This window comes from Moschus berezovskii, chromosome 20 (assembly GCF_049115385.1).
Source record: "Moschus berezovskii isolate FMDL1 chromosome 20, NW_MosBer_1.0, whole genome shotgun sequence".
NCBI lineage: Eukaryota > Metazoa > Chordata > Mammalia > Artiodactyla > Moschidae > Moschus > Moschus berezovskii.
Genome location: NC_142479.1, coordinates 39,252,847 through 39,311,081, shown reverse-complemented (window position 1 = coordinate 39,311,081; position 58,235 = coordinate 39,252,847). Strand labels below are relative to the sequence as shown.

General features: G+C 49.0%; 1 protein-coding gene and 1 long non-coding RNA gene across 4 annotated transcripts; both read right to left on the bottom strand.

The window, feature by feature from the left end:
• Positions 1 to 6,014: 6,014 nt before the first annotated feature.
• LOC129542964 (tumor necrosis factor ligand superfamily member 12-like) lies at positions 6,015 to 22,703 on the bottom strand. Of its 2 annotated transcripts, none has more exons than XM_055405800.2 (7): positions 22,530 to 22,703; positions 22,347 to 22,397; positions 21,712 to 21,784; positions 21,024 to 21,077; positions 20,904 to 20,939; positions 6,452 to 6,576; positions 6,015 to 6,266 (listed from the first exon to the last, which is right to left on the bottom strand). In XM_055405800.2, exons 1-7 carry the CDS (start codon positions 22,686 to 22,688, stop codon positions 6,015 to 6,017), a joined length of 750 nt encoding a protein of 249 aa, XP_055261775.2. In that variant the 5' UTR covers positions 22,689 to 22,703. The 2 variants fall into 2 exon arrangements, with proteins under 2 accessions (XP_055261775.2, XP_055261776.2); XM_055405801.2 differs by having other exon boundaries at positions 22,347 to 22,394.
• A 3,309-nt stretch (positions 22,704 to 26,012) lies between these two features.
• Positions 26,013 to 57,686, bottom strand: LOC129542948 (uncharacterized). Of its 2 annotated transcripts, XR_008683205.2 has the most exons (6): positions 57,547 to 57,686; positions 55,601 to 55,860; positions 37,468 to 38,488; positions 32,459 to 35,215; positions 31,699 to 31,746; positions 26,013 to 27,067 (listed from the first exon to the last, which is right to left on the bottom strand). It is a non-coding gene; the product is annotated as an uncharacterized LOC129542948 (long non-coding RNA). The 2 variants fall into 2 exon arrangements; XR_008683210.2 differs by lacking the exon at positions 31,699 to 31,746.
• Between the last annotated feature and the right edge of the window lie 549 nt (positions 57,687 to 58,235).

The window sequence follows — 58,235 nt, the reverse complement described above, 5'->3', positions numbered from 1 at the left end:
TCGAGGGCAAAGATCATGTTTCATTTGTTTAGTAAAGTAACCAGCACAGGGTTGGGGCTCAGCGAATACCTGCTACATGTATAGGAAACCCCTCACTGAGTTATAAATAATCTGAGGACCAGGATAACCTTCTGATTCACACTGTAGCCCACACTCCACCTAAAAGAGTATATTACTGTTTTAAATTCTTCCTGGAGTAAGTTGGTGTATAAACAAATTGAGTCATGCTTTCCACAGTGGACAACTGCTTTTAATGAATGGGGGCAACGCATTCAAATGTAATCAGGAGCCCACTTCCCCCGACTCTGTACAAGCTGTGCATAAAGCCTCAGCAGCAACCCTCCTTGCTTCCTTCCCCTCACTTGGCAACAGCCAAAACCTTCCTCAAACAGCAAAGATGACTGCTTGTCTTACAGTCAACCTAAGAGCCCTGTCTATTTCAAGACATACACTACTGTCAAGACGTCTGGAAAATATTTTACCTTTAATACTATCTGTGCCCCAAGAGGTTTCTCCAGGCTTAAGTGGAACTTTGTTATTCCCTCTAACATGAAGCATGATATAAATGGTAAGCCGGTAAGCCTTGCAGACCAAAATCAGTCTCGCAAAAGCCTACACACCAGAGATGATGCCTGTGAAATTTTGTGAACAGCCTTCCATGCTTTTCAAAAAATGCAATATATTCCCATTCTTCCATAAACGGAGCCTCATTCTGTAAACTGTTGAGGAATCTTTTCCTTTATCCAGATTCCTCAACTTTAGCAGTTCACAATGCCCTTACTGTCTCACTACCTCTCACAGCCATAAGATCCACTTGGTGAATACCTGGATCCAAACAACCTCGTAACGATTTACATGAGAGCAACTTAACAGCCTTTGAAAAAACAATACACAAAAACTGAGACAAATATTATTTTAATGTATTAAAATAAAAATAACATTTTTACTTATAAAACATTTTTACTTATCCAGAATCACAATTACTTATGACACCTGTTGCACTCCGTGCTTCTCAGATCTTAGAATCAGACAACACTCTTATCTCTGGTTCTACACTGATTCTTGCCCAGTATTTAGCAACTGCTAAGGCAACCCACTCCAGTGTTCTTGCCTGGAGAATCCCAGGGATGGGGGAGCCTGTTGGGCTTCCGTCTAAGGGGTCACACAGAGTCGGACACGACTGAAGTGACTCAGCAGCAGCAGCAGCAGCAGCAAAACCCCAGCACGACTGAGCGACTGAACTGAACTGAACTGAACTGAAAACCCCAGCTTCACAAAGATATGACGTCATCAAAAGGGATCTGGCGCCATCTAATGCTGAAGAGAAAGCTGCCCAATCCAGTGGTTCCCAAGGCATCAGGCAGATGAGCTCTGCTTCTGAAAATTTAAAAATCTCCCACTGGACCCCTGTGGGTGCTGCGGTGCCTCAGGAGTTTGTGAAAAGGGAGTCAGGGGACTTAATCTGTTAAGACAGTCTTATTCTATTATAATAAACCCTGGGTTATTAAATAGAATTCCTAATAGTGCATACTTACGTGACTTTTAATTTCAAACAGTATCATTTACAAACAATGTTGCAGTAAAAATCCTTCTATTTGTATTTTTATGTACCTGTCCAACTATTTGTTCACCCATTTATTCGAGTAACTTTTACTACATGGCTATCATGTGCCAGGCACTATTTCAGATGCTGGAGGAAGAGAGGTGAATAACTAAGTCCTACACGAAATTTACATTCTATTCAGGAAGTAAGAAACAAAAAAACTAATCCTTTCAAGTACTGACCAGCTATGAAGTAGAATAAAGTCAAGACTGGGGGTTAGAGAATGCAAAAAGAGGCTACTTAAATAGGGTGGTTGGGGAACAGAGGCTAATGATACGACATCTGAGCAGAAAACATACTGACATAAAGGAACAGACCTGCAGAGGTCTGAGCAATGTTTTTCTAAGCAGCAGGAACAGTGAATAATAAAATCCCTGAGGCAGGAATGAGCTCCTAGCTCTGGATCAACCAGCAGGTCAGGGAAGTTAAAGACCAACAAGGAGATTGGGAATGAGATGGAGAGGTCAGTAGGGGTCAGAAGGCACAGGACCTCACAGAACAGAGTAAGGAGTCTGGATCCTTTGAAGAGAATTCCATGCAGGGGAGAGATATGATTAAAAGATCTCTCTAGCTGCTCTGCAAACTCTAACAGAAACAACTAGGGTCTGGGACTACTGTGGTACCCCATGAGAAAGACGATGGTGGGGTGAACCATGGTGGCTGAGCCAGTCATAAATGACTGGATTCCACCACATTTTGAAAGGCAGAACCAACAGACTGGCAGACAGACTGAGCAGAGGCTGGGGGAAAGGGAAGAGTCAAAAAGACGGCTTTTGGGTTTAGGGTCGGAGCCACTGGATGGATGCACTGTGGAGCCCTCCCAGTGCTTGCTGAACCAGGCAAGACTGGGGGAGGGGCATACTTGAGGAGAGACATTAATAGTCTTTTATTTAAGGATAAATTTTTAGAAGTGCAGAACTTGGCCAAATAATATGCATATTAAACAATCCATACTGTCAGACTGTCCTCCAAGAAGGTTATACACCAATCTATTGTTACCAAAAATTGTGGAAGCATGCCTATTTCCCAGGGCTTTTGTCAACAGGGAAAAATCAGATAAGAAAAAAAAAGTTTGTGTTTAATTTGCATATTTTTATTAGTAAGTTGAATATTTCTATTGGCCATTTGTAGTACTTCTACGCACTGCCTATTTGTATCCTTGCTCCTCTTATCTAGGTTTGTGCCTTCCTGATTTCTAAGTGTTTCTTATACATTAAGGAACCTAATCTTGTCCCTCACATTGCAAATACGGTTTCCCAATCTGTTTCTCAGCCGTTCATGGTGTCGCTGACAAACAGAAGTGGCTCTTAATTTTACGTAGTGAAGTTTGCTTTGCTCTTCTTTGTAGATAAAATGCTTAGCTGGGTGCCTATCACATAACAGGCACTCAATAAAATTTACCCATAATTCACTCATTCCTACTAAGGGTTTTTCCCCTGGTATCAGCCTCCAAAAGCTGTCTATACTTTTGAGTGCTTTATAGTTTTGCTTTTTAGACGTCACCCTCACTCCATCTGGAATTTATTCTGTGTGGTCTGAGTTCAGGACATTCTAATTCCTGACACAACTTTCCTACAGCTGAGCCCCTGCCTCTAGCAAAATTGTCTCCATCCACAAACAGAGCTATTCAATTCCATTCTTTCCAGCTCACTGGCTTCCTCCAGTTCATTCCACAAAGGAGTTTGATTCACCCATAGCCCTCCCTCCTCCCTGGTCCCTCCTGCTTCCACTCTTAGTCCTCCGCCCCAGTCAGTTCTTCACAGAACAATCAAAGTAGTCATTTTTTTAAATGTAAATTTGATATCACTCTTCTGCTTATAAATTCTCCAATAGCTTCCTATTGAAAACAGAATGAAATCCGGATTCCTTACCATGATTTACAGTATCCCACCTGGCCTGCCCCACCTCATGCGTCTCCAGTAATGGTTTAATAATACTCTCCTTCTCACCACTAAATCCCAGCCACCCTGGTCACTTTTCAGCTTCCAGGGCACACCCTCCCTCAGGCCCTTTGCACTTACTCTTTCTTCTGCCTGAAAAGCTCTTGTCCGAGAGCCTAGGGCCTAGGAGACTGGCTGCCTCTCATTATTCGGGTAATATCATCTCAGGCCTTTCCAGACCCTGACACCACCCCATCTAAAGAAGCCTCACCTCATTCACTATCCATCGCGTAACACCGTTTCACTTTATTCAAGGCACTTGCCCTCAACTGAATTATCTTGTTCATTTATTCGTGTTTATTGTCTGTCTTCCCTGCCCCTTCTCAAAGAAAGGGCTCTAGATTCTAGAAGATCGGGTCCTCGACTTTTCCAGGTCTGTAGCCCCAGTGTCTGATCTACCTACTGTGTAGCAAGTACTCAATTAATATTTTTTATCAGGGGGAGGGAAAATAATTGGGGGGCTTGACTTCTCATCCAAACTTGTAAAGGCCTCTTAGCATTCGTGTCATCTCATTTAACGTTGGTGACTGCGGTGTGGAGCCAATCACCCCCCTTCTCTCCCTCCTGCTCACCCTCCAGCCCCTCCTGTTGCCAGGCCCCCAGCTCGGACACAGCACTAAGCTTGCTGACCCCCTAGGAAAATTTAACTCTGGCTAGCCGAGGTCACACAGAGTCGGACACGACTGGAGTGACTTAGCAGCAGCAGCAGCAGCAGCAGCAGCCGAGGCTGGACCCTGCACTGCCTTGGCGCCACTAACCCATCCAGTCTCCTTGGGCAGGAGAAGTGCTAAGTTTCCATGGCTATCATCAAGCCCCGCCCGCGACGCGGGAGGGAGGAGCAGTGGGAGGGCAACTGCACTCTCTTGATGGTGCGCAGTGGGCAGGCGCTGTCCCCGGAGAGGGGCCACCCCCGTGCATCGCGGAGGCAGGCGCGCTGCGCAGGCGCAAACCTCAGTACAAAAGGCCTGCGCCGCCTCCACCTAGGCGCTCAGACCGCGTTCGGGTGGCAGCCGGGGAGGACTTCCCCGATTTGGGAGGAAAAAGCCGGAGGAGGGAAAGGTGGGGGAGGGAAGGAGGCGGGGAAATGAAAAGGGGTGAAAGGAGCTCTCCTCCGCCTTTCCGGAGATTTTTCCGTCTCCCAAAAAGAAAAAAAAGAGGAAGGGAAAGGAAAAGGTTTCGGGGGAAGAAGAAGAAAAAGGGAAACCGAGGGTCAAGGGCTGAGAGTGGAAGACCCTCGCGCCCAGGCACAGGTGAGATCTCCGGGCAGTCTGCTGACCGTGACTGAAGGTGGGAGAGGAGGGGAGGCGAGGGGGTCAGTGGGGAGGAGAACCAGGGTCGGGGAAGCAGGGAACTGGCTGAGTTCCGGGGTTAAGGCCAGGCCGGATGTGTTGGAAGAAGGCCTGCACTACTCTCTCTGCTGAACTTGGCAAGCGGGACTTCCTGTTTCCCCAGAAACGCTCTTACATAAGGCTCTGGACAAATGAGAAAGAGACAGCCAGAGCGCCCCACCACTGTAGGACTCCTGCCTGGACCCTGGGACGCAGCTTCCCGTGTTCCTGGGCCCTACTGTTCCACTTCCTGACCCTGAGCCCCCACATCGCGCCTGCTTCCCTGCCCACCCCCCCCCCGGTTCCCCCCTCCCTGCACCAAGTCCCAGCCCAGGCTGGTGCCAGCACCTGCTGCAGGTGCCCAGGCTGTCAAGAGGATGGGCCGCTGCTCCTCCCAGCCCAGGGATTCCCCACAGGAGGAAGCCCGCCTCCTAGGTAAATCAGGCCACTTCTGCTGGACCTTGGGCAGAGAATTGATTTTATTTTTCCTGGCAGTTTGCCTTTTGATTCTCTCCTGCCTGGGGCTTCAAGGCACGTAGGTGTCCGTGCCCAAGCCTGGATGTCGTCCTGGAATTCCAGGTGACCGTCTCCCCCAACCCCCCACCTCCCAGACCCTCGCTTTCATTGGCCCTCAGCCACCCTGAGGATAATCCCCTAAGCCCCAATAAAGAGAGCAACCATGACTCATTCTCTTTAATATCCACTTATCAACATTTAGTCCCAATAATAATAAAAATAATATCTGTTTTAAAAATCCACAGGGAATTGCAGGGGAGGAGCCTGTCCTGGTCTCTGACCCCTCACATTCGGGAACTCCTGGCCTAGGCCCAGTGTCTCTGGCATCCGGCCCCTCTTAGTGCCTGAAGAGGGGGTATGGAGGACCCATCATCACCCAGAGTACAGTAAACACAGTGTCCTGGGGGGCTGCAGCCAGGGTTGGGGAGCTAGTGAGGGGGAGAGCTGGAGGTGGGGAGAGCGGTTAGAGAGGCTGGGAATATTTGTGTGGCATGGACATCACGTGAGCCCTGGCAGCCTTCGGGGGGAGAGGCTGGTCTGGGGGAGGAGCAGCTCAGGGTGGGGCAGAGGGGACAGGGGTGCTCAGAGAGCGGCCATGGGGACAAGCCACCGGGAGATCGGGGCCCTTCAGTGAACTTGGAAGAGTCCAAAGTAGGTGAGGAAGGGGGCAGCCTTGAGTTGGGTCTGGGGGAGGGTGCGGATCCGCAGGGAGGACCCTCGCCGCAGGCGCAAGAGCCCTGACACCTGGCAGAGACGGAGCTGGGGCCCGGGGGAACTGGCCGCAGTGGCCGAGAATTCCTCCAGGCAGCGCAGGGCCAGCGTGTCATCCACCAGCAAGTCCAGCTTCAGGTAGATAGTCTTCCCCTCATCAAAGTGCACCTGGCGGGGCAGGGGAGGGCGGAGTCTAGGCCTGCTGGCCCTTGGCTTCATCCAGGTGTCCTTAGGGCCCAAGGCTCCTCTCAGCCCAACTCCACGCTCCCCCCCACCTTTAACTTGCCCCAGCCCCGAAGCCCAGCCCTTCTCCTTCAGTCCCGGCTTTACCTGTGGAGCCAGGTGGGGCTTACCTGACAGTAAAGGTAGTACAGCCCAGCCCGGGTGACCGTGAATTGCCCGGTCTGGCAGTCATAGCGCAGGGGGTTGGAGCTGTTGATTTTGGCCTCCTCCCAGCCACTCACCGTCCCGTCCACACCTGAATGTGGGTGTTCAGAGACAGGGGGAAATCGCTCTATAGAACTCTCTCACACTGGCCAGTGAGTCCCTGCGTTGATAAAGCTTTGGGCCCACTTTACCCAGAAGGTATCTGGGAGGCCCGGGGCAAGGAAGGAGACTCGGCCTAGGGAGCTGGGAGTGTGATAGGAAGTTAGGTGAAGAAACCTGACACAGAGGACTAGAACAATAGCAAGTTCTCACCAGCTGCTTCTGGGGAGAGGAGTAGGACTCAAGAAGCATGGGGGCTTTTATAGGTGGTGTCTGCACCATTTGCTCTTTTACTTGGAGAAGGTATGGATGCATTACTTGAATCATGTATTACTTGGGTTATTAAAATTAATGAAAAGGGAAAAAGATAAAAGCAAAAAATTAAAAATAGTAAAATGGCCCCAAATCTCCATCCATTAATGAATGGATAAGGGAAATTGTGTTAAGTCCATACAATGGGATGTTATTCAGCCATAAAAAGAAATGGAGTACTTGTAAGGCTGGATCCCGGTGGCCATCTTGGCTTCTCCTTCTCCTGTTCCTTTCCCGCCGGCGGGAAAAAGTCCCGCCAGACTCTGACTATTGTACTTCCTCATTCCTTCCCCCGCCACTGGAAAGTCTGTGATGTAACAGCTCTTGACCAAAATCAACCCCCAACCCAAGCGACCATCCCAGTCTCGCCACCTCAACTAACTGACCTATGAGAGACCACCATTCCAAACCTTGCCTTATTTGGAAAAATTTCGCTGCTCCTTACTGTGAAGCTATAAGTTGCTCTTTGTCTTTGTTCGGGCTCCGACTTCCTCGACCTCGCTCCGTTCGGTCCAGAGCACCTCGCCATTAAAGCCTGTTGCACCGCTTACCTGGTGTCTGAGTTATTTTTACCTAACATTATCGAGCCGTTTTGACCTTACATTTGGCGCCCAACGTGGGGCTCAAGATGAGGGCCCATCCCGCCAGTCGCGGGGCTTGTGGCCCCCTCGGGTCCAACCTGCGCCCGGCCAGGCTGCTTGATCACCTCGATAGGACCGCTTAACCGTCTGGCAGCATACAGGGTAAGTCCCTCGGCTCAGATCTTGGGGCAGGCCTCCCCTTTGGCGATCGGTCCTAGGGTGTTTTGGGCATTGAAATCATTGCTGCGTTTGAACTCCTCCTCCCACAGGCCAGGCCTGCTCCTCGGCGCCAGTCAATTCGGAGACGTCCGTCTTGACTGCAGTGGCCCTTCCCCTTCCCCACTGGGGCGTTGATTCTCTCAGGGACACCTGACTGACTCGACCCCTTAGCATATTCTGCCGTTCGCCATGGGAACGGCCGCCTCCAAGGCTGACTGGGCTTGGTCAACTCCATTAGAGTGCCTCCTGCTGCTGCTACTGCTGCTAAGTCACTTCAGTCATGTCCGACTCTGTGTGACCCCATAGACGGAAGCCCACCAGGCTCCCCCTTCCCTGGGATTCTCCAGGCAAGAACACTGGAGTGGGTGGGTTGCCATTTCCTCCAATGTGTGGAAGTGAAAAGTGAAAGTAAAGTTGCTCAGTCGTGTCTGACCCTTAGCGACCCCACGGACTGCAGCCTACCAGGCTCCTCCATCCATGGGATTTTCTAGGCAAGAGTACTGGAGTGGCTTGCCATTGCCTTCTCCGACCAACCTCAAAACCCTACACCTTTCCCGAGAAATCCGTCCTAATGGTTGACCTCTCTGTGCTCTGAGGCTTGGCCTCAATATCCTCTGGACAATGGCTCACAGTGGCCACCAATGGGGACTTTCGATTTTGATATCCTCTGTGATTTAGATAATTACTGTTGAAAGACGGGAAAGTGGTCTGAGGTGCCCTATGTACAGGCTTTTTGGCTGCTGCGCTCCCGCCCCACCCTCTGTACTAACTGTTCCCCCTCCCAAATCCTTCTAACCATGACCCTTCCTGACCCCTTGCCACCAACCAGAACATCATCCACAGCGACTGAGGAAACCTCCGCCCTTGCGGTTCCTCCAGAGGACCTGACGGCACCCCCACCCTGCACCTCCACTCCTGTTACTCCCTCGACTTCCTCCTCCCCCGCCTCACCAACCCCTCCTTCACTGCCTTCTCCACGACTTTCTCACTCAAGAGATGATCCCCCAGAAGTTCACTTGGGGGCTCCCTCTGTCCCGTCACTATACCCGCCCCTTCCTAAACTCCTTCCCCCTTCTGACCTGTCAGCTCACACACGGTCTCAAACCGCACCTAACCCAACACCCCAAACATCGTCGGCCTCCTTGTGCCCTCTCCTGCAAGTGGCCGGCCCGGAAAGCTTGGCCTATGTCCATGTACCATTCTCCCTCCAGGATCTCTCCCACATCGAACAAAAACTGGGCTCTTACTCAGCCAATCCTTCCAATTATATAAAAAACTTTACCCAACTATCCCGGTCTTATGCCCTCACCTGGCAGGACGTCTTTGTGATCCTGGGGTCCACCACAACACCGGAAGAAAGGCAGGCCATCTGGGCGGCGGCCAAAACGGTAGCCGATCAACACCATCTGGCAAATCTGGCAGATCCCGCCCAACCCCCTGGGGCAGCTGCCATCCCAAATGTCAATCCAGACTGGGACTATCAGGAGGGACAACGGGGAAAGTCCAACGTCCGGTACACGTTAGAATGTTTACTGGTGGGGATGGAAAATACTTCTCTCAAGGTTATTAACGTGTTAAAGCTAGATGAGGTAACCCAGGGCCCTGATGAAAACCCTGCCGCCTTCCTCAATAGACTGACCGAAGCTTTTACCACTTACACCCGAATTGCCCCTGACTCTCCAGTAGGGGTCGCCACCCTGGCTAATCGTTTTATATCTCAGTCAGTTCCAGACATCAGAAAAAAGCTGTCCAAGGCTGAGGACGGGCCTCAGACTCCTCTCCGAGACCTGGTAAAAATGGCCTTTAAAGTATATAATGCTCAGGAAGAAGTAGCTGAAGCCAGCCGCAAGGCAAGGCTTAAACAAAAGGCCGAACTGCAGGCCAACCTCCTTGAAAGGCACACCCAGGCACTGGTTGGCACACCCAGGCCCTGCGGCCGGCCACGGGACAAAAGGTGGGTCCCCAGAAGCCACCACCGGGAGCCTGCTTCAAATGCAGCCATGAAGGTCATTGGGCCCGACAATGCCCAAATCCCCGGCCTCCAACTAAGCCATGCCCTCGCTGCAGGCAGAGGGGACATTGGGCGAGCGACTGTCCCCAGGCAGCTCAGGTCTCAACCCCATCGGGCCGGGGCTTGGGTTCCCGGAAGGACGCCCCACCCTCGTCTCCCACCTTGGAGCTCCTCTCCTTCGACGAAGATTGATGATGCCCAGACTCGGTGACCCTCATAACCCAAGCCGAGCCCAGGGTAATGCTTCAAGTGGCAGGTAAGCCTATCAATTTCCTGATAGATATGGGGGCTACTTTGTTCTTCCCTCTTACGGGGGCACTCTAATTCCTTCCCAGATCTCGGTGGTAGGTATAGATGGCAAGCCCTCACAGCCTCTGCAAACGGGACCACAGCCTTGTCAGATTGACCGGCACCTGTTCACACATTCCTTCCTGATAGTTCCTTCATGTCCTACTGCACTATTAGGACGAGCCATTCTAGCTAAATTCAAAGCCACCATACATCTGCCCTCCTCACTCCCTTACTCCCCCACCCTACCTCTACTCCTCATTTGTGCCTCTGAATCTCCCCTTATAGACCCCACAATATGGGACACCGAGGTCCCCATGGTGGCTGCCCACCATACCCCCATCCTAATCAAGATAAAAGATCCCTCACATTACCCACACCGCCCCCAGTTCCCCATTTCTCGAGTTCACTTATGTGGCCTCAAACCCATCGTAGACTGCCTCTTGGGCCAGGGGCTTTTGGTTCCCACAGCATCACCCTGCAACACACCAATCCTTCCAGTACGTAAGGCCTCAGGCAATTACCGCCTGGTCCAAGACCTCCGGTTGATAACCGTAATCCCTGCCCATCTGGTAGTGCCTAACCCTTACACCCAGCTCTCTAACATCCTGCCTAATACGACCCACTTTATAGTCATCGACCTCAAAGATGCTTTCTTCACTATCCCTCTCCACTCAGACTGTCAATTCCTTTTTGCTTTCACATGGACCGATCCCGAGACTCAACAGTCCTCTCAGCTCACTTGGACTGTCCTCCCACAGGGGTTTAGAGACAGTCCCCACTTCTTTGGCCAGGCCCTAGCTCAAGACCTGGCCTCTTGTCCTCTGGCCCCCAGCGTCCTCCTACAATATGTAGATGACCTCCTTCTCTGTAGCCCCTCACAAACCCTTTTTCAGACTCATACGACAGTCCTTCATTTTCTCAGCTCCAGGGGGTACCGGGCTTCCAGACAAAAGGCTCAACTGACACAGCCCTCCGTAAACTACCTAGGCCTGAAGATCATCCCAACCACTCTCGACAGGCTGAGCCTGCTTCGGGAGCTCTCTCCCCCATCCAATGGGGAACAGATACTATCTTTTCTGGGACTAACTGGAGTCTTCCGCCACTGGGTACCTAACTATGCTACTCTGGCCTGACCTCTCTGCTGCTGCTGCTGCTGCTAAGTCACTTCAGTCGTGTCCGACTGTGTGTGACCCCATAGACAGAAGCCCACCAGGCTCCCCCGTCCCTGGGATTCTCCAGGCAAGAACACTGGAGTGGGTTGCCATTTCCTTCTCCAATGTGTGAAAGTGAAGTCGCTCAGTCATGTCCGACCCTTAGCGACCCCACGGACTTCTGCCTACCAGGCTCCTCCGTCCATGGGATTTTCTAGACAAGAGTACTGGAGTGGCTTGCCACTGCCTTCTCCCCGACCTCTCTACCTAGCTGCAAAAGATACTCCCACGGGGCCGCTTTCCTCAGAAACAGAAGTCCGCAAAGCTTTCAACAGTCTCCATTTGGCCCTACCGTCCTCTTCTCCTCTATTTCTGCCTAACCCTAATCTTCCCTACCACCTATATTCAGACGAGATAAAAGGGATAGCATTTGGGGCCCTCATGCAGCCGGCAGGTCCACAGATGCTTCCAGTGGCATACATTTCCAAACAGCTTGACCCCACCGCCCGGAGATGGTTTCCTTGCCTGCGGGCCTTGGCTGCAGCGGCTTCTCTTTATTCCGATGCAAGGAAGCTCACCCTCGACCAGACTTTAACCATCTACTCCCCACACCGCCTGACCGACCTCTTAGCTTCTAGATTCTTATCAGACCTCAGCGAATCCCGGCTTCAACAGTTCTACCTGACCTTCCTTGATAACCCTCAGGTCACCCTGGGTCGCAGTCCTCCACTAAACCCCTTATCGTCCCTTCCTGCGCTCCCTGTCTCCTCCTCTGTCAGCAATACTGAACCCCATTCCTGCCCAGAAATCTTAGAGACCCTCACTCAGTTCAGTTCAGTTCAGTTCAGTCGCTCAGTCGTGTCCGACTCTCTGCGACCCCATGAACCACAGCACGCCAGGCCTCCCTGTCCATCACCAACTCCCGGAGTTCACTCAAACTCACGTCCACAGAGTCGGTGATGCCATCCAGCCATCTCATTCTCGGTCGTCCCCTTCTCCTCCCGCCTCCAACCTTTCCCAGCATCAGAGTCTTTTCCAGTGAGTCAACTCTCCGCCACCTAATCTCTTTGCCTCACCGTTGACAAACCCCGATAACACGCTGTTTGTAGATGGCAGCTCCAAACGGGGGTCTAATGGCTGTCGAACGGCCGCTTACACCATAGTCACAACCACCGATGTGATTGAAGCTCATCGGCTGCCAGAAGGGACCACCTCCCAAAAGGCGGAACTGATAGCCCTTACCCGAGCTCTGCTTCTGTCGGCAGGAAAGCGAGTTAACATTTACACCGACTCCAAGTATGCCTTCCTGATCGCCCACTCACATTCCACGATCTGGAAAGAGAGGGGCTTTCTCACTACCAAAGGTTCCCCGGTCACTAACGCCCCACTTATTGCTAAACTCCTAAAGGCCATCTCATACCCTACCCAGGTCGCTGTCATACACAGCAAAGGCCATCAGACATCACATGACACTGTGTCCCTAGGCAACAACAAGGCCGACCAGGTGGCCAAGCAACTAACCTTTGACCAGGTGTCCTCACCTATCCTATTTCTCAAAACTTCCCTCACTCCTCACTACTCTGCTGATGAGGCCAAAACCCTCCTCTCACAAGAGGGTTCCTCCAGACATCCTTCTGGTTGGATCATGCTTCACAATAAGCTGGTCCTGCCAGAAAAACAAGCACTAGAAATAATCACAGATATCCACAACTCTTTACATATTGGGCCCCGAGCCCTCCTAACCTTCCTCAGCCCCCTTTTTTCTCCACTACATCTCCAACCCACCATCAGGTCAGCACACAACCGGTACCTCATTTGCGCCAAAGCCTCTCCCCAAGGGGGACTCAGACCACCCCATAAGACTCACCAGCTAAGGGGGCACATCCCAGGACAAGACTGGCAGGTTGACTTTACTCACATGCCACGCCACAAGGCCTATTGATACCTTTTGGTTTTTATCGATACATTTTCAGGATGGGTGGAAGCATTTCCAACAGCCAAAGAGACAGCCGGCATCGTTGCTGACACAATACTCAACCACATCATCCCGAGGTTTGGCCTGCCTAACTCCATTCAATCTGACAATGGCCTGGCCTTTGTCTCCCAGGTAACTCAACAAGTTGCTAAATCATTAAATATCTACTGGCACCTACATGTCCCATACAGGCCTCAATCATCGGGCAAGGTTGAACGGACCAACGGCATTCTCAAGGCCCACCTGGCGAGATTGTCCTCCGAGTTACACCTCTCGTGGGTTGACCTTCTGCCGGCAGCACTCACACGCATCCAAACAACTCCCCACTCCAAGACGGGCCTCGTGCCATTTGAGCTGCTGTACGGGAAACTTCAACCCCTATACTGACACTCAGATCAACTTTTACACCTTGGTTCTCCTCTGCCTAATATCCTAGTCAGCCATGTTCGCTCTGCGGCTTCTTCCAATTAATCTGGCTCAAGTGCTCCTGATTCTGACTACACTGCTAACTGTATGTACTGCCAACCCTGCCAACCCCCACCAACCCTTTAATCTCACCTGGATGATAAAAGACACCTCAACGGGTGAAATTTTGGTCCAAAAGTCAAATATAACCCCTGAAAATATCTGGTTCCCAGAATTAGGATTTGACCTATTCGATTTGCTCCCAGACCAGAGTGCTTGGGGGGCACGACATAATTACTTCTATGTGTGTCCTGGGAAATACTCCGGGAGGGGTTCCTCTGATAGAGACTGGAGGAAACAATGTGGGGGAGCCAATGACTACTTTTGTAAATCTTCATCCTGCATGAGTACAGGGGATATTTACTGGGACCCCCCAGTCAAAGACGATCTTATCCAGATCACTCGACATGATACTAAAGACAGCTACTATAATGGCTGGAGGGTAAAAACTTGCCCAAAACAAGCCAAATATGGGTGTAACCCCGTTAAAATCACGTTTACTTCTCAGGGCCAACAAGACTGAACATGGGAAACAGGCAAAACCTGGGGATTAAAAACCTATGATCACAACCCTGGAGGCTTATTCACTATCCTCCTCAAGAAAGAACCCCCTTATCAGTAGACGACCAGAGGCATGGGGGTCCTAGTCCCTACCGCAGCACCCATAGCTCACTCACCAGGCCAAAACCTAACTGGGCCTCCATCACCCACCACAGTGACCGTTGCCCCCGCCAGGTCCTCCTCATTCCAAAACTACCCGATCCGGGACCTCGTTGTCAAAACCTTTGAAGCCCTCAATGCTTCCCGACCTAATCTCACTAGAGAATGCTGGCTCTGCCTAGATGCACACCCACCCTTCTATTCAGGGATAGCCATAACTGACAACCACACTGTGGTCAACCAAACTCAATGCCCATGGGGACAACAGGGAAAAATCTCACTCCAACAGGTAACGGGAGCAGGCACATGTGTTATATCTCCAGAAGCTTGAGCCCCTGCGGGGTTGTGAATCAATACCCTTTTGGTGTCCAACGGCTCTTACTATTCTGTCCCCACTTGGTGGGCTTGCTCAACAGGTCTTGCCCCCTGTATTCATGGCACTGTTATAAATTCTGGAAAAGGCTACTGTGTGATGGTCCAGCTGTTTCCTAAGATGACCTATTATGAAGAGACTCAAATGGAACTGGCGTTTTCCCCTCTCCCGCCTAGGACTAGGCGAGCTATCGGAGGAGCCGCAGTTCTCTTGTGGGACTGGGCATAGCCGGGGCTACAAGGGTAGGAACCTCAGCCCTGATCCTACAAGACAGAAATTACAGAATCCTCCAGTCAGCCATTGACTCAGACCTCAAAAATCTAGAACAGTCCCTGACTAAATTAGAAGAATCTCTAAATTCCCTAGTGGAGGTAACCCTACAAAACAGACGAGGGCTTGATCTCCTCTTTATGCAACAAGGGGGCCTCTGTGCAGCTTTGGGAGAACAATGCTGTTTTTATGTTAACCATTCTGGAGTCATTAAAGACTCCATGGCTTTGTTGAGACGCCGTATTAAAGAAAGAGAACCCAAAGAGAGCGGACGGTATGAACAATTGTTCAACCGGTTCCCTTGGTTGACTAATCTCAGCCTTGGCGGGCCCACTCGTCCTCTTCCTCCTCTTGCTAACAATTGGGTCCTGCATCATCAACAAGTTGACCTGCTTTGTTAGAGAATGGGTAAATTCAGTTCAACTTATGGTCCTGAGGTCTCAGAACCAGCCTATGCAATTAACAGAGACCCAGGATTGGGTCTAAGTAAGCTACAAGTATTCTTGCCTGGAAAACCCAATGGGCGGAGGAGCCTGGTAGGCTACAGTCCATGGGGTCGCAAAGAGTTGGATACGACTGAGCGACTTCACTCATTCACTCAAGCTACAAGTAGTGGGGGGTTGAGGAGCCCGAATGACAGCGACACCATGACAGGCCTCAGAATCAAAACCATACTAACAGGCCTAAGTTTCTTTTTCCTGGATATGATCTAACAGTTGCTAGAAAATATTCCCTTTTGGACTTCGGTCCTGTCCTGGATAGAGGGGGATTGGTAGAAATCTGTTTTGATTATTCTTGTAGTCATTTTACTCATATTGCTCTTCGGCCCATGTATCATCTGCAATGCATAGTTCAACGGCTGCAAAAGATGACCCGAGCTGCCACCAGATGGATGATGATGATAGCCACCTATTCCAGACTCCCGCCTAAAACCCTGAAAACCCCTGGGGGGGACACCGGGGCTCGGCCATGACCCAAAAAACCCCAAGACGCCCCTTTCTAGCAGGAAGTAGCCAGAGACGACAACGTCGCCCCCTGTTCTATTCAAAGGGTCGGAATGTAAGGCCGGACCCCGGTGGCCATCTTGGCTTCTCCTTCTCTTCCTTTCCCGCCGGCGGGAAAAAGTCCCGCCAGACTCTGACTATTGTACTTACTCATTCCTTCCCCGCTGCTGAAAAGTCTCTGATGTAACAGCTCTTGACAGAAATCAAACCCACCTCCTAACCTCCCGAGCGACCAACCTGGTCTCACCACCTTGACTAACTGACCTATGAGAGACCACCATTCCAAACCTTGCCTTATTCGGAAAAATTTCGCTGCTCCTTACTGTGAAGCTATGTAAGTTGCTCTTTGTCTTTGTTTGGGCGCCGACTTCCTCGACCTCGCTTTGTTGGGTCCGGGAATCCCGCCGGGGAGCGGCTCGCCATTAAAGCCTGTTGCACCGTTTACCTGGTGTCTGAGTTATTTTTACCTAACATTATCGAGCTGTTTTGACCTTACAGTACTAATGCATGCTACAATGTGGAGGAAACTTGAAAACACTATGCTAAGTGAAAGAAGCTAGTCAGAAAGGATCACATGTTCTATGAATGTCCACGTGGCGCAATGGTAAAGAATCTGCATGCCCGTGAAGGAGACTCAAGAGATGGGGTTCGATCCCTGGGTCTGGAAGATCCCCTGGAGTTGAAAATGGCAACCCACACCAGTATTCTTGCCTGGAGAATCTCATGGACAGAGGAGCCTGGAAGGCTGCAGTCCATGGGGTCGCAAAGAGTCAGACATGGCTAAGCCACTGAACACGCATGCACATGAAATTTCCAAATAAACAAATACATAGAGACAAAAAGTAGATTAGCGGATGCTTAGGGCTGGAGGGGATCAGGGAAATAGTGTGGTGGGTGAAGTGTACAGGGTTTCTTTTTGAGGTAATGAAAACTCTCTAAAATTACTGTAGTGATGGTCATACGATTCTGTGACTATACTAAAAGCTTAACTGTACATTTTAAAAAGGTGAACTGTATAGTATGTGAATTATATCTCAATAAAGCCGTCAATAACAACAAAACTAGACTAAAGGTAATTACAAATTGTAAAGAAGACAATCCAATGACAAAGCAGGGTCTCAAGTGACTTCCCAGTCCTCCATGAGCCTCCTGTTTCCCTCTCAGATATAATCTCACACATTCCTCCAAATCACAAGACTCCAGGCCCTCAGGCCCACTTTCTGTTCCTACCAGGCACTAAGCTCACTGTTTCCACAGGGTTTTTACTGCTCTCCCCCACCCCAGGATTCCTCCCTCCCTTCAGTCAGTCTGGTCGCTCTGAGTGACCTCCCCAGGCCTCCCAGTCTGAAATATTAATAGCTAGTCTCCATTAAACTCTCCTCCACTCACTGCATCTCTCTCACAGCAGTCACCAAGGACAGAAATCATCTTTATTTCCGTCTGTGATAGTTTGGGGTCTGCCTCCCCCAAGGAGCAGGGGAGTTGGTCTGATTACTGCACCCCAGGCCCTGCAGCTGGGCCTGCTCTGAGCAGACACCAAGCACATGCTGGTGGGAAGAAAACAGAGGGGAGGAAGAGGCTGTAGAGACAGCTGTCTCTTGTTTGGATCCACAGGCTGCTCTCCAGGGCTTCCTGCACCTCATCTCAGTAGCCTGAGAAGCTTCCTTCCCGGCACCCCCATCCTCTGCCTGTCCCGGGGCACTGTCCTGGTTCCTTTCTCAAGAACATAATGCTCACAGGGCATTTTCATCCCAACCTATGGGTTGCCTTTCGCAAGACTCCAATCTGAGTCTCCAGCTTTGCCCGAGCCTGCCTCTCCTGACACTGCTACCTGCCTGCGGTTAGAGTAACCTCCCCATGCTCCCCACTTCAAACTCACCTAGACCAAAACTGAGCTTGCCCCCCTGACCCCAAATTTGCTTGACTATCTGCATTCCACAGTGGGCTCCTGGTTCTACCTCTTATCAAGCACCCAAGCCTCTCTCTCCTTCACCAGGTTTATCCACTGATCACCGGTTCCTAGCAAGCCTGCTACCTAAGTACTGTCTCCCTCAACTGTGTGTGTGGACTCAGCCATTTCTCACTGGGACTCTTTTCAGGCTCCTTCCTCTTTAGGCTCCCTGTTTCCACCTGGAGTAAACTGCCTTGTCCAGTTTACTCGCCGCACTACACAGAAGCACAGAGTGATGTTTCTCAAATGCAGACGCGAGACTGTCTTCCTGCTTTGACTTCAGAATGACCTCCAGACTCCAACTGTGACCTGGCTCTGTATGCTTCTCCAGCCTCATCCCATCCTGCTCTTGTGGATCTATCTCCTCAACCACATTGAGCCGCTTGCTCCCCATCCTCTAGCCTCGTCAGACTCTTGGCAAATTCTGGGCTTTTGTACAAGTGGCCCTGCCCCTCTGTCCATCTTATACTCACTTGGGGAAGAGCCCATGCCTCCTTGAGGAAGAGTCCCTGATTCCATTGTAAAGTTGTCTTCCTCTGTACTGGCCATGTGTCTCTTGCTACTTTCATTATTATTCTTATCATACCACATTGTAATTTGCAAATTTATCTGCTTGCCTCCTCTCCTCGACAGCAGTTCCTTGCAAATAGGTCTGGATATTACTCAGTGTGGGCGCCTAGCTGGGTCCATACAAACAGTAGCATCTCAGCTCATGTGTGCTGAGTCACCGAATGAGTAAACGTCCGGGTAACTGCTGAAATAATGGTCCAGACAGAGGGGAGGAAGGCTGGCCTGACGCGTGGAGAGTAGGGGGAGAAGGGGAAAGGGCATTCCTGGCTGGGGAAGTAGTTGGAGCTCGTTGCGGCTAAGGGCATGGTGTGCCTGAGACCATGGTATCACTAAATTTCATTCTTTACTGCCTGGCCATCATCCTTTTTTCCCTACTAGGCTTGCTTTTTGCTGTCCCTGCTGCCCATCTCCCTCGATCTCCAGAGGAGCCCGAAGTCATCAGGTAAGGGCTACCTGATGTCCTCCCACCCAAACCACAGACCGGCTTGTTCTCATGGTCACCACTGACCCTCTTAGGGAGATGAGGTGACACGTCCCGTCCCTTTCTTCCTTCTGGAGTCCACCCCCTCCCTCCTTCTCGGATGCTGCCTGCAGGTTCCCCCACCCCTGCACTGGCAATCCCCTCTCATGCAATGTCTGGCACACAAGCACAGCTAAGTGGATTCAAATCCCGGCCCCACCTCTTAGCATCATCGTGACCTGGACAGGTTACCATCATCTCTATCTGTAAAAAGGAGATGACTGGATTCTCTTCCCTTTAGGCCTCTTTCAAGGATTAGGTGAGATTAAACACTGAATAGAAATGGCAACCCAGTCCAGTGTTCTTGCCTGGAGAATCCCAGGGACGGCGGAGCCTGGTGGGCTGCCGTCTATGGGGTCACACAGAGTCGGACACAACTGAAGCGACTTAGCAGCAGCAGGTATTAGGTATGATTTGGGCAGTACCGCTTAAGGACTGAACTTTTCCTGGATTCACATCCTTGTCTACCTCCTGGCCCATTTCTCTGCTTCTGTCACAGAGAAACTTCTGGAGAGGATCGTCACTGTCGCTGATTCCTATTTCCGATTTTCTCTTAACCCAGTCCACACTGGCTTCCAACCTAACCACACCAGACACCACCCTTTGACTTTGAATGTTATTAAATGCAGCAGTCATTTCTCTGTTCTCATCTCATGTGACCACTCAGCTGCATTCAACATAGACAGCCACATCCTCCTTCTTGAAACTATGTCTTCTCTGAGACTCCAGGACACTGCCCTCCCTGGGTTTCTTCCCCTCTCTCTGGCTGCTTCTCAGTCTCTGCTGGATTCTCCTACTCTGCTCCAAGAGCCTCAGGGCTTTCCTTGTGGGGCCCCCTTCCCTCGTGGGTGTCTCATCCAGTCCTGTAGCTTTAAATACCATCCATCTGGTGATGACTCTACACACCCTGCCCAGACCTGAGCCACTCACCAAGTCCAGCTAACTATTTGTGAAACTCACTTGTTTATTATTATTTATCCACTTATTATTAGCTCTCAAATTTAATTATTAATTTACATGCCCTCCCAACCTATTCCCTTCCTGGTTAACATCACTTTAATGAAAGACATCATTATTCTCAAAGATGCCCACGTTAAAAATCTAGAAGTCATTCCTTCCCTCGCCTCCCTTATCCTGCTCCAGCAAGTCCTTCTCTTCAAACTACACACTGAATCCATTTACTTCTCTCCATCTCAGTGCCAACCCTAGACTAAGTCACTCTCATGTCTTGCTTCCTGGCCCGTCACATGGAAGGGAATTCCAGATGAAGGAACAGTATGTCCAAAATCCAGAAGAAGCCCATTGGTGGGGAGGGGGTGTCAGCCAACAAGTGTGGAGAGGGCATAAGGATGTGCCAGGAAAAGAGGTTGAGACCAGAGCATGGAGAGGCTGGAAGCCAAGCAGAAAAGCAATAGGAGAATGAGAGACAGGCTTAAGGAGGCTGAACTTGGCCACACAGGTGGGACACAGTAGGGGTGGGGAAAGTCTAGAATGGGGAAGGAGCTGGAGACCGAGTTTGAGGTTCTGAGGTCATGGTGCTGAGGTGGGGGTGGGGTGGGGATGGAAAAGAAGATCAGAGACTGGAAATATTCAGAGAAAAATGATCAGAGCACGAAAACTCTTGGAATATGAGGGGGAAAGAAGAGGGGAAAAAAATCAAAGATGCTTCTTGGAGATGAGCAAGGGCTGAAGGAGAAGTCTGGCTGGTGGTTGGGTGGGGGGATCTGCCTGGTCTCTGAAAGGGGAAGGGGTCTCCCTGGGGTCCCATGTCTGAGTCACGGAGAAAGTCCAGTTTTGGGAGCCAAGAGAAGCGAGCCTGACGCATTTTCTTGAACTGGATTTTGGAGTTTCTGATGTTGAAGGTGGGGATGCAGGTGGGAAGTCAAGGTTTTGGAGGGGGTCCCTTGTCCAGAAGGCTAGGGCTGTGAGGGTAAAAGAAGAGCTCAGAGGTGGGGTGGGATCTCACCTGCCTGTGCTCCGTCTTGTCCTGGTCGTGGGTGAACTGTAAGACACAGGAAAGGGGTGGTGAGCCCTGCCCTGCGCCTCAGCCACCCCATCTCCCTGGGCATGGCTCCCCATCACCCACCTTCATAGTGGGCTGCAACTGCTCTGCGCGCCTGTGGTTTCTGGTCTTTAGATGCTGAGGATCAAGGAAAGACAGATGGGCAAAGCATTCCCCATGTCTGGGGGGTGGGTGGCCAGGAGCTACTCTCTCAGCCCCGTTCCCCCCAGTACCCTGGCATCCTTATCTATTCAGTCTCCTGGTCTTAGAACTTCAGGCCTTATCTTCCTCCACAGGTACAGCCACTGATAATTTATCATCCAAAGTGGGATGCTTCTGAGCGCAAGAGGGGATTATTAATCATCACATTGAGCCCACAGCTGTAAGCCTGCAAGCCTGGATACATGGTCACAGGGTCACCGCAGTCATAAGTCTTTGCTTTTGGGGGTTCGGGCCTCTGATTCCCCTACCTTGACTTCATCAGGAGCTCTCCTAACTCCTGGCCACCTGCCTTCATATTCAGGGTGGGGTCTGAGTGAGAAGCAGGTCTATGCAATGGAAGGAGCTTCAGAGAGAGGGTCAGAATTCTAGGTTTGAGTCTGTGACTCTGAACCCCCCCTTTTCCTCTCCGTGCCTCAGTTTCTCTACCCATAAGCAAAGATAATGGGTTTTGCTCTGCCTGCTTTTCAGGGCTGTTATGATGGACAAAACCGATAGTCTAGAAGCCACCATGATACTATGATTCCCAAGGTTGGGATAAAGGGCTGCTCACCATTTCTGCGAGCCCGAACCAGTTTCAGGAAAGGAACAGCATCCTGGCTTTCCTCGGGCTGGGCGTTCAGGTCCTAAGGGCGTTAAGGGTAGAGCTAAACCAGGATCTCACCAGGGACTCCAGGAGATACAAACTAAGACTGACAGGGGGCCTGTCACAAGAGGCCCAGTCAGGAAGAGGACCAGTCAGCAAGAGGACCGAGTGCCTCAGCCAAGAGCAGCCAAGGAGGCAAGTTCTTGGGGTCAGGGCTCAGCCCTCACCACTCTCCCCAAGTCTAGCCACATCCCCCTAGTCCGCTCCTCTCAACCAGCAATTGGTACATCACACACACACACACACATGCCCACACCCAGTCAGTGTGCACAATGAGTACACACCCTGCACACACAGCCAGCATCCCTCTTCCATAGCAGGCTCCTGCATCTCACACTCCCACGTCCCCCACGGCCAATAAACACTTCGTACTTGAGTGACACCAAGGGGGCACAAACCCCTTACACACAGTTGTCACTCTCTCATGTAACCCAGGCATGAGAGGGCTGATGCACACACACCCCACACACATGGCTAGCACAAGCGAGGCACACACTTCCCATGCCCAGCAACCATGTAGCCAGCACCCACCCCCCACTCACCAGCGGGTCCGGGTCTTCCTCTGCCACCAGGTCCCTCTGGGAAGGCTCCTGCTGGGAAGGAGGCAGCGTTACCCTGTCCTTCTCCACCTGACTTCTCACCCTCCTCCTTCCTGGCCCCTTTTCCCACCAGCCCCATCAGATGTTCGGCACAGTCCCAGGGAGGGGTGTGTATCCGGGCCTCACCTGGACAAACAGCGATGCCCCGCTCCCCAGGCTGACCACGGCCCACAGGAGGCCGAGGCAGGTCAGCACCAGGCCCAGGCCCAGCACGAGCGGGGCCAGCAGGGCGGTTCCCGGCTCCCCCCGGAGCTCCCTCCGCATCTGGATCCGACTGGTGGCCATGGGGCAGGGGCTGTGCCTGCCTCACCGGCCCCCCATCCCTGGACCCAGAGGATAGGGGGAGGCGGAGCCGGCGGGCGGATCTGGCGGGGGGAGAGGGAGGGGCCAGGGAAATGGGGCGGGAGCTGGAGAGGGGGGAGATGAGGACAGCAAACCGGACACTGTGATTAAACTCCGAGCTGGGCCGAGCGCAGTGCACGGAGCGGGGCGCGTGCCGCTCGTCTTGCAGAGCCCAGAGCGGGTCCCGGCCGGGGGGCAGGCACCTCCCGAGCGCGGAAAAGCGGGGCGTTGTGTGTGTGAGTGTGCAGCGGGCGAGCTGGGGTGTGCGGCTGAGCTCTCTCCACGTGGGCGGCAGGCCGGCTGGAGAGAGGGAGCGAGGGTTGAAACAGCAGAAACTCCACGCGGCCTGGGTGCCGATGGCGGGGCTGGAACACCGCAGCAACTGCGGCAGGTCTAGTCCTGCCTGAGCGAGATTGCTAAATTAGGCCTCCAGGCCAAGGTGACAAGGCATGTGGCTGGTCTTATTATTCCCTCAGTCAACACAGTTAGAGGCCAAGGCATATTCGGATTTTAGCAGCCGCACCTAAAGAGAACCTCCTCCTGCAAGTAAGGAAAAGAGCTGAGGTCTGGCATTAATGCAGGCTGCGTTTCCACTTCTTTTAGCAAATCAGTTGGTAGTTGATTTAAACCCCAGGATCCTGCACCTGAGAACAGCAAGCTTCTAGAACTGTGCGCTGGGAACAGCGCCCCCCACCCCCACCCCAAGTGTGTTCCCCAAATGCACTTCTCTGGAAACACACAAGCCACTTATGCAAATGATAGGAGTTACCTGAGCTCAGCGAGGAGCTACAAGGAGCTCACTGAGGTCCTTTGAATCGACCCCCAGATGGAGTCCCTTGTGCGGAGCCACCTTTCAGTTCAGTTCAATTCAGTTCAGTCGCTCAGTCGTGTCCGACTATTTGCGACCCCATGAATCACAGCACGCCAGGCCTCCCTGTCCATCACCAACTCCCAGAGTTCACTCAAACTCATGTCCACAGAGTTGGTGATGCCATCCAGCCATCTCATTCTCTGTCGTCCCCTTCTCATCCTGCCCCCAATCCCTCCCAGCATCAGAGTCTTTTCCAGTGAGTCAACTCTTCGCATGAGGTGGCCAAAGTATTGGAGTTTCAGCTTTAGCACCAGTCCTTCCAATGAACACCCAGGATTGATCTCCTTTAGAATGGACTGGTTGGATCTCCTTGCAGACCAAGGGACTCTCAAGAGTCTTCTCCAGCACCACAGTTCAAAAGCATCAATTCTTCGGCGATCAGCTTTCTTCACAGTCCAACTCTCACATCCATACATGACCACTGAAAAAACCATAGCCTTGACTAGACAGACCTTTGTTGGCAAAGTAATGTCTCTGCTTTTTAATATGCTGTCTAGGTTGGTCATAACTTTCCTTCCAAGGAGTAAGAGTCTTTTAATTTCATGGCTGCAATCAGCATCCGCAGTGATTTTGGAGCCCAAAAAATAAAGTCTGACACTGTTTCCACTGTTTCTCCGTCTGTTTCCCATGAAGTGATGGGACCAGATGCCATGATCTTAGTTTTCTGAATGTTGAGCGTCAAGCCAACTTTTTCACTCTCCTCTTTCACTTTCATCAAGAGGCTTTTTAGTTCCTCTTCACTTTCTGCCATAAGGGTAGTGTCATCTGCATATCTGAGGTTATTGATATTTCTCCCGGCAATCTTGATTCCAGCTGGTGCTTCTTCCAGCCCAGTGTTCCTCATGATGTACTCTGCATATAAGTTAAATAAGCAGGGTGACAATATACAACCTTGACATATTTCTTTTCCTATTTGGAACCAGTCTGTTGTTCCATGTCCATTTCTAACTGTTGCTTCCTAACCTGCATACAGGTTTCTCAAGAGGCAGGTCTGGTGGCCTGGTATTCCCATCTGTTTCAGAATTTTCCACAGTTTGTTGTGATCCACACAGTCAAAGGCTTTGGCATAGTCAATGAAGCAGAAATAGATGTTTTTCTGGAACTCTCTTGCTTTCTCCATGATCCAGTGGATGTTGGCAATTTGATCTCTGGTTCCTCTGCCTTTTCTAAATCCAGCTTGTACATCTGGAAGTTCACGGCTCATGTATTGCTGAAGCCTGGCTTGGAGAGTTTTGAGCATGACTTTACTAGCGTGTGAGATGAGTACAATTGTGCAGTAGTTTGAGCATTCTTTGGCATTGCCTTTCTTTGGGATTGGGATGAAGACTGACCTTTTCCAGTCCTGTGGCCGCTGCTGAGTTTTCCAAATTTGATGACATATTGAGTGCAGCACTTTCACAGCATCATCTTTCAGGATTTGAAATAGCTCAACTGGAATTCCATCACCTCCACTAGCTTTGTTCATAGTGATGCTTTCTAAGGCTCACTTGACTTCACATTCCAAGATGTCTGGCTCTAGGCATTGTGATTATCTTGGTCATGAAGGTCTTTTTTGTACAGTTCTTCTGTGTATTCTTGTCACCTCTTCTTAATATCTTCTGCTTCTGTTAGGTCCACACCATTTCTGTCCTTTATTGAGCCCATCTTTGCATGAAATGTTCCCTTGGTATCTCTTAATTTTCTTGAAGAGATCTCCTGTCTTTCCTATTCTGTTGTTTTCCTCTATTTCTTTGCATTGATCACTGAAGAAGGCTTTCTTATCTCTCCTTGGTATTCTTTGCAGCTCTGCATTCAGATGCTTATATCTTTCCTTTTCTTCTTTGCTTTTCGCTTCTCTTCTTCCTCACCCCAAAGGGAAGGTGACCAGGTGACCTTGCCTAAACAATTATCTTTTCTTTTGCTGATAAACACCTTGTCTCTATAAAAGATGCATTTGTTTCCTTGGAGGGCCTGTCTGCTTGTTAAATGGGATGTTTTCTGATCCCTGCTTCCTGAATGTTGAATAAAGCCAATTAGATCTTCAAATTTACTTGATGGAATTGTTTTTTTTTTTTCATGCGTTGCCATGCAGCCTGCAGGATCTTAGCTCCCAGACCTAGGATGGAACCCAAGGGCCTTCCATTGGGAGTGTGGAGTCTTGACCACTGGACCTCCAGTTTGTTAAGTCTTAACCCTGGACCACCCAAAACCAAGTTTATTACTTATCCCTTGACAGGCTGACAACACTTCACAGAAAGGTATGTAAGACCACAGCATTTCTTAAGACTTTGAAATCTGGTTTAAAGCAGGTCTTTGCATGCTAAGGTAGGAATAGGGGTTGGTTACAGTTGGGAAGGGTTGTGATATTGTTGTAGCCACATGTTTCGGGAAACAAACTCACTCAAAAGGACAATACAGTTAGTGGAGTGCAGTTTATTACACCGGAGGGCCCAAGGCAGAATCTCCTCTTAGCCAAGGACCCTGACCAGTTTTTCTGGAAACCTTATATACCCTAAGTGTACGTGCCCGAACCCACCTCCCCAAATTCCCTGAAACTAGTCTGAACAAAGGAAAAGAAAGATACAATCAAAGTGATTCATATGTCTTAAGCTAGATCATTAACAGTGGACAATTACCAATAGGCCTGTGGTCATACCCCAATAAGCATAATAGAATTTATGATTCTATTCGGTCACACAGATAATTAGGGTATTCTCTTAGGCAACAGAGAGTCCGGGTATAAGTCCTGGGGCTCTTCCATCCAGGGGGCCTGGTTTTCCAGGTGGTATGTCATTTCCATAGATACTGGGCATACAGCTCAAAGTCCATAGTCTGGCCCAAGATGGAGTCCTGCTTTCAATATGGAGCCTGTTCTGTCCGTTTCCTCCTTCATTTCCCCCTCTTGATGCTCTTAACTCATAGTGTGAGCATCATTCATAGGGATATATTGCACCCTGACTCTCCGGCCTCCAACTGGGGAGAACGACATCAACCTTTGGGTTACAAAGTTCATAATACATTGTAAAATAAAGGGTGCACAAAGCAGAACTATCAAGGCAACTATAGCAATGGTAAATATAGTTTTCCACCAATCACCCTTCACCCAAGACAGGACCGGAGTCCAAAAAGGAAGATTATCATCAGACATAACTTTTACCTGACCTTTCATGTCATCTAGGGTGGCTGATATATAGCCAGATAAATCAGGAATATATACACAACATTCAACTTTAATTATAGCACAGGTCCCTCTTTGTACTGAAACTATGGTTAGTCTCAAGATGATACCAGCAAGTCCTTGTAGCTGCGGTTGTTTGTAGAGCTTCATCTCTTTTTCTTCTTTAAGATGACCTTGGTTTCGCGAGGATCAGTGGGGTCCTTTTGTGTGGCCCACTCGGCGTCCTCTGGGTCTGTGTGGTATGCTCTCTTCACCTTCATGTGGAGGATCCAGGGAGTGACGCCTGCAACTTAACTGCAGAAGGGCTGATTAGAACAACAGTATACGGACCCTTCCAATGTGGGGTCAAGGAGTCGTGTTTCCAGTCCTTGACCACACCTGATCCCCGGGCACAAATTCGTGAATCTGTTCCCCAAGGAGGAATGGCACCCTTTCTTGTACAAACTTAGTTACCTGATTTATTACCTTACCCAGTTGTTCCATCTGCTGTGAAATCTCATCTCCCCTTACCCGAGGCAAATTTGTTGACACCTGTTTTATTGTGGGAGAGGGCCTCCCATACACAATTTTGTACTGTTAAGGGCCATGGGACTGTGGGGTCATCCTGAGTCTGAGCAGAGCCGTCGGAAGCAAGTCCACCCAGGAACAGTCAGTCTCTAAGATCCACTTGGAGAGTGTCTCTTTAAATGTCCGGTTGGTTCCTTCCACCATCCCAGAACTCTGGGGCCTATATGCTGTATGTAATTTCCACTTCATGTTTAAAGTTTTGCTTACTTGTACTAAATCAGCTACAAAAGCCGGCCATTGTCTGATCCAATGCTGGTAGGAAATCCAAATCTGGGAACTATTTCCCTAAGCAGGCACTGGGCCACTTCTGATGTTCTTTCAGTCCAGGTAGGAAAAGCTTCTACCCATCCCGAGTATGTTCATACCATGACCAGCAGGTGATGGTAGTGTTGGTGAGGTTTCATTTCAGTGAAGTCCACTCCCAGGTGTTCATACGGCAGCGTGCATTGCAGGTGAATACCCGGAGGTTTTTGTCTGTGCCAAGAGGCAGCATTAACTTGTGAGCAGGCAGCATGGCCTAGGTGGGTCACTTGGTGTGTCTGGCTTACCAGAGTGTGTGCCAGCTCCTCCAGTACCAATAATTTGCCACTTGGCAATTCCTACCATTCCTTTTTAGTCTTGATGCCCCCTTCCGCTTTGGCTAACCTGACAGCCATTTTCCTTGTTTTATCAGGTTAGTGCCATCAGTATATAGGACCCAATTAGGGTCGGGAACCTTGTGCCCTTTTTTAAAATAAACCCCACATACCTTATCCTCTTTGTAGATCTGTGCCTTCTTCTTTGACACCGGGTAGCCTGCTTCCATTAACAGCTGGAGCAGTGCTTTTGTCCCTTCTCAACATTCTTCCTTAGTCTCGACAGCCAGTAGCAGGTCATCCACATAATGTAGGAGCCAACATCCATACTCTTTCAGATGGAATTGTTGCAGGAAAGGGGACTCCTTCCAGGGCCCAAAATTAGGCTCTTGTCTAACACTCGGAAAAGAATTGTCTGAGGAGACACATGCTGACAATGCAAGAGATTTTATTGGGAAAGGGCACCCTGGTGGAGAGCAGTAGGGTAAGGGAACCTAGGAGAACTGCTCTGCCCTGTGGCTCGAACTCTCGGGTTTTCTGGTGATGGGATTAGTTTCTGGGTGGTCTTTGGCCAATCATTCTAATTCAGTCTTTCCTGGTGGCGCACGCATTGCTCAGCCAAGATGGATGCTAGTGAGAGGGATTCTGGAAAGTGGACGGACACCCGGTGTCTCCTTTCCACCTTTCCCGAACTCTTCCGGTTGGTGGTGGCTTATTAGTTCCGTATTCCTTATCAGGATCTCCTGTCATAAAACTACTCATGCAGATGGTTACTATGGTGCCTGGCCAGGGTGGGCGGTTTCAATCAGTGTGCTTCCCCTAACAGAATGAGTCCAAGGTCAGAAGCCAAGGCTTCCCCAAAGATGGTTGGAGAATTCTTAAACCCTTGTCGGGGAGTCCAGGTGAGCTGTTGTTTGGTGCCCCCAACTGGATCTTCCCATTCAAAGGCAAAGATGAGCTGTGATGCAGGGGTCGGGTGTATAAGGAAGGCATCCTTGAGATCTAGGTAAGTGTAAACTTTAGTCCTCAGCAGGAGGAGGCTAAGTAAGGTATAGGGGTTTGGAACAGTTCAGTTCAGTTGCTCAGTCATGTCCGATGCTTTGCGACCCCATGAATCACAGCATGCCAGGCCTCCCCATCTATCACCAACTCCCGGAGTTCACTCAAACTCATGTCCATCGAGTCCCTGATGCCATCCAGCCATCTCAGTCTCTGTCGTCCCCTGCTCCTCCTGCCCGCAATCCCTCCCAGCATCAGAGTCTTTTCCAGTAAGTCAACTCGTCGCATGAGGTGGCCAAAGTATTGCAGTTTCAGCTTTAGCATCAGTCCTTCCAATGAACACACAGGACTGATCTCCTTTAGAATGGACTGGTTGGATCTCCTTGCAGTCCAAGGGACTCTCAAGAGTCTTCTCCAGCACCACAGTTCAAAAGCATCAATTCTTCGGCGATCAGCTTTCTTCACAGCCCAATTCTCATATCCGTACATGACCACTGGAAAAACCATAGCCTTGACTAGATGGACCTTTGTTGACAAAGTAATGTCTCTGCTTTTTAATATGCTATCTAGGTTGGTCATCACTTTCCTTCCAAGGAGTAAGCGTCTTTTAATTTCATTGATGCAATCAGCATCCGCAGTGATTTTGGAGCCCAAAAAAATAAAGTCTGACACTGTTTCCACTGTTTCCCCATCTATTTCCCATGAAGTGATGGGACCAGATGCCAATATCTTAGTTTTCTGGATGTTGAGCTTCAAGCCAAATTTTTCACTCTCCTCTTTCACTTTCATTAAGAGACTCATTAGTTCTTCTTCACTTTCTGCCATAAGGGGAGTGTCATCTGCATATCTGAGGTTATTGATATTTCTCCTGGCAATCTTGATTCCAGCTTGTGCTTCTTCCAGCCCAGCATTCCTCATGATGTACTCTGCTGCTGCTGCTGCTAAGTCGCTTCAGTCGTGTCCAACTCTGTGTGACCCCATAGACGGCAGCCCACCAGGTTCCCCCGTCCCTGGGATTCTCCAGGCAAGAATACTGGAGTGGGTCGCCATTTCCTTCTCCAATGCATGAAAGTGAAAAGGGAAAGTGAAGTCGCTCAGTCGTGTCTGACTCTTTGCGACCCCATGGACTGAAGCCTACCAGGTTCCTCTGTCCATGGGATTTGCCAGGCAAGAGTACTGGAGTGGCATGCCATTGCCTTCTCCTATGATGTACTCTGCATATAAGTTAAATAAGCAGGGTGACAATATACAACCTTGACATATTCCTTTTCCTATTTGGAACCAGTCTGTTGTTCCATGTCCAGTTCTAACTGTTGCTTCCTGACCTGCATACAGGTTTCTTAAGAGGCAGGTCAGGTGGTCTGGTATTCCCGTCTCTCAGAATTTTCCACAGTTTGTTGTGATCCACACAGTCAAAGGCTTTGGCATAATCAATGAAGCAGAAATAGATGTTTTTCTGGAACTCTCTTGCTTTTTCTATGATCCAGTGGATGTTGGCAATTTGATCTCTGGTTCCTCTGCCTTTTCTAAATCCAGCTTGAACATCTCGAAGTTCACGGTTCATGTATTGCTGAAGCCTGGCTTGGAGAGTTTTGAGCATGACTTTACTAGTGTGTGAGATGAGTGCGATTGTGCGATAGTTTGAGCATTCTTTGGCATTGCCTTTCTTTGGGATTGGGATGAAGACTGACCTTTTCCAGTCCTGTGGCCACTGCTGAGTTTTCCAAATTTGATGACATATTGAGTGCAGCACTTTCATAGCATCATCTTTCAGGATTTGAAATAGCTCACCTGGAATTCCATCACCTCCACTAGCTTTGTTCATAGTGATGCTTTCTAAGGCCCACTTGACTTCACATTCCAGGATGTCTGGCTCTAGGTGAGTGATCAACTATCGTGATTATCTTGGTCGTGAAGATCTTTTTTGTACAGTTCTTCTGTGTATTCTTGCCACCTCTTCTTAATATCTTCTGCTTCTGTTAGGTCCACACCATTTCTGTCCTTTATTGAGCCCATCTTTGCATGAAATGTTCCCTTGGTATCTCTAATTTTCTTGAAGAGATCTCTTGTCTTTCCTATTCTGTTGTTTTCCTCTGTTCCTTTGCATTGATTGCTGAGGAAGGCTTTCTTATCTCTCCTTGCTATTCTTTGCAACTCTACATTCAGATGCTTATATCTTTCCTTTTCTCCTTTGCTTTTCACTTCTCTTCTTTTCACAGCTATTTGTAAGGCCTCCTCAGACAGCCATTTTGCTCTTTTGCGTTTCTTTTCCATGGGAATGGTCTTGGTCCCTGCCTCCTGTACAATGTCACGAACCTCATAGTTCATCAGGCACTCTATCTATAAGATCTAGTCCCTTAAATCTATTTCTCATTTCCACTGTATAATCATAAGGGATTTGATTTAGGTCATATAGGAATGGTCTACAGTGAATGGTCTATAGTGGGGTGTAAAGTCACAGGAGCCTAGTTGACTACCCTGAGATCTTGTACAGGCCCATAGTCCTGTCCTTCTTCCTTTTTGACTGGCAGATTTGCATATTCCAGGCTGACTGGCACTCTACTAGAATGCCTGCTTGTTTCAATCTATTGATGTGGGGCAGTATGCTGGCCCAAGCCTCTATCGGTAGCGGCTACTGGCGCTTTCTAACCGGGATGGTGCCTAGTTTGAGTTCTGTTGTCACTGGGGCTTGATGTTTAGCCAGCCTCGGGGGAGGGGGGTTGTCTTCTGCCCAGACCTCAGGGAATAATTGAGTTAGCTCTCTCTCATGCTCTTCCGACCCACCTGGTTCTTCCTTCCGAGGCTCATGCAACCTCCACTCATCTTGGGGTGCTATTGAGAGAGAGAGCAAATAAGTCAGAGTGCCCATCCGGAAGGTGGGCCTCTCCTCAGGGGAGAAAGTCGCTAGGGCTCCTAGTTTGGAGAGCGCCTCTCTTCCCATCAGGAGTACTGGGCACTCAGGAATGTAGAGGAATTCATGAATCACTTGGTGCCCCCCCATCTGACATTTTCTGGGCTGACAAAACAATTTAATCATCTCTTCTCCCAATACCCCTGTTACAGCGATAGTCGCTTTGGACAGTGGTGCCACAGATTTTGTTACTACTGACAGTTCTGTCTGTTCCTGTATCCACTGTGAAGTCAATGTTTTGGTCCCCCACTTTTAAGGTTCCCATGGCAGGGACCTGATATCTCTGAGCCCCGGCAGCCCTATTTAATTTCCAAGTCAGCAAGCCCCGCAACAGCGGGAGCTTCCTCTTCCTTTCTTGCCTTAGGGCATTTATTCTTCCAGTGGCCATAACCTTGGCACTGGGCACACTGGTTTGGCTCTAACGGAACCCGGGGCAACTGTTGGGACCGGTTGAAGGACTGTCCTGTCCCTGGGACAGAGGAGGTTTTCCGGAGGGCCCGAGATAGACTTTCCCAGAGCAGCAGCTAGCATTGCAAATCTCTTCTCTGTTCTCTTTCGTTCCCTCCGGCTCTCTGGCAGAGCACAGACTCTGCTTAGTTCCAATGTCTCCCTCCCCTTCCTGTCAGTACTCACCGGGAGAGGCAGGTATAGCTTGGGCGGTTCGGTGGAGCCGGATCCTGGAAGTGTTGGCCAGAACTTCTGCCACCGGGATCGGGATTGGAGCCCGCCGAGGTGGCGGCTCTACGACCTCCAGGAGAGCTGGCAGAGGAGCAGCGGCTGCTGTAGGAACTTCACCTGGTCCTGGATCAGGCATAAAGGCGGCCTCCAGTCCTGGTGGAGCACTGGGCCGGTGGTCGCGTCGTCATCCAGCGTGGGGAAGGGGCAGGTCGTCCATGTCCAAATCCTGCCAGATCCCAGAGGGAGAAGGGGGATCGGCGTGTCTTCACCTGCCAGTCAGCAAGGCCAAACCAGAACACCACGTGGTCCAAGACTGTTTCTCCCTTAAAGTCTGTCTGCCTTGGTGGGCTTGATCAGGTGCGGGTGAAAACATAGATGGGTTAAATATCCCATGTCCCAGGGCGTCTCAGGAAAAGCCAGTTCATACTCACTTATGTATCCCCCTCCTTCTAGCCTGACAATTCCCAGGGGGTCAAGAATTTCACAGCAGACGGGATACCTCCTGGGGGAGGGCAGAATATGAGCACACAAGGACCAGTTTCCTATCCTAAAACCCCCCTGGTGATCGCTGGTAATAATTTTCCCTGAGACGGCATGGACACACCTCCTAAATGACCTTCACAAGTTTCCTTCCTAAACCCTAGCACGCTCATCAACCTGTGTTCCAAGCAATGGCTGCCTGCCGAATCCAGGCTCCTGTGGGTTCCCGCTCCTTCTAGTCCCTCCCAGGTGGGTGATCAGGCCCCCTCTTCACCCTGCCAGGTGGGTTCCTCCTCACCTGAATGCTCAGTTTCCCTGCTGCCATCCACTACCTGCTACCATCAAAGGTCCGGGCGTTGAGACACAGAATCCTTCCAGAAGGGTGAGACGTCTTCCCCCCTCTTGAAGACTCAAGCTGCAAGGCCTCGGAGTAGTCCCAAATGAGACTTGTCTCCTCAAAGTGAGGAGTTTCCATGCCAATGCACCAAATGTAGTCACACGTTCTGGGAAACAAACTCACTCGGAAGGACAATGCAGATAGTGGAGTGCAGTTTATTACACCGGAGGGCCCAAGGCAGAATCTTCTCTTAGCCAAGGACCCCAACCAGTTTTTCTAGAAACCTTATATACCCTAAGTGTACGTGCCCGAACCCACCTCCCCAAATTCCCTGAAACTAGTCTGAACAAAGGAAAAGAAAGATACAATCAAAGTGATTCATATGTCTTAAGCTAGATCGTTAACAGTGGACAATTACCAATAGGCCTGTGGTCATACCCCAATAAGCATAATAGAATTTATGATTCTATTCGGTCACACAGATAATTAGGGTATTCTCTTAGGCAACAGAGAGTCTGGGTATAAGTCCTGGGGCTCTTCCATCCAGGGGGCCTGGTTTTCCAGGTGGTATGTCATTTCCATAGATACTGGGCATACAGCTCAAAGTCCATAGTCTGGCCCAAGATGGAGTCCTGCTTTCAATATGGAGCCTGTTCTGTCCGTTTCCTCCTTCATTTCCCCCTCTTGATGCTCTTAACTCATAGTGTGAGCATCATTCATAGGGATATATTGCACCCTGACTCTCCGGCCTCCAACTGGGGAGAACGACATCAACCTTTGGGTTACAAAGTTCATAATACATTGTAAAATAAAGGGTGCACAAAGCAGAACTATCAAGGCAACTATAGCAATGGTAAATATAGTTTTCCACCAATCACCCTTCACCCAAGACAGGACCGGAGTCCAAAAAGGAAGATTATCATCAGACATAACTTTTACCTGACCTTTCATGTCATCTAGGGTGGCTGATATATAGCCAGATAAATCAGGAATATATACACAACATTCAACTTTAATTATAGCACAGGTCCCTCTTTGTACTGAAACTATGGTTAGTCTCAAGATGATACCAGCAAGTCCTTGTAGCTGCGGTTGTTTGTAGAGCTTCATCTCTTTTTCTTCTTTAAGATGACCTTGGTTTCGCGAGGATCAGTGGGGTCCTTTTGTGTGGCCCACTCGGCGTCCTCTGGGTCTGTGTGGTATGCTCTCTTCACCTTCATGTGGAGGATCCAGGGAGTGACGCCTGCAACTTAACTGCAGAAGGGCTGATTAGAACAACAGTATACGGACCCTTCCAATGTGGGGTCAAGGAGTCGTGTTTCCAGTCCTTGACCACACCTGATCCCCGGGCACAAATTCGTGAATCTGTTCCCCAAGGAGGAATGGCACCCTTTCTTGTACAAACTTAGTTACCTGATTTATTACCTTACCCAGTTGTTCCATCTGCTGTGAAATCTCATCTCCCCTTACCCGAGGCAAATTTGTTGACACCTGTTTTATTGTGGGAGAGGGCCTCCCATACACAATTTTGTACTGTTAAGGGCCATGGGACTGTGGGGTCATCCTGAGTCTGAGCAGAGCCGTCGGAAGCAAGTCCACCCAGGAACAGTCAGTCTCTAAGATCCACTTGGAGAGTGTCTCTTTAAATGTCCGGTTGGGAGATGAGCTACCCTTCGCCCAGGGTTAGGACGGTGGCTGAGAGGAGCTGTACCACGTTCAGGAGGCGGTGGCTGCTTGGGCACCGGAGGGCCGAGAGGAGCTGATCTACATTCAAAGCAGGAGGCGCGGCCTTGAGGAGATACCCCTCGTCCAAGGTAAGGTACAGCGGCTGCGCCTTGCTGGAGCAGCTGGGAAGAGATACTCCACGACCAAGTGGAATATAAGAATCCAGTGTTCTGGGGAGGAAGAAACAAGATGGCGGAGGGATAAGATGGCAAGACCACTTTCTCCCCCACAAATTCATCAAAAGAACATTTGAACGCGGAGTAAAGTCCACAAAACAACTTCTGAATACTGGCAGAGGACATCAGGCTCCCAGAAAAGCAGCCCATTGGCTTCTAAAGGAGAGAGAAGAAATCCAGCTCCACCCACCAGAACACCGACACTTGCTTCCCTAACCAGGGAACCTGGACAAGTCACCCGTCCAACCCCACACACAGCAAAGAAACTACGTAATAAAGAGAACTCCACAAACTGCAAGAAGAGGGAAAGGCCACCCCAAGCAAAGCAATATAAGCAAGATGAAGAGGCAGAGAAATACCCAGCAAGTAAAGGAACAAGATAATTGCCCACCAACACAAACAAAAGAAGAAGATATAGGGAATTTACCTGATAAAGAATTTCAAATTTTGATGGTGAAAATGATTCAAAATCTTGAAAGCAAAATGGAGTTACAGATAAATAACCTGGAGAAAAGGATTGAGAAGATGGAAGAAAGATTTAATAAGGACTTAGAAGAAATAAAAAAGAGTCAATATACAATGACTCTTTAGTCATTAGATAGATGAGATGAGAAACACTCTGGAGGGAACAAACAGTAGAATAACAGAGGCAGAAGACAGGATAAGCGAACTAGAAGATAGAATTGTAGAAATAAATGAAACAGAGAGGAAAAAAGAAAAACGAATTAAAAGAAATGAGGACAATATTAGAGACCTCTGGGACAATGTTAAACGCTCCAACATTCGAATCATAGGAGTCCCAGAAGAAGAAGACAAAAAGAAAGACCATGAGAGAATACTTGAGGAGATAATAGTTGAAAACTTCCCTAAAATGGGGGAAAAAATAATCACCCAAGTCCAAGAAACCCAGAGAGTCCCCAACAGGAAAAAAAAAAATAAAATAAATGTCCGGTTGGTTCCTTCCACCATCCCAGAACTCTGGGGCCTATATGCTGTATGTAATTTCCCCTTGATGTTTGAAGTTTTGCTTACTTGTTGTACTAAATCCGCTACAAAAGCCGGGTCATTGTCCGATCCAATGCTGGTAGGAAATCCAAATCTGGGAACTATCTCCCTAAGCAGGCACCGGGCCACTTCTGATGTTCTTTCAGTTCAGATAGGAAAAGTTTCTACCCATCCTGAGAACGTACATACCATGACCAGCAAGTAATGGTAGTTTCCGTGAGGTTTCATTTCAGTGAAGTCCACTTCCAGGTGTTCAAAGGACAGCGTGCCTTTCAGCTGAATCAGTTCAGTTCAGTCGCTTAGTCGTATCCGACTCTTTGGGACCCCATGAACCACAGCACACCAGGCCTCCCTGTCCATCACCAACTCCCAGATTTCCCTCAAACTCATGTCCATCGAGTCGGTGATGCCATCCAGCCATCTCATTCTCTGTCGTCCCCGTCTCCTCCTACCCCCAATCCCTCCTAGCATCAGACTCTTTTCCAGTGAGTCAACTCGTCTCATGAGGTGGCCAAAGTATTGGAGTTTCAGCTTTAGCATCAGTCCTTCCAATGAACAGCCAGGATTGATCTCCTTTAGAATGGACTGGTTGGATTTCCTTGCAGTCCAAGGGATTCTCAAGAGTCTTCTCCAACACCACAGTTCAAAAGCATCAATTCTTTGGCGATCAGCTTTCTTCACAGTCCAACTCTCACATCCATACATGACCACGGGAAAAACCATTGCCTTGACTAGACGGATCTTGGTTGGCAAAGTAATGTCTCTGCTTTTTAATATGCTATCTAGGCTGGTCATAACTTTCCTTCCAAGGAGTAAGCGTCTTTTAATTTCATGGCTGCAGTCAGCATCCGCAGTGATTTTGGAGCCCAAAAAAAGAAAGTCTGACACTGTTTCCACTGTTTCCCCATCTATTTCCCATGAAGTGATGGGACCAGATGCCATGATCTGAATACCCGGAGGTTTTTGTCTGTGCTGAGAGGCAGCATTAACCTGTGAGCAGGCAGCATGGCCTAATTGGGTTGCTTGGTGTGTTTGGCTTACCAGAGTGTATGCCAGCTCCTCCAGTACCAATAATTTGCCACTTGGCAATTCCTACCATCCCTTTTTAGTCTTGATGGCCCCTTCCGCTTTGGCTAACCTGACAGCCATTGTCCTTGTTTTATCAGGTTAGTGCCATCAGTATATAGGACCCAATTAGGATCTGGAAACTTGTGCCCTTTTTTAAAACAAACCCCACATACCTTATCCTCTTTGTAGATCTGTGCCTTCTTCGACACCGGGTAACCTGCTTCCATCAACAGCTGGAACAGTGCTTTTATTCCTTCCCAACATTCTTCCTTGGTCTCGGCAGCCAGCAGCAGGTCATCCACATATTATAGGAACCAACATCCATACTCTTTCGGATGGAATGAGTCCAGGTCAGAAGCCAAGACTTCTGCAAAGATGGTTGGGGAATTCTTAAACCCTTGTGGGGTAGTCCAGGTGGGCTGTTGTTTGGTGCCCCCAACTGGATCTTCCTGTGTGGCGAGTGTATGCTCCTCGGTTTTTGTCTCGTCACAACAAAGATTTGGAGTGATGGACATTAAAGCCCCCTCGGCACGTCACAGCTCTCGGGTCTTGGCCAGACCGTGTTATAGCTCTCAGGTCTCGAACGACCGTGTGATAGCTCTTAGACAAGTCAGTGTTACAGCTCAGTGTTACCACTCTATTTTATTTAGAAGATAGCAGGAAAATCCATCTTCGAGGCACGAGAGCATGTCAACCCAAAGACGTGATGAGAAGGGTGCCCCAGGGCGCAGGAGAGAGATAGAGTACTTTGGCTCCTCTTTTTGTATGTTTTTTTTTTTTTTTTTCTCCCCCTGGGCCTGTCCTATGTACATTGGGCCAACCAGAAGTGTTGTTTGTTTTACCTGAGGTCCTCACTCCGGTCCTCAGACCTTCCTTTGTTCTATTTTCACAGGCTTTTCTCTTCCTTATTTTTTAGCCACCACTATTCTGGATTCTTTTTCCCTATTCTAATTTCCTAGCATTTCCCCCTCAAGAGATCGGAGGCCCAATTCTTTGGGAATAGGGGTGTCGAGTTCTTTCTGGCTACTTCCTCCTGAACTGGGACGGCGAGAGGTATTGGGCCTCCCCCTCTTGCTAGTCTCAAGCCTCAGAGTCCTTATAGTGGTGTCCATCTAAGGGTGAGTCATATTTTCTGTGGTTGGCTGTAGTTTTATATCTTTGTTGAACTGGCACTGAATGTTGTAGTTTGTCGACCTGGGCAGAGACAAAACAGGTTAGACAATTGACAATACATGGAACAATCATAAGCAGCATCAATATGGCATAACAAGGACTAGTAGGGGTCTTAGCCAATTCCAAATTTACATCGCCAGGATGGCTCAAGTCCCTCCTTGTTTAGGGATCAGAAGATCTATCTCCTGTCTGTTTTGGAGTACTATCCCTGCCAAGCTGTCTTGGATCTTTAGAATCTTCCTGAGAAATCTTATCCCCAGAGACCAGATTTTGGGGTTGTTCATTAGAACGGCACTCATTTGTAGTTTTGAATAGGTATCTGAGATCTTCCAGGGGCTCACAGGTGTATTGAGCGTCTTTTTCTGTTTTCTTCCATGGCTTGACTCGTGAGTAGTGAATCTAGGAGTCATGTCCTGGTACCTTGATTGCTATGGGGGTAAAAAGTATTACAGGGTAGGGGCCCTTCCATGTGGGCTGGAGTTGAGCCTTTGGGGACCCATTTTTCAGACTTTAATTAGGACTTGAGTCCCTGGAGCATATAGTGGTGACTCCTTAGAATCTTTTGGGTCCTGAGTCATACCCTACAAGCGTATATTCTGTTGGAATTGCCCAGTGGCCGTGGTATAAGACTGGAGGGTCTGAACCTCTGGATCTAGGAAGAGGTCATTGACATAAACAAAAGGTCTCCCATGTAGCATCTCATAAGGACTAAGACCAACCTGTTCCTTAGGGGCAATACGAGTGCTGCTGCTGCTGCTGCTAAGTCACTTCAGTCGTGTCCGACTCTGTGCGACCCCATAGACGGCAGCCCACCAGGCTCCCCCGTCCCTGGGATTCTCCAGGCAAGAACTCTGGAGTGGGTTGCCATTTCCTTCTCCAGGAGAGCTATTGGTAAAGCCTCCTTTCATCCCAGGGAGGTCTCCTGGGTTATCTTTTTTTATCGCTGATTTTAAGAATTAGTTGGCTGTTATACTTTTTCTGAAGAATGAGGCCTCAAGGCACAATGGAGATAATAAGTAATGCCCAATGCTTTAAACAGAGAATGAGATGGCTGGATGGCATCACCGACTCGATGGACATGAGTTTGAGTGAACTCCGGGAATTGGTGATGGACAGGGAGGCCTGGCGTGCTGTGATTCATGGGGTCTCAAAGAATCGGACACGACTGAGCGACTGAACTGAACTGAACTGAATGCTTTAAAGACCCCTTGGGTGACCTTAGAAGTAAATGATGTCCCATTGTCACTTTGTTATGATCTGGGCAGACCAAATCTTGGAATGATTTCATGGATCAGTTTTTTCACCACCTTCTCAGCCTTCTCAGTCTGGGTGGGAAAAGCTTTCAATCCTGTGAATGTATCTATCATGACTAATAGGTATGTATACCCTTGAAAAACTGGCATCTGGGTGAAGTCCATCTGCCAGTCCTCTCCTGGATAAGTCCCACGTCGTCAGACGGGGTGAGCCAGCTGGGGTCTTCAAGCTTCTTGGGGGTTGTTTAATTGGCAAGTGGGACAAGAGGAGACCACTTGCCTTATAGTTGTTTGGAGGCCTGTTTCTCTGAAGGACCTTTCTAGTAATTTTTGGAGGGCCTTTTCCCTAAATGAGTGGTGGCATGTAAGGAGTTAGCTAACTTCCATTGGAGGTTTCCAGGCAGAAAAAGGAGTCCCTCCTTTTGGAAATGAAGAAGGAATTCACAGGGCTTAGACACTTAGGTAAATATACCTACACATATATATCGACTTCAAAGAATAAGCAATTGGTAGTTAGATGAGAGGATATAGAAAAGGAAATGGATGAGTAACTGGGTGGAATTTGAGAATGAGTGGTCAGTTTGGTACCTGGGTGACATTTTCCTGTGTAGTCAAGTCCTAATTATCCACCTCAGATAAGGCAGCTCTCCACCTGAAGGGTGTCTACTGACCCCGCTCCCTGCAGCTGAGAGGCTCATCCTTCTGTGAAGGGAATCTGGCTGTGCATCCCCACAAGAGTTTTACATGGTACAGAATTCTGATTGAAAAGTTTTTTCTCTCAACATTTAAAATATAGCGTTTTCTGGCTTTTGGTATTGTTAAGGACTCTGCTGTCACTCTAACCGTTGGTCTCTTTTAGATCTGTCCCCTTTTCCGAGACTGTTTTTCATGACTCCTGTCCTTGGAGTTCTGCAGTTTCATTGAAGTGTGTATTTCTTTGTACTTCTCCTGCTAGTGGTATACAGTACCTCCTTGGTCTGTGAATTCACGTGTTTAGCAGTTGTGGAAAACTTGTAGTCATTCTCTCTTGAAATATTGAGCTTCTCTCAGTTCCCTCCCTCCTGGGAATCTAATTATTGGGTTGGCCACAAAGTTCATTCAGGTGCAGAAAAGCCATACCATCTTTCGGCCAACCCAGTATACTCCCATTCAACCTTCTCATTCTGCCCTCCATTTCTCTTGACATCACTTTCACATTTTCCTTGTCTCTCTTATGGCATTCTGGATAGTTTTATTTTCACCTACTACCAGTTCGTGAAATTTCTCTTCAAACAGCAGCCTGAATTGCTGCTTCGTATTAAATATTTCAGGAATTCTATCAAATGAGTTTCCATTTCAAAAATTATGTTTGTAGATTTTTTTGATCTATTATTTCAAGTAATTTCTTGTAGACTGGTAACCTGTGACTCTATTTCCTATGTCTATAAACATTACATACTTACCTATTCTGTCATTAAGTATTTGACAATCTCAGTATCTGCAGTTCTAAGTTTGATGCTGTGACTCAGTCATAGTGGCTTGTTTTCTCATGTGTTTGGTGGCTTTATATTTTGAGCTCTTTGGTGAATCAGTTAGTGGGAATCCTGGAGAAAGTATTGTTCTAGCTGATTGATAGGAGGCACAGCTAACCTGCAAACACGTCAGCCTATGGGCCTGGTGATTTAGGCTAGCGAAGGAGTTCCTGGCTCCCTGTCTCAACTTACCAACTGGCCCAAGGCTCACCTTTCCCAAATAAATAGCAACCACACTTGCTTGTGTGACCTTTCCCATCTCATCCACCTAACAGCCCCTGCTTGATGAGCCCTAGCTCCTTATTGGGCTGGTCCCAATTCATAATAATTTTTGAAGTGGGGGACTCTTTGGAGATCTCCCCTCAATCATGCAAGATCTGTGATATCTCAAATAGTGAGTTATTTCCAGATTTAACTGGTTTGGACTTTGCTGACGCTCCTACTCAGACGTATTGTCGGAAGTTATACTGTCGGAAGAAACCTGAGCATATTTACTTTCCTAATGCTCTAAGACAAACTGCTTAGCTCTTTAACAGCCTGAACAATATGAATGAACTCAATGACCTTAACCAGTTACAGTGCGTGCAGTCACGTCAAACTCTTTGCCACCCCATGGACTGTAGCCTGTCAGGCACCTCTGTCCATGGAATTTTTCAGGAAAGAATCCTGGAGTAAGTTGCCATTTTCTCCTCCAGGGAATCTTCCAGACCCAGGGACTGAACCCATATCTCTTGCGTCTCCTGCACTGCAGGTGGATTCTTTACCACTAGTGCCACCTGGGAAGCCAAATTACCTTAACACATTTTATAAAATCACTGATAAAATATTTGTGATTCACTAGAGGGGTTTCTGGAGAAGGAAATGGCAACCCACTCCAGTACTCTTGCCTGGAAAATCCCATGGACGGAGGAGCCTGGTAGGCTGCAGTCCATGGGATCACTAGGAGTCGGACACGACTGAGCGACTTCACTTTCACTTTCATGCATTGGAGAAGGAAATGGCAACCCACTCCAGTGTTCTTGCCTGGAGAATCCCAGGGACGGGGGAGCCTGCTGGGCTGCCGTCTATAGGGTCGCAAAGAGTCGGACACGACTTAAGTGACTTAGCAGCAGCAGCAGACTCCATCTTAGGCCTGTTCATGCTCGGCCACCTTTCCAATGGACTCTGAACTCTGTGTTTAGTGCCTATGAAAACGATAACAGAAGGATAAGACCCTCTCCAGACAGGGGAACCTTGAAGATCGCATCTAGGTTACTCATCGCCTAAGAGAAAACATACACTAATCACCCCTTCCTCCAGACAGGCCATACGTTTTTCTGTATGTATCCGAGTGTAAACTCGGGTTTATTGATTATTGGCTAATTGTTTGACTGTTTGAGCACAAGAGCACATAGTGCGTGAATGAAGGGGTTTTTGGGATTGTATTTTCCTTGGTTTATGGAATGTGAAGTCAAGTGGGCCTTAGAAAGCATCACTACGAACAAAGCTAGTGGAGGTGATGGAATTCCAGTGGAGCTATTTCAAGTCTTGAAAGATGATGCTGTGAAAGTGCTGCACTCAATATGCCAGCAGATTTGGAAAACTCAGCAGTGGCCACAGGACTGGAAGAGGTCAGTCTTCATTCCAATCCCAAAGAAAGGCAATGCCAAAGAATGTTCAAACTACCGCACAATTGCACTCATCTCACACGCTAGTAAAGTCATGCTCAAAATTCTCCAAGCCAGGCTTCAGCAGTATGTAAACCGTGAACTCCCAGATGTTCAAGCAGGTTTTAGAAAAGGCAGAGGCACCAGAGATCAAATTGCCAACATCCGCTGGATCATGGAGAAAGCAAGAGAGTTTCAGAAAAACATCTATTTCTGCTTCATTGACTATGCCAAAGCCTTTGACTGTGTGGATCACAATAAACTGTGGAACATTCTGAAAGAGATGGGAATCCCAGACCACCTGACCTGCCTCTTGAGAAACCTGTATGCAGGTCAGGAAGCAACAGTCAGAACTGGACATGGAACAACCGACTGGTTCCAAATAGGAAAAGGTGTACGTCAAGGTTGTATATTGTCACCTTGCTTATTTAACTTATATGCAGAGTACATCATGAGGAACGCTGGGCTGGAAGAAGCACAAGCTGGAATCAAGATTGCCGGGAGAAATATCAATAACCTCAGATATGCAGATGACACCACCCTTATGGCAGAAAGTGAAGAGGAACTCAAAGACCTCTTGATGAAAGTGAAAGAGGAGAGTGAAAAGGTTGGCTTGAAGCTCAACATTCAGAAAACAAAGATCATGGCATCTGGTCCCATCACTTCATGGGAAATAGATGGAAAAACAGTGGAAACAGTGTCAGACTTTGTTTTTTTGGGCTCCAAAATCACTGCAGATGCTGATTGCAGCCATGAAATTAAAAGACGCTTGCTCCTTGGAAGGAAAGTTATGACCAACCTTGATAGTATATTAAAAAGCAGAGACATTACTTTGCCAACCAAGGTCCGTCTAGTCAAGGCAATGGTTTTTCCCGTGGTCATGTATGGATGTGAGAGTTGGACTGTGAAGAAAGCTGATCGCCGAAGAATCGATGCTTTTGAACTGTGGTGTTGGAGAAGACTCTTGAGAGTCCCTTATACTGCAAGGAGATCCAACCAATCCATTCTAAAGGAGATCAGTCCTGGGTGTTCATTGGAGGGACTGATGCTAAAGCTGAAACTCCAATACTTTGGCCACCTCATGCGACGAGTTGACTCACTGGAAAAGACTCTGATGCTGGGAAAGGTTGGGGGCAGGAGGAGAAGGGGACGACGGAGAATGAGATGGCTGGATGGCATCACCGACTCTCTGGACATGAGTTTGAGTGTACTCCGGGAGTTGGTGATGGACAGGGAGGCCTGGCGTGCTGTGATTCATGGGGTCGCGGAGAGTCGGACACGACTGAGCGACTGAACTGAACTGAACTATGTAAGTCTCAAGGAAATTGGGGTGGTGGGTTCAGACACGTACACATGGGTATAAAAGATTTTCACAAATGCTGTTCGGGGTCCTTGGCTAAGAGGAGACTCTGCCTTGGGCCCGCCAGTGTAATAAACTGCACTCCACTATCTGCATTGTCCTTCTGAATAAGTTTGCTTCCCGGAACGCGTGGCTACAACATTTGGTGCATTGGCCGGGAAACTCCTCACTTTGAGGAGACAGGTCTCATTTGAGGCCACCCCGAGGCTTTGTGGCTTGAATCTCCTAGAGGCAGGGAGGCGCCTCACCCCTCTGGAAGAATTCAGCCTTTCAACGCCTGGTTTCTTCGCTTTGGCAGGTAGTGGACGGCAGCAGGGGAACTGAGCGCTCAGGTGAGGAGGAACCACCTGGCAGGGGGAGGAGGGGCCTAATCACCCCCCGGGAGGGACTAGAAGGGGCACAGACCCACAGGAGCCTGGAACATGCAGGCAGCAGCGATTGCTTGGTACACAGGTTGACGCGTGTGCTAGGGTTTAGGAAAGAAACTTGTGAAGGTCATTTAGGAGGTGTGTCCACGCTGTCTCAGGGAAAATTATTACCAGCGATCGCCAGGGGATTTTTAGGATAGGAAACTGGTCCTTGTATGCTCATATTCTGCCCTCCCCCAGGAGGTGTCCCGTCTGCTGTGAAATTCTTGACCCCCTCGGAATTGTCAGGCTAGAAGGAAGGGGATACATAAGTGAGTATGAATTGGCTTTTCCAGACACGGCCTGGGACGTGGGATATTTAGCCCATCTATGTTTTCATCCGTACCTGATCAAGCCCACCAAGGCAGAACGGACTTTAAGGGAGAAACAGTCTTGGACCACGTGGTGTTCTGGTTTGGCTGTGCTGACCAGCAGGTGAAGGCACCCTGATCCCCCTTCTCCCTCTGGGATGTGGCAGGTAAGGCTCTTCTCACCCCAATTAGGAAGGAGGCAGAAGGGCAATTTAAGTGTCATTGAATGGAAATATCAGAAGTACATAGGGTACTAAGAACTTCATAGACAGAACGAAAAGGAAAAGTAGAAGAAGGTCCAAGAAGGTAAGAAAGATGGGAGGAAGTGAATCTAAGGCAACTGTATTGGATTGCATGATTAAAAATTTAAGGAAGGGATTTGGAGGAGACTATGGAGTGAAGATGAATCCTAACCGCCTCCACATACTCTGTGAGGTCGAATGGCCCCCTGTGGGAGTAGGATGGCCACCAGAGAACACCATGAACTTAAAAATAGTGGAAGCAGTCTATACAGTAGTCACAGGAGAGCCAGGACACCTGGATCAATATCCATATATTGATTCATGGCTAGGGTTAGCTCAATACCCTCCTACTTGGACAAGGTTCTGTATCCAGAAGGGAAAGGGGAAAATATTAATGGCACAAAAATTGACTGCTGATTAAAAGGAAATTCTACAGGATTTGGACGGGGACGACCTGACCCCTCCCCCATACTGGATAATGACGCGCCTGCCTCCCAGTGCTCGACCAGGACCGGAGGCCGCCTTAATGCCCAATCCAGGGCCAGGTGAAGTCTTGCAGCAGCCGCTGCTCCTCTGCCAGCTCTCCCCGAGGCCGTAGAGCTGCCACCTTGGCAGGCTCCGATCCCGGGGACAGAAGCCTCTGGCCAACACTTTCAGGATTCAGCTCCTGCCGAACCACCCAAGCTATACCCACCTCTCCCGGTGAGTACTGACAAGAAGGGGAGAGAGACGCTGGAATTAAGCAGAGACTGAGCTCTGCCAGAGAGCCGCAGGGAACGAAAGAGAACAGAGAAAAGATTTGCAATGCTGGCTGCTGCTCTGGGAAAGTCTATCTCGGGCCCTCCGGAAAACCTCCTCTACCCCAGGTATAGGACAGTCCTTCAACTTGTCCCAACGGAGGCCCTGGGCCCCGTTACAGCCAAACCAGTGTGCCCGGTGCTGAGGTTTTGGCCACTGGAAGAATGAATGTCCTAAGGCAAGAAAGGAAGAAGAAGCTCCTGCAGTGGTGGGGCTTGCTGACTTGAAAATTAAATAGGGCTGCCAGGGCTCAGAGATATCAGGTCCCCGAGAGCCCATGGGAACCTTAAAAGTGGGGGACCAAAAATTGACTTCATGGTGGATACAGGAGCAGAACTGTCGGTAGTAACCAAACCTGTGTCACCACTGTCCAAAAAGACTACCGCTGTAACTGGGGTTTCAGGAAAAGAGATGATTAAGTTGTTTTGCCAGCCCAGAAAATGTCAGATGGGGGGGCACCAAGTGATTCATGAATTCCTCTACATTCCTGAGTGCCCAGTACCCCTGTTGGGAAGAGACTTGCTCTCCAAACTAGGAGCACAAGTGACTTTCTCCCCTGAGGAGAGGCCCACCTTCCGGATGGGCACTCTGACTTATTTGCTCTCTCTCTCAGTAACCCCCCAAGATGAGTGGAGGCTGCATCAGCCTCCAAAGGAAGAACCAGGTGGGCCGGAAGAGCATGAGAGAAGCTAACTCAATTATTCCCCGAGGTCTGGGCAAAAGACAACCCCCTCTCCCCCTCAGGCTGGCTAAACATCAAGCCCCAGTGACAATAGAACTCAAACCAGGCACCATCCCGGTTAGAAAGTGCCAGTGCCTGCTACCAATAAAGGCTTGGGCCGGCATACTGCCCCACATCAATAGATTGAAACAAGCGGGCATTCTAGTAGAGTGCCAGTCAGCTTGGAATACGCCGATCCTGCCAGTCAAAAAGGAAGGAGGACAGGACTATAGGCCTGTACAGGATCTCAGGCTAGTCAACCAGACTACTGTGACTTTACACCCCATTGTTCCAAACTCCTATACCTTACTTAGCCTCCTCCCGCCGAAGACTAAAGTTTATACTTGCCTAGATTTCAAGGATGCCTTCTGCGTACACCTTGTCCCAGGGTCACAGCCCATCTTTGCCTTTGAATGGGAAGATCCAGTCGGGGGCACCAAACAACAGCTCATCTGGACTCCCCCACGAGGGTTTAAGAACTCCCCAGCCATCTTTGGGGAAGCCTTGGCTTCTGACCTGAACTCATTCCATCTGGAAGAGTATGGATGTTGGCTCCTATAATATGGGGTGACCTGCTGCTGGCTGCCGAGACCAAGGAAAAATGCTGGAAAGGGACAAAAGCATTGCTCCAGCTGCTGATGGAAGCAGGTTACTGGGTGTAGAAGAAAAAGGCACAGATATGCTAGGAGGAGGTAAGGTATCTGGGGTTTGTTTTAAAAAAGGGCACAAGATTCCAGACCCTAGTTGGGTCCTATATATTGATGGCACTAGCCTGATAAAACAAGGACAATGGCTGTCAGGTTAGCCAATGTGGAAGGGGCCATCAAGACTGAAAAGGGATGGTGGGAATTGCCAAGTGACAAATTATTAGTACCAGAGGAGCTGGCACACACTCTGATAAGCCAAACACACCAAGCAACCCACCTAGGCCATGCTGCCTGCTCACAGGTTAATGCTGCCTCTTGGGTATTCAGACAAAAACCTCCGGTATTTGGCTGAAAGGCACGCTGCCCTTTGAACACCTGGGAGTGGACTTCACTGAAATGAAACCTCACCAACACTTTCATTACCTGCTGGTCATGGTATGTGTGTTCTCGGGATGGGTAGAAGCTTTTCCTACCCAGGCTGAAAGAGTATTAGAAATAGCCCGGTGCTTGCTTAGGGAAATAGTTCCCAGATTTGGACTTCCTACCAGCATTGGTTCGGACAATGACCCAGCTTTTGTAGCTGATTTAGTCCAACAAGTAAACAAAACTTTAAACATCAAATGGAAACTGCACACTGCACATAGGCCCAGAGTTCTGAGATGGTGGAATGAACCAGCTGGATGTTAAAAAGACTCTCCAAGTGGATTATAGAGACTGACTGCTCCTGGGTGGACTTGCTTCCGACGGCTCTGTTCAGACTCAGGATGACCCCACAGTCCCAAGGCTATTCTCCATACGAAACTGTGTATGAGAGGCCCCCTCTCATAATAAAATAGGTGTCAACAAATTTGCCTCAGGTATAGGGGGATAAGATTTCACAGGAGATGGAACAACTGGGTAAGGTAATAAATCAGGTAACTAAGTTTGTATAAGAAAGGGTGCCGTTCCCCCTTGGGGAACAGATTCATGAGTTTACGCTTGGTGAGCAAGTATGAGTCAAAGATTGGAAATACGATTTGCTAGTCCCTTGGTGAAAGGGCCCTTATGTTATTCTAACTACTCCTACTGCAGTTAAAGTTGCAGGTATTGTCCCTTGGATCCATCATACGAGGATGAAGAGAACATACCGCGCAGACCCAAAAGAAACACTGAGTTGACTGCACAGAGGGACCCGCTGACCCTCAAGAGACTAAGACCATCCTTAAGAAGAAGGAAAAGAAGATCCTGGATGAGCCCCTTCAGGAGGAAGCCGCATAATCAACTCCTGCTGCTTGGCCTCATCAACGTGATTTTAAATTTAACTTCCATTTCAACTCAGGACAATGTTTTCATCTCATGGGCACATTTCTACGCCAACTTCCACAACACTTCCAACTGCTGGGTATGTAGGGCTATGTCTCTGTCAGTGATGGATGGACTTCCTTGGTGGGTGTCACCGACCTGCCAAGGAGATTTTAAACCACTCTGCTCTTTTCAGGGATGACAAAAAGAGACTTTCCTCTCTCTTGTCAATCATAACCTCTCCTTGCCCTCTTGGTGTAAGACCTACAGTCAATAGACTCGGGTCATGGGGTTACATTTGATATAAATGCCAGTGTAACAAAAGCCTAACCTACAACAAGCCCCGGTACATCTACCTTATTTACATGCTAGGTGGACAAGATCTGTGTTTCAATGGTATGAGTATGCTGCTGCTGATGCTAAGTCACTTCAGTCGTGTCTGACTCTGTGTGACCCCATAGGCGGAAGCCCACCAGGCTCCCTCTTCCCTGGGATTCTCCAGGCAAGAACACTGGAGTGGGTGGCCATTTCCTTCTCCAATGTGTGAAAGTGAAAAGTGATAGTGAAATCGCTCAGTCGTGTCCTACCCTTAGCAACCCCAGGGACTGAAGCCTACCAGGCTCCTCCATCCATGGGATTTTCTAGGCAAGAGTACTGGAGTGGCTTGCCATTGAGTATATTGCTGCCTTATTCATATTGACTCACTGGAAAAGACTCTGATGCTGGGAGGGATTGGGGGCGGGAGGAGACAGGGACGACAGAGAATGAGATGGCCGGATGGCATCACCGACTCGATGGACATGAGTTTAAGTGAACTCCGGGAGTTGGTGATGGACAGGGAGGCCTGGCGTGCTGTGATTCATGGGGTCGCAGAGAGTCGGACACAACTGAGCGACTGAACTGACTGACTGAACTGACTGATAGGGACAACAGATATCATGATTAAAGTAGAGGCCTTGACTAATTTCACAAATCAGGCCCTCCTAGATAGAACAAAAGCCATCCAAGCCTTAAATGAAGAGCAAATCCAAATGAGAAAAGCGGTAATTCAAAATAGAATGGCTTTGGCCATACTCACAGCTGCTGAAGGAAGGACCTGTGCTATAATTAAGGTTGAATGTTGTATATGCATTCCTGACTTATCTGGCAATGTATCGACTGCTTTAGATGACATGAAAAACCAGGTAAAAGCAATGTCAAATGAAAACATTCCTTTCTGGACTTCAGTCTTATCTTGGGTGAAGGGCGATTGGTGGAAAACTATATTTACCACTGTTATAGGTGCCTTGATAGTTCTGCTTTGTGGACCCTGAATTTTAAATGTATTATGAACTTTGTAACCCGAAGGTTGATGTCATTACTCCCAAATTGCGGTTGGAGAGCCAGGGTGCAATAAATCCCTATAAATGATGCTCATAATATGAGTTAAGGGCATCAAGAGAGGGGAATGAAGGAATTCCTAGGGCCTGGACTCCATCTTAGGCCTGTTCATGTTGATCATGCTCGGCCACCTTTCCAATGAACTCTGAACTCTGTGTTTAGTGCCTATGAAAACGACAACAGAAGGATAAGACCCCCTCCAGACAGGGGAACCTTGAAGATCACATCTAGGTTACTCATAGCCTAAGAGAAAACATACACTAATCACCCCTTCTTCCAGATAGGCCATAAATTTTTCTGTATCTATTGGAGTGTAACCAACCTCGGGTTTATTGATTATTGGCTAATTGTTTGACTGTTTGAGCACATGAGCACATAGTACGTGAATGAAGGGGTTTTGGGGATTGTATTTTCCTTGGTTTATGTAAGTCTCAAGGAAATTGGGGTGGTGGGTTCAGACATGGGGTATAAAAGATTTTCACAAATGCTGGTCGGGGTCCTTGGCTAAGAGGAGACTCTGCCTTGGGCCCGCCAGTGTAATAAACTGCACTCCACTATCTGCATTATCCTTCTGAGTGAGTTTGTTTCCCAAAACGCGTGGCTACAACAGAACCACCCCATATGATCTTCTTGAAAGCCCTCACTCTTAGCTTTAAGAGTCTCACCTTCAGTATATGAAGGAGTTTCAGGCAAATTAGTCTGCGGAACTAAGGTGGCAACCACTGTTAGGTCATGGTTCTGTAATGCTGCTCTCTTAGCTGCCTGATCAGCTGCTTGTTTCCCTCGTGCCACATCTGTGCTCCCTTTTTGGTGTCCTTTACAGTGGGAGACTGAAACCTCAGCGGCCAGATGGACTGCCTCCAAGAGTCTAAGGATTTGATCACCATATCTGACTGGGGACCCTTGGGTGGTCAAGTGGCCTCTTTCTTTTCAAATAGCTGCATGCGCATGTAGCACCAGAAAGGCATACTTGGAGTCAGTGTAAATGGCTACTCTTTTTCCTTTTCCCAGCTCTAAAGCTTGAGTCAGGGCTATAAGCTCAGCTAACTGGGCCTGGTGGCAGAGCCTTAGCCGCTATGGTCTCAAAATTGGAGACTACTGCATACCCGGCTCTTATTTTTCCATCCAAGACAAAGCTGCTTCCATCAGTGTACCAGATTTCCTCAGGATTGGTCAGAGGATCTTCTGACAATCCCTCTCAGGGTTTTGTCCAGTGGTCCAAGGTTTCTAGACAAGAGTGAGAGGGGAGAGAGCCCTCGGGGGTAGGCAGGAGGGTGGCTGGGTTAAGAACCTCACAAGGGGATATAGTGAGGCCTGGATTTTCCATCAGCGTTACTTGATATCTGATGATTCTTTGATCAGACATCCATAAATGGCCTCTCCCATTTAGGAGTTTTTTTACTTGGTGGCTGGTAAAAATAGTTTGTCTCTAAAGGAGAGTTTTAAAGCATCTTCTATCATGATTGTAATAGCTACAAGATTTCGAAGGCAGGGGGCCCAGCCTCAGGTGGTTGGATGGAGCCTCTTGGATAAGTAAGCTACAGGCTGGGGCTGAGATCCCAACCTTTGAGGTAACACTCCCAAGGCTATTCCCTCTCTTTCATGGATATAAAGTTGGAATGCTTTTTTCTGGGTCTGGCAACCTCAAGGCCGGTGCCAAAGTTAAGGCTTGTTTTAGTGTAGCCTCTGCCTTCTTTTGAGGCATTCCCTACATCAGTGGGATTGAATCATCTCATCCCTTTAAGCTTTCATATAAGGGCTGGGCAATTAGACCATAGTTGGGTATCCAGATTCTACAATACCCAGTTAGCCCCAGGAAAGCTAGCAATTGTTTTCATGGGGGAGGGCAACTGGAGGATTCCTTGTACCCGATCAGAGGACAGCCTCCTGGACCCATGTGTAATCTGAACTCCCAGGTAAGTGACCTTTGCCTCAACCATCTGTGCCTTAGCATGGAAGACTTTATATCCACTTTCTGCCAAAAAGTTTAGAGCCTGAATTGCATGTTGTTGGGCACTTTTCTCATCTGGAGAGCAGATTAGTGGTCATCTACATATTGTAATATTTTCCCATTGGGTCCCAGGTCCAGATCTAGGAGATCCCGGCTAAGGGCCTGTCCAAACAGGTGGGGGCTATCTCTGAACCCCTGAGGTAATACTGTCCAAGTCATCTGTTGGTATTTTTCTCCTGGGGCCTCACACTCAAAGGCAAAAAGATATTGGGATTCTTTAGCCAGTGGTATGCAAAAAAAAATGCATCTTTGAGATCCAAGACTGTAAACCACTTGGCACTGGGTGGGATTTCTCCTGAGATTACATAGGGATTGGATACTGTGGGATGGAGGGAGACTATAGCTTCATTTATAATCTGGAGATCTTGAACCATTCACCAGGTTCCATCCTTTTTCTTTACAGAGAGGATTGGGGTGTTACACGGAGAACTGGTGGGAACCAATAGCCCACAAGCAAGGAATTTATTTATTAAAGGCTGTAGTCCCTCCCAAGCCTTTTTTCTGAAGGGATATTGTTTCCGGTTAGGAAACCGAGTGGGATCTCGGAGGACAATGATGACCGGTTCAGCTTGGTGGGCTTGTCTAGGAATCCCCTGGTCCCACACCTGGGGGTTAATTTTGTCTTCCCCTAGTTTTGGTCTCTCCCTATTGGAGGTGTAACGGGTTCTTCAGTAGTAACCAGGAGCTGTAGGGCTCTAGGGGCTAAGAAGCTTCCCATCACAAGGGTAATCCCCAGTTTAATGAGTATGTCTCTTCCCATTAGGGGAGTAGGACACTCAGGGACCACCAGAAACTGGTGGGAAAGTATTTTTCCATCTCAGCAACAAAGAAGTGCTTGGGTGAATCTTTTAGTAGTTGTTTTTCCTGTAGCACCCAAAATGGTACAGGTTTGGGAGGAGAAGGCTCCGGAGTGGGAGATGAAGACAGAGTAGGTAGCCCCCATGTCAACCAAGAAATTCTCAGACCTACCTGCCACATCCCTTGGCTGCAGCCCCATGATGGTTATCTGACAGGCGGGGCTGGCTGGAGGGGGCCGCTTCAGTCCTCTTGAACCATTGTGAGGGAAGGCTTGGCACTTGACCTTGAGGCTCTTGGGTCCCGAGGGCAGAGTGCCGCCCAATGTCCCACTTGATGGCATTTGTAGTACGCCATTTTAGGAGACTTGTCATGGTTTGGACACTCTTTGGCCCAATGCCCCGCCTGTCTACAGATTAGGCATTTGCCTAGTGCCTTGTCCTTCAAGGACTCGGGATTTGCCATAGGGCTTCTCTGGAGGGCGGCCAGCATCTGGGCATGCCTTGTCTCTTTCTTTCTCTCCCTCTCCTGGGCCTTGGCCTCCTTCTCCTGTTCTCTGTTATAAAAGGTATTGGTGGCTGTCTGGACCATCTCATCTAAAGAGGAAGCAGGGTCTTGCTGCTGTAGCTGTTGTAACTTAATTCTGATATCTGATGCACATTGGACAGGAATTTGTCCTTTAAAATCACCTGTCCCTCGTAAGAGTCTAAGTCCAGATTGGTAAACTTTTGGAGGGCCTCTTTTAGCCTTTCCAGAAAGGCAATGGGGTTTTCATTGGGCTCCTGAGTTATTGCTGAGACTGAGCACAGTCCCACATGTAATAGGCTTCCTTCTGTTTCCATGGGTGGACCTCCTTAGGGGTGAGTCTTTCTTAAGCTTATCCTACCCAGTACTGTTGCAACCTGAGAGCCAGGTGTCCCCGGGTCAAGGTGCAGATCCCCAAGCAGGCTGAGGCTTGACAGCTTCCCGAGAATTGGGTCCCTGGGCAGGTCGAGGCGTGATGACCTCCTGGGACCCCTGGACTGGCGGATCCCCAAGAAGGTTGAGGTGTGACAACCTTTTGAAGACCAGATCCCTAGGCAGGTCAAGGCAGGTTGACCTCCTGGGACCCCCAGACTGGAGCTGGGCATCCCCAAGATCTCCAGCGTGACCAGCGTTGGGTAGGATTAAGGGGTTGTAATCTTAACTTATTGCTGGTTTGTCCACCGTGGATGGGAATAGATATCATGATGTAAAGCAATCCAAGCCTATGCCTTGAGACTGGGAAACAGTGTAACAGTCATAAGCCTATCTTCTTACTGCTCTAAGGGATTGTAAGTCACTGATTTCTTTCCCTTCCTCCATAAGAGCAGGTTAGGGTGTCTCCAATGGTAAACATTTCATTGTCATAGACCCACTTTAGGTAATAACAGAAGTAGTGACAAAGGAGTGGGTTATCTGGCCCTGTTAGGGACATTAAAGTATTTTAATAGTAGGTTGGGTGGAGCAATGTTGCTTACAAGGGGCACGGTCTTGATTGTAGGAGTTAGTAATTGGCTCAAGAACAAATTGGTAAGAGGCAGCTGACCAAATGTTCCATAAAAGTGGAGTGGAGATTTGATCCAAGGATATGTTTGTAACTTTAGGAGAAGGGTGATAAGGGTTTGGGCCCAAACGGCCTGCAGGGCTAACTCCCAAAGTGGCAAACATTATCCATGGAAACCCAATTGCCTTTGAAGGGATGCCAACTGATGAACTTCTAGCAGGCATTGTGTGCCTGTCATCTGCCTTAGTGGGTTCACTGAGAGATGCTGATGTTGCACATGTTGGAGGAAACATGGAAGATGAAGGCCTGAATATCTAGAGGGGTTGGATACTACATAGTATTTCCCTACCAAGGCCAGCTATTTTCTGGTTGTCCCTCCAGATGATTGTAGAGGCAACATTGTGGACCTGGATGGGGCTCAGGAAAGGAGCATGAAACAGGAGGGAAGGGGGCAGAGCACAACCTTTGAAAAAATGACATAGCACAAGGGCATAAAATAAACTGATTAAAATCAGTTGGGTCCAAGATGACAAGTCAGATTCAAGTAAACCTCAATCCCCAATCTGTAAACCAAAAGACACACCCAGGGGTGGCAGAACAGCTCTAAGGCACTGTCAAAAGACAGAGGAGTGGGTGGTTCCCCAATGGCTGGGATGATCCTCTCATTCATTAGTATATGAATTCACCCTGTAAAACTTAGCCAGGCAGCATTCCATGACCAGTACCCTGTAGAGTGGGCGCTTCTCTCTGAATCCTAACAAATCCACTTCTCCCTTATCGCTTTGTCTCTCACTGAATTTTTGCAATGAGACATCAAAGCCTGAGCTTCATTAGGTCCTAAAGTCGGGCATCCTGGGTTTTGGTCGGGCTCAAGTCCCGGGAGAGAGAGCTGAAGGACAGGAGGAAAAAGCAGTGGGAAAAACATGTCAAGGAATCCGCTTCATAGCCTGCCAGAAAATATGCTAAATATCTGACTGGTGCTCACAGTTTTCATTGGTCTGATCCTTGGCACAAAGAAGAGTAAAGACAGAAGAACCCCCACCGCTTGTGTAACAGCTACTGGGGCTCAGCAGATAGCGCCTTTGGGACATGATGAGGAGTAGCCTCTCCAGAGTCCCTCAGTTGTGCCCACTGCCGCCCTCTTGTTTGCGGGGGGTTCAAGGAAACAACAAACGAGCGATTGTAAAGGAATTAAGATTTCATTAGGCATATGTCCCTCCAGCCATAGGAGCAAGGATCTCCTACCTTAACTGGAGGTCTTCTGAAATCTGTGGCTGAGCCGCATGAGCTTTCTGCTGAGTTCGTTTTTCACTGTCCCGGTTTCCAACACGATGGGCCTCTTGTCAATTCTGTGTTGGGTTTTCTTCACATTCCGCTTCTACTGCAGAAGCTTCGCTGAGTTGGGCTCCTGATGTGTTTGGCCTCCTCCTTGCCGGGGCCGCGCCGAGGTTGTTACAGCCAGGTCACAGCACCATAGATGTCAGGCGAGTGTATGCTCCTCGGTTCTGTCTCGTCACAACAAAGATTTGGAGTGACGGACATTAAAGCCCTCTGTGTGTCACAGCTCTTGGGTCTTGGCCAGACCATGTTATAGCTCTCAGGTCTCGAACAACCGTGTTATAGCTCTTAGACAAATCAGTGTTACAGCTCAGTGTTACCACTCTATTTTATTTAGAAGATAGCAGGAAAATCCATCTTCGAGGCATGAGAGCGTGTCAACCCAAAGACGCGAAAAGAAGAGCGCCCTAGTGCGCAGAAGAAAGAGAGAGCTAACTTTGTCTCCTCTTTTTATATGTTTTTTTCCCCTGGGTCTGTCCTATGTAAATTGGACCAACCAGGAGTTTTGTTTGTTTTACCTGAGGTCCTCACTTTGTTCTATTTTCCCGGGCTTTTCTCTTCCTTATCTTTTAGCCACCACCATTCTGGATTCCTTTTCCCTATTCTAACTACCTAACATTCCCATTCAAAGGCAAAGATGGACTGTGACGCTGGGGCGAGGTGTATACAGAAGAAGGCATCCTTTAGATCTAGGCAGGTGTAAACTTTAGTACTCGGTGGGAGGAGGCTAAGTAAGGTATAGGGGTTTGGAACAGTGGAGTGTAAAGTCACGGGAGCCTAGTTGACTACCCTGAGATCTTGTACAGGCCTATAGTCCTGTCCTTCTTCCTTTTTGACTGGCAGGATCCGCATAATCCAAGCCAACTGGCGCTCTACTAGAATGCCCGCTTGTTTTAATCTGTTGATATGGGGCAGTATGCCGGCCCAAGCCTTTATCGGTAGCAGGCACTGGCACTTTCTAACCAGGATGGTGCCTGGTTTGAGTTCTATTGTCACTGGGGCTTGATGTTTAGCCAGCCTCGGGGGAGGGGGGCTGTCTTCTGCCCAGACCTCAGGGAATAATTGAGTTAGCTCTCTCTCATGCTCTTCCGACCCACCCGGTTCTTCCTTCCGAGGCTCATGCAGCCTCCACTCATCTTGGGGGGATACTGAGAGAGAGAGCAAATAAGTCAGAGTGCCCATCCGGAAGGTGGGCCTCTCCTCAGGGGAGAAAGTCACTTGGGCTCCTAGTTTGGAGAGCACCTCTCTTCCCAACAGGAGTACTGGGCACTCAGGAATGTAGAGGAATTCATGAATCACTTGGTGCCCCCCCATCTGACATTTTCTGGGCTGACAAAACAATTTAATCATCTCTTCTCCCAATACCCCTGTTACAGCGATAGTCCCTTTGGACAGTGGTGCCACAGGTTTTGTTACTACTGACAGTTCTGTTCCTGTATCCACTGTGAAGTCAATGTTTTGGTCCCCCACTTTTAAGGTTCCCAAGGCGGGGACCTGATATCTCTGAGCCCCGGCAGCCCTATTTAATTTCCAAGTCAGCAAGCCCCGTAACGGCGGGAGCTTCCTCTTCCTTTCTTGCCTTAGGGCATTTATTCTTCCAGTGGCCATAACCTTGGCACTGGGCACACTGGTTTGGCTGTAACAGAACCCAGGGCCTCCGTTGGGACCGGTTGAAGGACTGTCCTGTCCCTGGGACAGAGGAGGTTTCCCAAAGGGCCTGAGATAGACTTTCCCAGAGCAGCAGCTAGCATTGCAAATCTCTTCTCTGTTCTCTTTCGTTCCCTCCGGCTCTCTGGCAGAGCACAGTCTCTGCTTAGTTTCAGCGTCTCCCTCCCCTTCCTGTCAGTACTCACCAGGAGAGGCGGGCATAGCTTGGGCGGTTCCACTGGAGCCGGATCCTGGAAGTGTTGGCCAGAGACTTCTGCCACCTGGATTGGAGCCCGCCGAGGTGGCGGCTCTACGACCTCCAGGAGAGCTGGCAGAGGAGCAGCGGCTGCTGCAGGAACTTCACCTGGTCCTGGATTGGGCATTAAGGCGGCCTCCGGTCCTAGTGGAGGACTAGGCCGGTGGGCGCGTCGTCATCCAGCATGGGGAAGGGGCAGGTCATCCATGTCCAAATCCTGCCAGATCTCAGAAGAAGAAGGGGGATCAACGTGTCTTCACCTGCCGATCAGCAAAACCAAACCAGAATACCACGTGGTCCAAGACTGTTTCTCCCTTAAAGTCCGTCTGCCTTGGTGGGCTTGATCAGGTATGGATGAAAACATAGATGGGTTAAATATCCCATGTCCCAGGGCGTCTCCGGAAAAGCCAGTTCATACTCACTTATGTATCCCCCTCCTTCTAGCCTGACAATTCCCAGGGGGTCAAGAATTTCACAGCAGACGGGATACCTCCTGGGGGAGGGCAGAATATGAGCACACAAGGACCAGTTTCCTATCCTAAAACCCCCCTGGCGATAGCTGGTAATAATTTTCCCTGAGACGGCATGGACACACCTCCTAAATGACCTTCACAAGTTTCCTTCCTAAACCCTAGCACG

Bases quoted from the DNA above. Each gene is read 5' to 3' on its own strand.
- LOC129542964 (XM_055405800.2), bottom strand. From the start codon at position 22,688: ATGGCCACCAGTCGGATCCAGATGCGGAGGGAGCTCCGGGGGGAGCCG. The intron at 21,785-22,346 runs GTGAGTGGGGGG...TAACGCCCTTAG, and splicing joins AGGAAGACCCGGACCCGCTG to GACCTGAACGCCCAGCCCGA. The intron at 20,940-21,023 runs GTGGGTGATGGG...TGTGTCTTACAG, and splicing joins AGTTGCAGCCCACTATGAAG to TTCACCCACGACCAGGACAA.